This window comes from Lepidochelys olivacea, assembly GCF_965140295.1.
Source record: "Lepidochelys olivacea isolate rLepOli2 genome assembly, chromosome: 11".
NCBI lineage: Eukaryota > Metazoa > Chordata > Testudines > Cheloniidae > Lepidochelys > Lepidochelys olivacea.
Genome location: NC_140421.1, coordinates 70,749,419 through 70,810,366, shown reverse-complemented (window position 1 = coordinate 70,810,366; position 60,948 = coordinate 70,749,419). Strand labels below are relative to the sequence as shown.

General features: G+C 44.4%; 1 protein-coding gene across 4 annotated transcripts; it reads left to right on the top strand.

Moving 5' to 3' along the window:
* Positions 1–763: 763 nt before the first annotated feature.
* ACKR3 (atypical chemokine receptor 3) lies at positions 764–31,249 on the top strand. 4 transcript variants are annotated; one of them, XM_084642628.1, is made up of 2 exons: positions 764–828; positions 29,293–31,249. In XM_084642628.1, exon 2 carries the CDS (start codon positions 29,320–29,322, stop codon positions 30,412–30,414), a length of 1,095 nt encoding a protein of 364 aa, XP_084498754.1. In that variant the 5' UTR covers positions 764–828; positions 29,293–29,319; the 3' UTR covers positions 30,415–31,249. The 4 variants fall into 4 exon arrangements, with proteins under 4 accessions (XP_084498754.1, XP_084498751.1, XP_084498752.1 ...); XM_084642625.1 differs by lacking the exon at positions 764–828 and adding an exon at positions 20,212–20,328; XM_084642626.1 differs by lacking the exon at positions 764–828 and adding an exon at positions 20,248–20,324.
* Positions 31,250–60,948: the final 29,699 nt, after the last annotated feature.

Sequence of the window (60,948 nt, the reverse complement as noted above, 5' to 3'; positions counted from 1 at the left end):
TTAGGACTGTAGTTTGCATTTAACTATGTAAGGTTATTTTGTTAGCCAGCCAAGCAAAAACCTGCTAGATCTTTAGAGACTGATTCTTGCCTGTAAAATTCTCTGCAAAATGAGGCAGCATTTCCAGAGCTATTTGTAGCTAGCTTTTACAAATATGTTTGCTTGACTCACCAGAATAGGCGTTAGTAAACTGGTTTGTGGTTTCCTTTTGGATACCTAATCAGTGATGAATTTATTTCAGAAGAGCCTTCTTAAATGCATCCTGCAACTCTGTAAATCTAACCTTTCCTTCCAATCCTTAAAATGCTGCTGTCTCCTTTCTAACAGTATCCAAAGTTCAAGTATCTGGCTTTAACTTTTAAGCAAGTATCTTAAATGGGCCTGATTCTGACTGTCACAATTGTAACTTCACTGACTTATCTGGAATTACTGCAGATTTCCATTTTTAAAGATTATCCCTGAAAATTAAACACAGATCAGTGCCCCCCCCCTCCACACACACACAAAGATGCCTCTGGTGTAGCTGAGATCAGGATTCTGGTCTTTTCTTTTCGTACCTTCTAGTGGTGGAAAATGATTTGGCTCCTACAAGACGGAAATAGAGCCCCTTGGTTGAACCTCTCCTGTTTGATATTCATTAGTAATATTGCGCTTTGAAAACAATTACATTCATTTTTATTTTTTTCCTCCCAAGTGAAGTTAGTGCTGTTGAGAAGTGCTGGATTGGCAGCCCTGGAAGCTGAACTCTTCTACTTGTTTACAGAGCCCGGTGGGAGAAGCTATTTCCTAGCAGGACAAGGTGGAGCCCATTTGCTGACATAAAGGAAGGTGGGTGTTTCATGATCTCTTTTTAGTCCTTGTGTGCATCCTGGTGTGTTGTACAGGTAAGAGACACAACCCCATCTCCCGTAGGTTACATACCCATCCTTCTCCTTGCCATAGCAACCTGTGATGGCGTGTGTATCCCCACACAGGCTTTGAAGGGGTTAATGTGGGCCTCAGAGGCCAATTAACATACTTGGCTGCCCCGTGTGACAGAGAAAGCCCAGCCTAATTGATAATGTAGCCTAGCTGGGGAGGGACTGGGTGGTGATTATAAAGCCATGGAATTTGAAGCAGAAAGGGTGCTGCAGGGAGAGAGTCTGTAGTCACTTTTTGGGGGAGAGAAAAGGTAGGAAGGTGTCCAGGGAGGCAGGGAGAAATGTGAGGGAGTAGACCTTGATTGCCAGATACAGGGCCTCTGGGCTTGAACCCCAGAGTAGAGGAAGGGCCTGGGTTCCCTGACCAGCCACCAGGGAAAGTGGGGTGAAACCCCCTTGAGGCTTGTGTAAATGGAAATCATGCCTCACCAATCCATTAGAATTCTTTGGGGGGATAACAAACACGTGGGCAAGGATGATCCAGTGCATAATGTGTATTTGGTCTTTCAGAAAGCCTTTCACAAGTTGCCACACTAAAGGCTCTTAAGCAAAGTAAGCTGTCATGGAATCAGAGAGAAGGTCCTCTCATGGTTTAGTAGCTGGTTAAAAGACAGGAAACAAAGGGTAGGAATAAATGGTCAGTTTTCACAATGGAGAGGGGCAAATAGCAGGGTCTCCCAGGAATCCGTCCTGAGACCAGTGCTGTTCAACATATTCATAAATGATCTGGAATAACTGAAAAGTTAAACAGTGATGTGACAAAGTTTGCAGATGATACAAAACTAATCATGATAGTTAAGTACAAAGCAGACTGTGAAGAGTTAGCGGATGACTCTACAAATGTGGGTGACTGGGCAACAAAATGGTAGATTAAATTTAATGTTGATAAATTCAAAGTAATACACATTGGAAAACATAATCCCAACTAAATCTACAAAATGATGGGGTCTAAATTAGCTGTTACCATTCAAGAAAGATCTTGGAGTCATTGTGGCTAGTTCTCTGAAAACGTCTGCTCAATGTACAGTGGCAGTCAAAAATGCTAACTGGATGTTAGGAATGATGAGGAAAGGGATAGTTAATAAGAAAATATCATAATGCCAGTATATAAAGCCATGGTAGGCTCACACCTTAAATATTGTGTGCAGTTGTGGTCATGCCATCTCAAAAAAAGTTATATTACAAACGGAAAAATGGCAGAGAAAGGAAACAAAAATGATTACCAGGTATGGAACAACTTCCATATAAGGAGAGATTGAAAAGACTGGGACTGTTAAGCTTAGAAAAGAGACAACTAAGGGGAATGTGATAGAGATCTATAAAATCATGAGTGGTGTGGAGATATGAATGAGAGAGTGTTATTTACCCCTTCACATAACACAAGAACCAGGGATCACGCAGTGAAATTAATAGGCAGTAATTTAAAACAAACACAAGAAAGTACTTCACACAATACACACTCAATCTCCTGAATTCATTGGCAGGGGATGTTGTGAAGGCCAGAAGTATAACTGGGTTAAAAAAAAATTAGATAAATCAATGTAGGATAGGTCCATCGATGGCTATTAGCCAAGATGGTCAGGGATGCAATCCCATGCTCTAGGTGTCCCTACAACTGATAAGAGGAAATGTTTTTTAACACTGGGCCTAATTATCCAGTAGAACTCTTTGCTGCAGGAGATCAATGATGCCAAGATCTCAGCAGGATTACAAAATGGTATTTGCACAGGGAATAAGACTATCAAATTATGATGATGAATCAAAGAGTTTTGCAAGGAATGTAAACCCTCATACTTCAAGAGATAAATCACCCTCTGGCTCATGGGAGTTGGGAAGAAACATTCCCTGGGGGCAGGTTGTCCCACAATTGCCTGCTGCAGGGCTTCTTGCACCTTCCTATGAAGCAGCTGGAACTGGATACTGCCAGAGACCAGATACTAATCAGATAGGTCTGATCTGGACTGGCAAACCCTGTGATCCAAGTGTGACAGACAGAGTTCAGATATAACTAACCAGTGTTCAGATATAACGAACCAGTGTTCTGTAATGGGTTCTAAAGTAACTCTTTGCTCCAAGCATTGATGTAGCATTGCTTCCCTCAGAGTAAATAATGCCCCGTTGAGCTGCTGGTGAGGTTGTAGGGAGGATGCTAGTAGTCTCCATTCCGTCCATCCCTGGAGGAGAGATTTGTTCTGTGAATTTCTTTACTGAAAAGCTTTTGTGAAATTGCACTGATTGGCTGTGAATATTCATGTACATGTACATAACGTACAGCGGGAGGGAAGCAGGAACCGTGTAACACTGTTAATTGCAATTTAATGTGTTAATTCTCACACTGTTTTCTCATTGGTAGCAAAAGAATCCCAATTAGTTACAATTTCGCTTGATTCAGGAGTGAAGTTATCAACAGTTTAAAATATGCAGACCTGTGAAATGCTGAGTTTGAATATTGCATCCCTTATAAATATTTTATCTTATCTGCAAGATTCCAAGAGTCTCTGAGGCGTTACTTTGGCAATTCCACCTTTTTTCGTTTAACAAGTGAAATCCTGACTTAATGTTCAGCTCTATTGTGTAGCTTATTGTATACGTTTCAGGATCAAGTGCTGTACTATCTAACTAGAAATCATGCAGTGGCACACAATGGGGAAAACCAGTGGAACAATTCACTTTTTAAACAACAGATTCCCTGCTCAGAATTTGAAAGTCTGTGCACGGTAAACTAGAGCTGTGCAAATAACCATTTTTTTTGCTTCAGTGGCCAAACTGACAAATCATGAAATCATCATGAAATCTCCGCAAATCAAAAAATTTGATTTGGGGAGATTCAGAACAATTTTTTTTTTAAATTTTCAGTGACCCAAAAGAGGTTTAGGGTTTTTTTTGTTTTTTGTTTATACATAGATTTAGGTCAAATGTTTGAGTTAAAAAGAAACTTTTTGGTTTTTCCTTTTTTTAAAAAAAAAGTGTAATAAAATCAAAATAAAATTGGAAACAAATGTCATTTTGCATCAGACTTTTTGACTTTTCCAAATATATACACGTAAAATCAACGGAACAATTCCATGAATTCACCACAAATTTGCAAAATATCTTGGTCAGCCTGAATCTGCATTTATTTTTTTTTTTAAGCAGAAAAAAAGTTTTGTCTGAAAAGTTTCACCCAGCTGAATAACAACCAGTTTTACAGACCAGATTACTAGGTACTAGCGCAGTTTGTAAGATGGCCACATGCTTGGACCTTGTTTATGCTATCATTTTCAGAGTAATCTTCTCACCATTGGATCGTGCAGCTCCACAGATCGTAGGTAGATGGGACACGACCATGTTACTTAGATCTACCCTGCAGAGAGTTAGATGAGATGTTGGTGAAAATGTCTGTGCCCTATTTGCACTAGGACTGATGGAGCTGCACCAGGGGTAGTGCAATGGTGGCAGATTCCCCAGGAAAGACACAGTCTTTTTTGCTACCAGGGTCTAGAAGTATACAGGGCACCATTCACCATTGCCCTATCCCTAATGTAGACATTGTCACCATTGCAAAATGAATATAAAACACCACTATTCTGATTTGATAGTGTTTTACATCCATTTTGCACTGGTGACAATGATTACACTAGGGGCAGGGCAATAGTGAATCGGGCTCATGTGATCTTCACTGCAGAGTTAACTCAGGTGATCAGCATTTGGGTGTGAACGATCACACTGGAAAGCCCTGCTTGAGTTACTGAGTCTTCACTGGTGCTGCACTCGCCTGTGTGTGCTGCTCGGAATTCTGGGAGCATATCCAACGGTTCTGTGTGTTACAGTAACCTGAGATGCTCTGTGATTCCCAGTGAATTATGGGAGAACTTCTCTGTCCTTCTTGGCAAACGGAGGGTGAGGGGAATTGTGGGAAGGAACTGGAGGATGATCAGCATTTGGGTGATTTAGCCTGCACCCTCACTTCAAAGTGGCTGAGTTAATAGCCCAAGTGAAAGCCTCAGTCAGGCCTTAGCCTACAGGCCCAGATGAACCAGCTAACCTGGGTTAAAAGTGCAACTAAACTCCAGTGACAAGGTTTTGTGTGTGGACAAAATGGGAGGGGGGTTAGGGGCCACAGCCTGGTAAGAGCCCAAGTTAATGCTGCAGTGAAGACATACCCTTCGTAGTCTCTGCAATTTTTTCCTTATATTTCTGGGGCTTGAGTCTTCTCCAATTTATCACAGTTTTACACCAGTGTAACTTTGTTTTACACCGTGTAACTGACCTCAGCAATACCAATTTTACACCAGTGTAACTGACCTCAGCAATATGACTCCTGACTTACACCCATGTAAGCAAAAGATTTTATATTATGCTGCTTTTGTTCATGAACTAAATGATCCCTTAGAATTCTGTCAAATTTATAGAAGGTGAAACATTGAGATGAATATCAACATCATTCTGAGCAAACAGAAAGCAAAAATGGTGGTTTGAGACACCAGTTTTTCCTGAGATCTTACAAATGGAGGGGGAAAAGAAATCCTCTTTCTTAATTTTACATTATGTTTCCCCCATACATCCTTTCCCTCCTTTGCAGTATGGGAATAGTCAATGTGGGATGATTTACAAATAGCTTTATCCAACAAAAGGAAAAAGTACAATGAAGGAGGGGAAATCCTGGTCCCAGTGACGATGGTACATCTCCCAGTGACTTCATCAGGGGCAGGATTTCATCCTAGAATTGCGAATAGTGCAGTTTGCACTTCCCTCAACCATAAACCACAAATAATGCTTGGAGAGTTATTACTTTCATGTGCAGAGTTGTGCTTAGAGCATGTCCTCTGAGATCTTTCCATGGGGATCCATATAAAATACCTCTCCTGAAAGCTACCCGGTATGCAAACAAAGGAACTCCATCCAATGCCTGTAACAAAAAGCCTTCACATATGCATACAAGCCCAGACCTCTCATTGCCAGCCTGTGTAAGACATCAGTGCGATTAAACAGGATTGAGATGCTTTTACCACATGGGACACTGAGAATGCTACTTGGTGAGCGTCTTTCTCAGAATTCTGCACCAATGAAAATTGTCCTCTTTGTCATGGAGTGAATGAAAATTGTTGTTGTTCCCTTCTCCTTGGATTTATGTTAACACTGGGTTTAACTAGGCTGGATCCCTTACTTTATTGTAGTGCAAACAGTAGTCAGTGGCTTGTCAGTTGAGATCGCCTGAATTTGTTTTAAGGTTGAGTCAACTCTCCCTGACCCAAGGCTGAACTAAATCACATTCCCTGAAGATTCCCCCACAGGATATCAGATTCGAAGACAGAATGACATATATAACGAGCTCCTGTATAAATCTCCCCACTGTATTTTCCACAGTATGCATCCGATGAAGTGAGCTGTAGCTCAGGAAAGCTTATGCGCAAATAAATTGGTTAGTCTCTAAGGTGCCACAAGTACTCCTTTTCTTTTTGCGAATACAGACTAACATGGCTGCTACTCTGAAACCGGTTCAGTTCAGTTACAACAGAGTCCTTGTTGAATTGAGCAAGGCAGCAGAGCTGTTCCTTTGCTTTTGTAGCAGGGCCCTCAGTTGGGGAAACTCAAGGACAGGTTCCTATGCCTCCCAGTGACTTCTCCCCATACAGTGGAATTATCAGTTGCATTCCTTGTATTTGCTGTCCAGAGAGAAGTGGTTGATGCCTTCTTGCATGGATATTTATGTAGAAAATATTAGGCTGAGGTCTAGTGTGACAGCTTTGTGGGACTCTATGTAAGAGCTGAAAGAAACTAACAGAATTTTTATTTCTGTGCTCTTTTTAAAAGAGAAGGAAAAGTGGGGAACCCCTGCGATACTGCCCATCTCCCACAATGTCATTATGGACTGATGTTGCATTGAAAGGTATCAATACTGCATCAGAGAGTAAGGACACAGACACCACAAAATTTTGGCTTCATGAATTTATCCCGGAGGACAAAGCTTCTAAAAAGAAGCCCGCCTTCTTGGTGTAAAAAGACTGGGTGCGTTTTTTATTAAGTGCAAAAAAAAAAAAATAACAAAACTATTAAAAGCTGCCCAGTAAACGTTGCAAAGGCAGGAAATTGGAATGCAAAGGTTTCTGCAGCAACAATTGACTTGGTTTTGTTGCACATAACCCAAATTCTCAGCTGGTGTAAATAGCTTTGGAGTTCTGAGAATTTACATCAGCTGAGAATCTGGCCCATGTAAGGTTTATTTCAACTGCTGTTTTTCTTGTTAAATGTGCAACTAAATATATTTAAGTTAATATGCAATCAGCACTCAATGGGAATGACTTAATATTTCTCTGTTAACCTTAGCGTTTGCATCTGTTGCTTTCGTTATTTTGGCTGTGCATGATGAACACATTTTTTGTAGTTAATCTCTTGTTTAACAAAATATATCTGCACTTAATAAATGGTCCTGATTAGATGTTGAATTTCACCCCTGACTGGGTTAAAGGGGCGAGTGTTTACTATGAGGACTGAATTGGCAAACGAAAAGATAAAAATGAAATCGCTTCTGCATGCGTGCGACTTTATTTGTGCAACTAATTTCATTAAAATTACCAGAACTATTCGTGTGCAAACATTTGTGCATGTGCATCCTGATTATGGGATTGGGGCCTTCATTTAAAAAACCCATATTCTTATGGTTTTAGAAAGTTTTGCAGAAACCCTAAAATTATCCACAGCTCTTTCATGCCCCCAATTCTCTCTAGTTCGTTATATTAGCCTAGGCCTACTGAATAAATTAAACTCCTAATTGACCGATCAGATTAAAAGGACACCATCAATTTGAAATCTTGTCAGGGTATGTCTTTACTGCAGAGTTTAATTTGAGTGTAGAGAACTTGAGTGAGTTAGCCTAGCTTGAGTCAGAGCAGCCACACTGCAGAATGATACTGGAAGAGTTGTAGGGTGACCAGACAGCAAATGTGAAAAATCGGGATGGGGTGGGAGGTAATAGGAGCCTATATAAGAAAAAGCCCCAAATATCGGGACTGTCCCTATAAAATTGGGACATCTGGTCACCCTAAAGAGTTGTGTTAGCAGTTGATGAGTTGTGCCGACTCAAGCTGTAGCCTACACCCCTTGGGGAGCCAGCCAACTCGAATGAAAAGCCAGTTCGAGTTAAGGGTTTTTGCATGAGGATGGGACTCATGTTAGGGGCAACACCCACATTATAATTTGAGCAGCGAAGACAGGCCCTCAGTTTCAAAGATAAAAGCACCTGCCTCTGAGGCCTCGCTACCAATTTTAATGGTTTTACAATTAAACATACCTACCTTTGTAAATGTTTTTCTGTTCTCTTTTGCTTATGTTAAAGACTCATGCAAACACAATAAGGCCCCAGTCCTGCAAGGAGTCCCCATGAGAGGGGATGATTTGGGCCTATATAATCCAGTGTATTTTTCCCCCTCAAAGGTGGTTGTGCTGAAGCACTGAAGTCAATGGGAGCTGCAGGTGCTTAGCACCTTGGGGAACCAGATCACAACATTGCTGGATTTGAGTACTATGTAGAAAAAGCATTATTATTTTTTTTTACATTATGGGAAATATTGTTAAGGTGGGAGGCACCAAGTGGTGCTGTTCCCTAGTCAAAAAATGTCCATGTTTTGTGCAGGGACTGTTCAGTCTCTGAAGAAATGTTGCATCATTGTCAGTTTGCTTTGTAATTCAGATTCCTTGTTGGGTGGGGTGGGGTGGGAACAGAGGGGGGAGAAGAGAGCAGGGGAGCTATGGCAAACAGCAAGAAAGCTGTTCTCTGCTTTAATCTCTCTAACTGGAATCAATTCTTAGTGCAGAGTTGCTCCTTTGGAACTGGGCATTGGTTTTTGATCTGAGATTTGAGAAAGGGTTTGCCTGTGTGCCATTTGTGACCACCTCTGTTCCAGGACTGGTGTATATGATACACTAACAAAAAAAAGATACCCTGACTTTATGTCACTGATTTCTCCTCCACCAGGAAGCTAACATGCAGGGCTATAATATCTGCTACCACTTTGCAGCAGGGTGACAATATTTCCCCTCCCAAATCTCATCCCTGGCTCTTTCGAAGAGCTTGATTCTGCAAGGTGCTGAGCACACTCATGGACCCAGCCAAGCATGTAGGCATGTGCCAAGTGTCTTGCTGGATTGGGAACAGTATACCAAGAATCTTGGAGAATTGAGCCCAGAAACAAGAACATAGATTTTCCTCATTGTGCAAAATAACTCACATTGCAGCTGAAACCAAGCATGGCAAAGGAGAATTATTCAGAGTATTATGATTAAGGCTAAGATTTTGTCATGGATATTTTTAGTAAAAGTCACAGACAGGTCATTGGCAAAAAAGAAAAATTCATGGAAGCCGTGACCTGTCCGTGACTTTTACTAAAAATATCCCTGACAAAATGAGGATCTGTGGGTCCCCACGCTGCCTGAAGCGGAGCAGCTGTGCAGGGGCTAGGAGTCACCTGCAGCAGCTGGGGGCTGCGGGGTACCCCTGCTGCCTGCTGCTCTGGGCATCGCCCTGCTACCCATGAGGGCTGGGAGCTGTGGGGCACAGTAGCTTGGAGCTCCAGGTCCTCGCAGCTCCCTGCCCCTGTGGTGGTGTGGGACCCTGCAGCTCCCGAGCACCGCAAGCTGAGGTCACAAAGTTTGCTAGAAGTCACAGATTCCGTGACTTCCGTTACTAAATTGTAGCCTTAATTATGATCAAATAAAACTGGTGGGGAAATAACTGGAACAGTTTTGTAACCTTTCGCATTTGCAGCATTTATTATCAAACTAGAGCAAATAGCGTCATGATTAGCAATGAAAAATTACTTGGTGTTAGAGTTTACTTAATGTTGTCAGTAAGTCACATATGGAACATTATTAACCTGATTCTCAGCTTCTGTAAATGGGTTAGCTCCATTGACTTCGGTGGAGCTGTGTCGATTTACAGTGGCTGAGAAACAGGCCCTATTTCTAAAAGCGCTTAATTATAATTTTGTCATTTTCCCCTGCCAAGGATATATTTGCTTTTCTTCCTAGAGGACTGTTTAAATATCCTACTTTAAAACAATGTCTTTTTCCTCCACGGAGAAAATATGATATGCCACTGTTGAATTAATACCTCCATGAAAGAGGAGTATGTTCTCTCATGATGTATCCGCTTTCTGTGTGATTTATGATTTCACGCATTTTAATTTCATGCAGGCATCTCTTTTTTAGTTATTTACCTCCTTACATCACTTTCTGCCCATTTCCCCCACTTTCTACCTCAATTTAAACTTCCTTTTCCAAGTGACTTTTTAACACTTGTTGCTAATGAAAGTTACAACCCAGCTTTCTATAGGCAGGGTTTTGTCAGAATCTACTATACTACTGATGCAAATATACCAGATTGCTAATCCCATTGTTCCCACAGAGACAATTCTGCATGGAGGGGAAATTTTTTTAAAAATAGTGCTTATATCAAAATCAATATATCTGAAGATTTAATTGCTACTTGCAGTAATTGCTGAAGGCAGAATTCTTGCTCAGAATCCAATTTTATCTCCCATGTGGTCACACACTTGTTCCTTTTCAAACAAATTACAATAATCTCTTTGACAGTAGATTATGAAGCCACAAATAACATATACAGGTGCCACCTTTATTTAGTGGAGGAAGGGTAAAATGGAAATGGACTGTGAAGGAGACAGCCATCTTCAATAATTATTAGCTACATGGGAAATATTCTTAATTACAGGGATATAGATTTTTCTTTAAAGCTCTCTTTGCACTGAAGACAGTATGTCCATTTCTCTGCCTTCCCCCCTTTCTTGGCCTACTGCAGCAAGTTGGAATGCAGGCTACACCTGGTTTGGGGCTTTCTGGAAACTTGCTAAAAATGACATAATTGCAATTCTTTATGTGATTGATAGAGGGTGTCCTGTGAGGTAGCTGGATCCAGATATTAACCTCTCTAGTGTGGTTAAGCTGCAGCTGCTAATGTAATAATACCTAACTCTTATACATCTCTTTTTTCATCTGTAGATCTCAGAGCTTTACAAAGGAGGTCAGTATCATTGTCCCCATATTGCAGATGAGGAAACGGAGGCACAGAGCGGTGAAGTGACTTGTACAAGGACACCTCTCAGGCCAGTAGCAGAGCTGGGGATAAAATTCAAGTCTCTAGTCATGGAGAGGAAGCATTGCCAAGTTATCAGGAAAGAACTGAACAGTGCAGCCAAAAACTGGGCTGGACCATTGATTTTGACAGACACATGTAATACACTCCATGGCATAATTAAATTCACATTGTTCCCTTTTCCCCATTAACCCTAAAAGGACAAATACTGAATACAGAGGGAGGAGTTAATGCCTGTACAGGAGGTTCAAACCTCACTGTTGACACACATTTTTTCACAAGTGTCGCAGTATTTTTTTTTCTGAAAGCTCTAGCTCTTGGAGTCCTGGGATTACATGAGAACTTAGGCTTTCATTAAAAAAAAAAGTTTCTGTGTTGTTTATTGCTGAGAACAGCTTGGAATGTGACCCCAAGGGCTCCCAGATCTAGAATTCAAATAGAAACCCTCTCCAATTGATCGTTTCGTGGAACCTGACTACTGACATGTAATGCTTGGGTTTGGCAATAGTACCGTCCAGCAGTTTGAGCGCAGACTCTGGCCACTAGGGGGTATGGCTGCTGTTCCCAATTCTGCTACAGACAGGGAGTCAGTGCCTGCATTTTCCCCTTCAGTAAAACTCACTTTCCCTGTTTAAAAGCAATCAGGCCCTTTCATGGTGACCTTTGGCATTTTACTTTATCTGCTCTGTGCCTCAGTTGCTCCATCGATAAAACAGGACTAATACCTTCTGCACAGAGAGCTGTGCGGCTTAAATGTTAACATTTTCTGTTAATGATCCTTTAGCGCCTTCCATGGGAGGGTTGCATGGAAGCACACACCGTTACTACAAATAGCTACTTAGCTCTAGCACCTTATAGCAAACAAGCGTTCTTCTTTAAAGCTGCTCATAGGTAAAAAGAGCCCACCACACCTTCGAGAAACATTTTACTTAGGTTGTGAGCTCTCTGGGGCCAGGGCCGGGTGTTTGTTCCATGTTAGGTCCTGCTGGGGCCTCCTAGCTGCTACTGACATTCAAATAATAATATTTAGAAATCATTTTGCTCATCTGTGATATAAATGTCAAGCAACAAATTAGGCCAGCAGGCAAGGTCCATGTGTTGGGAGCAGATGAACTCGTGGGGCCCATGTGGCCACATGCTCAGTGCTCTCAGTTGGGGCCAGACTCTCAAAAGCAGCTCAGCTCCCATTGAAGAACCTAAAGCAGGTAGGTTTGGAAAAGACCTCAGCACTCAGTAGCTCCTGTTGTGACGCCTATTGGCAGATTTTCATGTGCATCCAGAGTGCTCAGCTCTTTTGAAAATTTGGCTCCGACTGCAGGGGGAAGAGTTCTGGTCCAAAACCCACTGGAGTGTTCTAGGGCCTGGCCCCATGACTTCAAGGGACTTTGTTCCCTAAAGGCCTGCTCCACAGATCCAGTTTTCACACCAGGTGCCATTACTATCTATAATAAGGGCAATACAGACTACACATACCCTGCGATAAACATGGCTGGACCCAGGCCTGCTCCACTGGTGGTTCTGCAGTTGCAAAAATTGCAGCAGGAGCAGGAAGAGATATGGCCTTATCTCCAGTAGATTTGCTTTCCCCTTTTGTTACTCCACTGGTGACAGAAATATGTCCAGTGTAGGCAAGGGACAGGTGGCCACCAGCCTTCTAACTGCCTAATGAAGCAGCTTGGTCTAGTGCACAGGGCACTGGGGTAGGGCTCAGGAGAGCTGGGGACCGGGCCTCGTCTGGAGTCAGCTGTCATAGCTCCACAGTCAACAGAGCAATGACACTTTACACCAGGATCTAACCCCCTGGGGTCTAATCCTAGCTCTGCTATTGACCTGTTGCACAACCTCTGGCAAATCTCCATGCCTCTCTTTCCCACCTCTTGTCTACTTCAATTACAATCTCTTTAGGCAGGGACTACTTCTCAGCACATACAGCACCTAGCACAACGGGGCCTCAGTCTCTAAGTGCTGCCGGGGTACAAACATGATAATAATAATAGATATACTCAGAGCAGGGTTAGACCATAAAGGCTGCTTGATGGCCTTTGCTAGAATTGCCACCATCTGGGAAGCTGCGCTGGTGATTGGAGCAGTAGGGAATTTTGGGGACAAAGCCTGGAATGGAACAGGAATGTGTCTAAAGTTGTCCAGAAGGCATCAAGCAAGTTTGTAAAGTCTCTATATAAATGAACAAAAGCCAGGAAATTAACATTTACTGCGGACACGCTGCCTTTGCTTCATGCTTTTGTGCCTCTTTTTATCCAGAATGGTCTGAGTGAGAGAGAATAACAGCACTAACTTTGGATTTCCTGACTTTTGTTGGTTGCTGCTTAACCTGATTTAGATATAGGCTTAGTGTGAGTATTTTCTGTTGTAGAGAGTCAGGTGAAACTGAAAAGCACCACAGCCATTCTTAGCCCAGATAAAGTTTACTTATTTTTAATTTCTATCTTCAAAGAACTTCACAGAAATGGGTCTGTAAGTAGTGATTTTCTTTTTTAATTAGTCTGGTCATTTGTATGGTTCTTCCATCCATCATCACAATTACGTTATAATGCCCATGTCAGGGAGAGAACAGAAATCTAGATGGCTTATAAGAGAGAGGAAATTAATATTGATTTTTTGGTACTGACTCTCATTATGAAGATCATAGTAGGTTATATTAATTCTGCGTACCTGCCCCAATCAGAGCTTGAGTTGAGTACACAGAGTTTACAGTCCGTCGTTGTGTCTTCATGCTCGCAAAGGCTGTTGTTTTGTTTTGTTGTCTGAGAGAGACCTGGGCATGTTGCTGGCTGTGTTTATGCTTTGGACGACAGTAACAGGGCTGGCCAATTTACTGTGTTATGACACTGGATATATGATGATGTCTCTCTCCGAGACCCACTCTCACAAATGTGTGACGCTGTTCAATCTTGCTCCTGCTTCATGCCAAGTCTCATGCTGTGCAAATTACAAATATTTCCATGTCTCTTTTAAATGTTTTTGTGCTCTTGAGACAACCCCTCCCCTCCAGTTATTTATCACACCAAAAATCTTTCCAGCACTTGTGGCTGCCAAGTTACATTTCTGTACTTGATTAAGCAGGGCTGGGATTGAGTGCCCATATACTGGCCCATTAAAAAGGGAAGTTTAAAGAGAAAGCAACATTTCCAGTCCGTGTTTCTAATACAATCAGAAGGTGGGTGCTTTCTGATTTGCTCCTGTGCCTAAACATTAGTGGCTCATACTGACAAGCAGCGTATAGTATAAGCATTAGACTGGTACTCAAAATACCTGAGTTCAATTCCCATCTCTGCTATGGTCTCTCTGTGTGACCTTGGTTGAGTGGCTGTAAAATAGGGGTAATCCTCCCTTTGCCCAATTTCTATATATTGTTAGCTCTTTGGGCCAGGGACTGTCTCTTAGTACATTTTACGTACAGTGCATAGCACAATGGAGCCCTGATCTCAGATAGGAGTTTCCATAACAGTGATGATGATGGTTTGAGAATGGCGGGGTAAAAGAGCCCCTGTAAAAGGCCCATCGAGAGTCAACTGGGCAACGCCTGATCTGTGTGAAACCAAATGGGATTATCGGCTCTTACCATTCACTAGCGGCTAGTGGTCACACTCACAACAGGCTAGGCACTTTCCACATTAAAATAATGTCCTGGAGATTACTGTTTTGTTAACTGAGGTCATATGGATCTCACAAGCCTGAGAGGAAGGAACGGGGGAGTTGCGGGGGCGGAAGGGGGCTGCTGTCACCTTGGGGGCCCCACATGTAATCTAGACGGCAACCTGCAGCTGCCTGCATCTTTCATGCGTAGATGGAGCTTGTGGATATACAACTATTCGACATTGGTGAGGCCTCATCTGGAGTACTGTGTCCAGTTTTGGGCCCCACACTTCAAGAAGGATGTGGAAAAATTGGAGAGAGTCCAGCGAAGGGGAACAAAAATGATTTGGGGACTGGAACACATGACTTATGAGGAGAGGCTGAGGGAGCTGGGATTGTTTAGCCTGCAGAAGAGAAGAATGAGGGGGGATTTGATAGCTGCTTTCAACTACCTGAAAGGGGGTTCCAAAGAGGATGGCTCTAGACTGTTCTCAATGGTAGCAGATGACAGAACGAGGAGTAATGGTCTCAAGTTGCAGTGGGGGAGGTTTAGATTGGATATTAGGAAAAACTTTTTCACTAAGAGGGTGGTGAAACACTGGAATGCGTTACCTAGGGAGGTGGTAGAATCTCCTTCCTTAGAGGTTTTTAAGGTCAGGCTTGACAAAGCCCTGGCTGGGATGATTTAACTGGGAATTGGTCCTGCTTCGAGCAGGGGGTTGGACTAGATGACCTTCTGGGGTCCCTTCCAACCCTGATATTCTATGATTCTATGATTCTAACCACCCGCCCGTATCAAGAGGCAGCATGGCATACAAGAGCCGCTAGTCTCTAAGTGGTGGCAGATGGAATGTTCATGCAAATTAGATGTGGCCCCCAGTCTCGTGGCATGTTGCCAGCATGGCGCCTCTCCCCTCTCCCTCCGCCCGTTTCCCCCCCCCCCCGCCAGGCTGAGCAAAATTTGGGCCCTGACATCTCGGTGACTCTGCCTGCCGCGACCAAGAGTGATTTAATGTTGTATCGTTTTAAAGTTTTCCGCCAAGCATTTCATCTGTGAGTGCCAAGCACAATCTGGCTTTCATAAGGGATGTGTTCGCCTGCCCTGCATGAGGAACGCAGTCCCTGAAAATGATAGCTCGAGGGAGGAGAGTGGAAAATTAGGCACAGCTAGGGCTGGCTGGAGTGTCTGAAGAAGGCTGCCAATGATTCGTGAGCGGCAGCCAGGCCAGTGCTGGGTATTACTGGGCAATATATTCAGCTTGTTTTTTTAAAAGGCTAGAACACTTCCAACAGCGGATCTGTCTGGTTCCTAGCAATCCAGGGAAGGAGAGTCTGTGCTCTTTGCTGAGTGCCTATGGATTCCTTTCCTGCCAGGATATTTTTTGTGTCAGGCTTTTGGGCCCCCTTTCGGCAAGGCACTTAAGCATGTGCTTAGTTTTACACATGCGGCTAACCCCATCCCTATTCACCAAAGCACCTAATCACAAGCTGAAGCCAACAGATATAAATAAGCGCTCAAAGTTAAGCAGGTGCTGAAATGCTTTGCTGCATAGGAGCCTTGGAGATTAGTAGGCTCCTCCGTGCCCGCTCCAGCAACAAACCAAGGAGGGAAAGGGAAACTAAATACATTTAATCAGAAGTGCCCCATCTGTGAAGCAGAGGTAGGGCTGCTCCCTCACTCAATGGGTGTATTGCATGTTCTGAAGAGCTCTGCAGGAATAATGGGACACCGGCAGGTCAAGGATCTCCACAGAGAGAGCTGGTGCCTCTACACTACACTCCGGCTCCTCACAGCCTCATTACAGCATGGCTCCTTCAGCCTCTGTACGGCCACACAGCGCTTGACAGTCCCTGTCCCCCAAACCTGCCCCAGAGGGGTCTAATGCCTGTGGGCTCTGCCCTTTCCCCAGTATCACCCCCTTCTGATCTGCAGGGCCCTGCGAAGTGGCTTCCTCAGGATCGGAAAATGGGGACGATGACTAGGGTTGCCAGGTGTCTGGTTTTCAACCGGAACGACTGGTCGAAAAGGGACCCTGGCGGCTCCTGTGAGCACAGCTGATCAGGCTGTTAAAAAGTCCAACTGGCAGCGCAGTGGGGCAGGCAGGCTCCCTGCCCGGCTCTGTGCGGCTCCTGGGAAGTGGCAACATGTCCCTCCATGGCCAATGGGAGCTGCAGGAGTGGCACCTGTGGGCCGGGGCAGTGCGCAGAGCCAACTGGCTGCCCTTCCACTTAGGAGCTGGAGGGACATGTCACTACTTCCTGGGAGCCGCCTAAGGTCAGTGCTGCATGGAGCCCACACCCCGAACCCCCTCCTGTGCCCCAACCCCCTGTCCCAGCTCAGAACCCCCTCCCACACCCAAACTCTCTCCCAGAGCCTGCCCCCTCCTGCACCCCAACTCTCTGTCCCAGCCTTGAGACCCCTCCCTCACCCTGAACCCCTCATTTCTGGCCCCACCACAGAGCCCAAACCCCAAGCCCAGAGCCCATACCCCCTCCTGCACCACTACCCCAGCCCTGAGCCCCCTCCCACACTCCAAACCCCACAGCCTAGGGCCTCCTCCTGCACCCCAAGCCCCTCATCCCCGGCCCACTCCAGAGCCCATACCCTGCCCCACACCCCAAACCCCTGACCCAGTCTTGAGCCCCCTCCCTCACCCTGAACCCCTCATTCCCGACCCCACCCCAGAGCCTGAACCCCAGCCAGAGCCCTCACCCCCTCCCACACCCCAACCCCATGCCACAGCCCGGTGAAAATGAGTGAGTGAGTGAGTGTGGGGGAGAGCGAATGGGGGGAGGGGGGGATGGAGTGAGCAGGGGCGGGGCCACAGGGCAAAGGGCGGGACAAGGGTGTTCAGTTTTCTGCAATTAGAAAGTTGGCAACCCTGACAATGACACTATGTGGCCAGTGTTTCTTCCCACTGCTCCGCCCAGCTCCACCCACACTGGCCACCCTAAACATGCAGAGGTGGAGGGTATAATCGGACCAGAATTGTGGGTGGGGGAACAGGGCAAATTTTGCTCTCCTACAGGTATAAATTTGGAGTAATTTCACCTCCTGCTGAGAGTAGAATGTGGACTTATGGAGTCCTGATTGCTGGGAAAGGAAGAGGCAGTAAAAAGCCCAGTTAAAACAGAAATGCTTTTTAAGGAGAACGAAGATGTCCTGGTGGTTAATAGGATGTTTTTAGCCAGAGGCTCTGTATATACAACAGTAAATAAGCTTTTCTTTCCCATGGACTTTTGTTTGGGGTACTCTTCTTAAAAGCTCCTTCTAGCATTACATAAAGTAACAGAGTCCCTTTCTCACCCTGTGTGTCCTGAAGGAGTAGCTGCTGTCCCCAGAGAATCTCTTGAAGGTGGAGGGTTTCATTCAGGCTCTTTCTTGAGCAGCAAAATAGATTCTGGTTTAAGAACACGTTGGCCAACAGATTTTAGCTAATGTTCTTCATCACTAATGTAGATAGGGTGAAACATCATACAATATATTTGCTGGTGGTGGTCACCCCCAGGGTTTAAAGGTGCTAAAACTTGTCTACGCTAGTGTTTTTAAAAATGCACCGGTTTAAATGTCTTAGCTAACCTTTTTAGCTACACTGGACAAGGGCTCAGGTACAGAGCCACTGGAGTAACGGAGAAGAACTTGGCCCTGCGGTTTTGAACTTCACTTTCCTTTCTCCAGCTGTGTGTGGCTCATTAGGAAAAAAAGAGAAGTGCAAATACATCATTTTACTATGCCTATTTTAGGAATACATAGGACTGCGTGAATACCTGAGTCAGATCATTTTTAGCTCTCAGCGCTATTTTCAAGCTTCAGCAGTTGTGTACTCACATTGCACAATTTATATTTTCACTCAAGGGAATTACTGCTTTGTTGGCAGGTAGATTACTGTCTAGTCCTAGCATCTACCCCCAGGAAGGAAAAAGATCAAGCTGTGTTGCAGTGTTTTCAACTGAGCTGTAGAACTGAATCCATACAAATGGCTTTTTATACTTTGCTTGGGCATTGCAAAATGCAGCCTTTGGTGCCTAATGGGACATTTTCATGATGTGTTTTCATTTTAGTAACAGGGAGAGTGATGAGGTGAGTTAGCAAATCTTACACTTTGTCATCTTACTTTGGTCAGGTGTTATTTTTTCTTGCTGTGGGAGCAGGAAGAATGGTTGTGAGTTTACTGCCTCCTATTGTATAATCAGTTCACAATTTTCTGGTGTCAGGAGAACACTTGTAAATTTTTTTTTCTGACAAAAACTTTTTTTCTCTCCATTGCTGCTTTCTTATGTTGGAGGCATAGGTGCAGGAACTAGTGGTGTTGGGGGTGGTGCTGCTGCACCCCTTGGCTTGAAGTAGTTTCCATTGTATACAGGATTTACAGCTTGGTTCAATGGCTCTCAGCACCCGTACTGTACAAATCGTTCCAGCACCTCTGCTTGGAGGCTTTCTAATCACATAATGCCTGAACCTTGCAATCTCTGCGGTTAATTTTAGTGGATGTATAAAAATAACTTTTTTTTTGGAGGTGGGTGTGCTTTTTTTTAGGAGCCAAAATAGAATTGGATGGCAGTTTATTTCAGAACAGCCCTACAAAGTGTTATCTAAGTAAGGACTGCTTTGAATTTTATTTTTATCTTCATGTTAAAAAAAAACCCCAATCATCTTGTCTGAAGAGCTTCCGTGGCTTGATTTTTTAAAATGCTAAATTATAGATTCTCCGGTCTAAATTTTTAAGTGACTAATGATTTTGGTTGCCCATTTTGGGATTCCGTAAAGGAACCTGAATTTCAGAGGAAGGGCACTGAATACTTTCTGAAAACGAGGTGTCTTTAATTGGGCATTCAAAAATTAAAGCAAAAAAAAATCACTTGTTGGAATATTTTGCACTTGAAATTATGGCTCCAGTCCCCAAATTCGTTGCTTCCTATGGATGGAAATGTGAATTTTTTTTAAGCTGAAGTATCTTGGAATAAAATGTGAAGAAAAAAAAAAACATTTGCTGAACAGGAAAAACAAATATGCAACAATAACACAAATATTTATCCTTGATCAGCCAGGGAAAGAACATTAGCATTAGAAATTAGAATTTGGGCTCCTTCACAGATGAAAGAATACAAATGTCTTTCAGGTTTTTTAAGGCTGTTCCCTGAAGTGTGTTTCGAGCTGTACTGAAACTGTAAATGTGATTTGTACTTTACACAAGTGGTGATCCGTCAAATAAATTAAAAAAAAAGATATTGAAAAGCCACACAATACAGTGGGCTTTGAAGATTTCAAGAAATTGGCCTTAAGATCAAAGTCTTCAGCAGAGTTAGGAAATACACCTTTTCGTGTGTGCATGTTTGTTAAAGGGATCAAAGATCTATAGACACCCAAGACAAGACAAATATTTGATAATTGAAGGAGACAGGCTAATGTTGGCTTTGGGGCTTTTAGCAGGATGCAGGTGACAGATCCCACTCAGAGGGACCCTGGCTCAGCTGTACTCGGCTTTCCCAGGAAGGTGATTGTGCAGAACTGCCCAGGCAGGAAACAACAATCCTGCCTCAACTTTCCACCTCCCCGCCCCAAGGATTTTGGGCAGGAACCTACTTACAAAGCTGCCACCTAGAGGCGCTTTTCTGCGGTGTATATAACAGCGAGGCAGCTGGAAAGAGCACTCAGTCTCTTGAAAACGGCTCTGCGATCAGGGTCTGAAGGCAGGAGGAGGAGGGGAGAAGCCCGGCCGGTAGGTAAGGAAACGAGCTCTGCTCAGCGCTGTAGGGCAGGGCGAGAGAAAGGGAGAGCGTGGGAATGCGAAGCAGGCTGGGCTCCTGGGGCCCAACGCGTGCTTGCTCCTGGGGGGGAATTCACCGAGGCTGGGAAAGGTGGGGGCATTAGAGAGCTGCCTTGAAATGAGCATTAAACTGCAAACGCGGGCTGCTTTCGCTCGGTGGGGCTGGGGGGGTTGCCCGCCCCCGGGCGGAAGGCAAACCCAGTGGCCCGGGGCAGAGATCCTCCCAAGTGGCTTTGTTTTGCATTCGAGATTAGTCAGCGTGGATCTTGTATTGGAGAGAGTGACCTCTTACTCCAGTGCCGACTCCCCTCCTCGGGCTCTGACCTCCAGACCTAACCCCGCGGCTGGGGCCGAGTCTCGGGACGCGGACAGAGACAGCGCCCCCCCGGGCCACCGACATGCCTGGGTCGTTTGGGGGAGGAGAGCAGCGTGAGCGAGCAAGTTCCCGAGACTTGCTAGGAAAACCTGCCGCGAGTGGGAGCCGCGATTCTTTCCCCCGGGACTGGCTCGGGCTGGATCGAAATGCGCAACGTGCGTATTGCGGCCGCGGTCGTTAGCAGGCGTATTGGTGGGTAACTAACTGATGACACCCTCTGACCTCCCCTCCAATCCCGGGCGGCTCAGCTCCGGCAGCTGCAGGTCTCCAGGTTACCTAGAGTCCTGTTTCTGGAGGCCACCAGGGCGCCTCCGATTCGATCTGTTTGTCTCTCACTCTTACCTGACCTCTCCTTGGAGGCGAGAAAACGGAAGGGGAGCGCAGATGCCTTGACCGCAAACGCCCCTGTTTTAGTAAGCGAAGCCTTTGAGCGGGGCGAGGAGAGTTTGTTGAACCGTCGGCATGGGCTGTAGTCGGGCAGAGCCCCTTAAAGGAAGCCTGGGATGGGTGCGCAATAAACGGGAACTTCTGGGGGGTAATGAGGCGCTGTAAAGTTATTCCAGCCCGTTGTTAAAAGCAGCATAATGAGGTTTAAAAATGGGAGAGTGCCTCATTAAAGGGTTTATGGAGGCATTTGGTGACATTCCCCAAAGCTTGCATTCTGCCAAGATCGAAGGGCCGCGGTGGTAACTTTTTTGTTCTTTCTCTGACGCAGATGTTGCCTTTGTGTCTGTGCCTTTCTGAAGGCAAAACGTGGAGCTGAAGGAAGGGTGCATTGCATTTTATTTGCATGCCTAGCAAAGAAAGCACAGCCTGGCTGGAGTCTCTTCGCAACTTTTCACCAGCAGGGGGCCCGATTCACCTCCTGTTGAAGTTCGAGTGGGCAAAACTTCCACTGATCTGAATGGGAGCAGGATCGGGCCCGTAAGAGGGAACATATATATATATATATATATTTTTGCAATTCATCCTTCACCTTAGGAATGTTTCCAGGGAAAGTCATTGCCCGGGCTTCTAAATCAGGGTTAGCTCTTCTCTTCCCATTTTTGGGGTGAAATGTTTGAGGAATAAATACATCAGATATTGGATGCAAAAATGTAAAATGATGTTGCAAACCTCACCTATTCCTCCCATCCTGGGTGTGCGTGGGAGTCCCCCCCCCCCCCCATACCCCTAAAAAAAATCCTGTGGAATAAAAAGCATTCCCCCCGCCAGACTGATCTTACCCAAAGATATATGATGTTCTGTGAAATAATTCACACGATACAGAGAGAACGGCCCGAGTTAGCAGCAATCCTCAGAGGATCTATAAATATCTCCTAATGGGGGCCCATCAACTTTCTGGATTTGAAATGCCTTTAAATTCTGAACAGTAGCTTTTTGTGAGACTGTTTCAGGCATAAAGTCAAACTGTTTTCATCCATCGAGAGAATGTGGGAGCTGCTTGAGTGTAACACAAGTGGAAGAGAACGCAGGCTATCAGGGTAGGCAAAATGAGCAGCATAACTGTATCTAAGATGCTTATTTGTGCTCCAGCATCTCTCTCAAAACTATTATGCATAGCCACTGTCCATGCTTGTCTGAGAGGGACTTTAAAGGCCAGGCGTATTGATGGTGCAATGCAAACATTTGGCAGAAGAAGAAACTCCCTCTCCCTGGGTTTGAAGAGGTGGTGGTTTGCAACAATATCTTCCTGCCCCTGTTAACTCTGCAGCCAGCTCTGCTTTCAGTTCTACTCTGGGTTTCCCTCAGTGTACCTCCAGGGAAGTTAATGGGTCTCCTGTGGATTTCCACTGGTGTGACTGGGAACAGCTTGATTGTTTGGTAAGCGTTGGCAGCATGCTTTGCACTTCCCAAGAGAGGGTGCCTGCACTAAGAGTTCACAGGTGAAGGGCTTGACCCTGCAAACACCTACCGCTGAATAAAGTGCTGGCCTCAGACTCCGTAAGTGTTCCTAGGATCAGGCCCTAAACACCAAACCAGAAAAGACCCTGGGAAGACACAAGAAGGATTAACACAATTCTATTACATGCATACAGTAATGGCTGAGGGTTTTCAACACCACTGGAACTCACTCACCAAATAACATCTCATGATAGATTACCCCTATCAAGTGGGACAGCAACAAGTACTTACCTTGTCTAAATGCTTTTCGTAGCAGATAGTTTTTTATCAGCTCAAAGAAAGAGAGAGGAAAGAATGGGCGGGGCTAGGGAGTGGAGTGTAAAGCTGTCTGGAATTGGTTGGTTGAGACCCAGATAGTAGGAATGATTGCAGAATTGCAAACCAGAGTTAGCTTGGAGAAACCTCAGAACAACTCTTTGTTAGGGTTCCAGTGTATAGTGATGGGTCGGGTAGCTACTCTTCTCCTGTACTGATCTCTCTAATTTAAAACAGATTGTTCCTTTAAATGCAAGGTTACATCTGTTATCAGCCTTCCATGCTAAACCACCATCATGTCTAAAAAGCGAGCTGAACACGGAAAGAGCCAAATTGCTTTAGGCAGCCACACTGAGGGGACTGATAGGCTTTTTTCCACCCCCGAAACTAACCTGGGTGGGAATCTGAGCTCTTGTTACACAGCCAATCCCAGACTACAGACAGACTGGCCTTTGCATGCTGTAATCTCTGAATGAATATAGCTGTCAGGATTTCAATTCCAGCAGCTCCTCCCTGGCTGGGGATTTGAGCACAATGGACCATATCAGCTTTCTGGATGGAGTTCTTTTATCACTGACTGGGTGTGTGGGTTTATATAGAATCACACATGGAGGTACTCACACACACAGAGTAAAGGGATAGTGGCCTGCTAAGATTCACCAGATGTACAGGATGGCCCTAATTTGCATGCAGCAAGATCACAAGAGTCCTTATTTAATGAGTGGTCAAGATTGCATTGTTTTTGGCTTAGCTGGCTCACCAGACCAGACAGCCTTGCTATTCTAGGCTCAGTGCTGGCAGGTGGCCAGAGTCCTCAGGTCAGTTTAAGCTCTCTGCTTTCAAGGGATATTATGCTCCCATTTTTTGCATACATTTCACCAGGGAATAGTTACACAGTATGTTTTCTGTGACCCTGATGACCTAACACCATGCATTGCCTTGGTTTGTCTTAGATTACATTTGCTTACAAGTAACCTTAGAGGATTCCTAATGGTATGAGGATGATGTCTTCACCTTGATAGTTAACTTGGATCAGTGTCTTTGTTTGTGAAGTCAACAGTTCATTCAACTATTAATATATCTCCCTAGATCAGGTGATGCCCTTCCAGTTTGCAATTAGCATCCAAAGGAGAGGGGCTAGTGTTACAAAAGGGGTAAATGTGACCCAAAGGGAAATACTTTTGAAATGCGGCAGTATTGTCAGTCCCCACTCTTCCAAAATCACAAGTCAGACCCCCCTTTGAATCACATGATTGGCTTAACAATCATGAGATTTTTTTTTAAAAAAAATATCAGGGTGCGGTTTGCTTCCTGGGTTTTGAGGTGCTAGAGCATACAGGGGTCACATTTTCAAACTCTTCTGCACAACCATGAGGCCTTGAAGTGTTTTATTAAAAAATGAAAGTGGAGAGTCTCCTATAATCCTGCTGGCAACTGCAACTTTAACATTTTGACTTGGAACGGCAGATCGCTGAAAATAAACTGCTTTTTTATTTATTGCCCTCTCCCTGAGATGTCCCTGGCTAAGATATGGTTGGTGCTTTATTTCTTGAGCAATCTTAACGCCATTCACAGCCCTTGTGCTGACGACAAGATAGCCTCTCTATAGTACGTTTTATATGCTGATTTTTCCACATGGGACACACTGGAGCATGTGCCTTTAAGCCAGTGTTGTCTTAACTGAGCCTTCTAGTCTCCTCAGACCAAATACATTGCTGTTGTAACTCCCCTGATCTTGATAGCATAACACCAGAGAGGGATTTGGCCCATCTTTGGCAGATGGCTCATAAGCACACAGCACGCAGGTGGATAGTTTTGGCAGATGTGGATGAGAAATCCTCAGCAAAATCTCAGAGGCAGATGGGCTCAGAATGATTGATTTATTCGAGCAGAGACTGGCCTCTCCTGAGATGCCATAACAGCAAAGTGCAGGGAAGCCTGTCTTGTGCCCTCTGACTTACACGTCAGAATAAATCAAGAGGTCAGCATGAGCCTTCTCCCTGTGCTTTGCTCCAGTAACAGCAGTTATTACAAAACTCTGGTGGCCTGTTCTGAGAATTGCTGAGCAGCTGGAAGTCCAGCTGAAGTCAGCAGAAGCTACGGTTGCTCAGCACCTGGGAAAACTCGAACCCAATGTCTCCTGTCTATGGTACTTATCTGGCCTCCATCACAACACCTCGGTCTTTAATGCATTTATCCTCAGAGCACCGCTATGAGGCAGGGCAGGCCTATTCTCCCCATTGTACAGATGGGGGAACTGAGGCCCAGAGAGACTTGCCCAAGACACACCGGAAGGCTGGGGCAGGGCAGGGGATTGAACCCAGGCTAGTGCCTAACCACTGGACTATCCTTCCCCATGAAGGAGAAGGAAGAATATTGAACGGATCGTCTTCAATCCATTCTTGCTCTGTGACGAGTTTAATTCTCTTTATGTGAAATGAGACATGTTCTGCCTTTAGAGTGAATGGGACTTGGGCCAGATCCTCAGAGGGTTTAAATTGATGTCTCTCTATTGACTTCTGGGGTGGATCTGGCTCACTGTGTTTTGCAAGCTTCTCTGTTTGTTGTGGCTGTTACGCTACAGGAATCAAATAACGCTTGTGGGAGCTAATGCCTTTGAAGTGGGAAGTAAACCTGAGTCGCCCTCCCCCCCCTCCCCCGTGCCAGTCTAACTCTTGCCTTTGCATCCTATACAGTGCCTGTAGCCGTGCTCCCAGGATACCTGAACACGCTGATTTCCACAGCGGACTGGCTTTTCCTTTTGCTATAGATCATTATGAGTCTGGAAGATGAAATCCTCATCATTGCGTAGGTCAGATGAGATTTCTCTCTGCGCTTGTATTTAAACGCTACTGCTTGGCACATGCCCAGAACTGAATGGAAACCAGCAAGGAATACAGCTCTTCAAATAAGATCCTGGCCTCTATGATTAGCCACAAAGAGCAGTTCCTCCAGTACGGGGCATGAGCTGAAGCAGCTTCGTTTTACTGAAGCGAGGCTGTCCTTATTAAAACAACTGGTTACTCTTTTATTTAACGATGCCCATTTTGCTCCCAAAGCTCTGACTTCAGACTGTCAATGGGCTAAAAGGATGATGGTCCACGTGCACTTAAAGTGAGGATCCAAACCATGTCCCAGGACAGTCTGTTCACTCTTTACAGAGGGGTCTGATCTCTCCCGTTATTATCACCACTAAGTGTCCAGCCAAGGAACAGTGGACCCGTTAATACTCGTCTGTTATTGTTTCCCCTTATCTCCCCTCTCTCTTCCTCAGCTTGTATCAACAGCAGCACCCGCTGTTGGGCTTGCCCAGCACTAATCATGTAAATTGGAGCATGCCACTTGAACCACGCTGTGTACGCAAGCAACTACCTCCCTGCAAGGCCAGGCTCGCCTCATGCACTCCTTGCCATTTCAGTTCCCAGCAGAGTAGTGCTTCGAGCAGCCTAACGTTATGTCACGTGGCGCTGATTTTCCTTGTTCGTTCTTGCAAAGTAGCAGGCCCCACAAACCCTGCTGAAGTGTCCTGTGTATCCGAAAGATTCTTTAACGAGGAGAGAGGGAGAGCGGGACTGTGCACAAATGCAGACTGCCATGTAAATGCTTTCTTTGGCGTGGCAGCGTAACAGTTTGTTAAATCAAATTAATATTGTCCCAAAGGCAGCAGCAGAAAGCAGAAGGAGTGGGTCATAGCTACACCCTTTTCCTTTAATGGGAGAGGCTACGTATGTGTAAAAAAATAAAAATAAATAAACCCTTGTGCCTGGCAACCATCCAAGATGTCTACATTTCAGAAAACAGTTCCATCCTAAGGGGGAGAAGAGGAAAGGGAACCATAAAAAAAGCCATGAAGTGAGGCAGAGATTGAGGAATTTCTTGTCCAGTTGACCCCTTGTGTACCATCCCTCCAGGCCTGCCCAGGAGGCCTGCTTGTAAAGCCTGGCCCAGTGGGCAGAGTGAGACAAGAGAAGAGCTCCATGCTAAGGTGAAGGGACCAGGAGAATAACACTCTTTTCCGCAAAGCCTGGGCCAGAGTGTGGGAGTGAATTACTGCCCCGCCCTGGAGGGGAAGCATTGCATGCCCTCCCTCCACTGACTCCAGTTCACTAGGAGGGAGTTTGTACCATTTGTATGGCATCCGGTGGGTTGTACCATTTTCCTCTTCTCAGGCTGGTATGTAGCATCCCTATGGCTTGAGGAAGGGTCTGTTCCCTTGGGACAGCACAGCGCTGTGATTTCAGAGCACGCTCAGCTGAGTCACACCGGTTTATAAAGTGGAGGTAACTCCACTGAAACCAGTGGGCCTGATTCTCTGCTGCCCTGCTGCTTGTGTTGTCATTTATCCCAGTGCTAAGAGCGTATATGATGCGCCCAAACTGGGACTCCGTGCTCCCTCTCACCAGTGTTAGGGTTTCAGGCTCATTTTGCACTATAACTGCAGGCCATGGGGAGTCAGGTCCAGTGGTGTTACACTGGGGTGAAACCAGAATGAGTGAGAGGAGAATTGGGTCCCGATTGCCCTTAACCCCTCACTCCTTCTGGCTGATCCCAGGCACAGCTGCTGTTCCTGGTCTTGCTTCATACTTGTGGCAACTAACCAGAATGGTTTCATTTTAAAAGCCCCAAATAAAACCTGGAGCTCAGAGCAAGAATCTATAATCACTTTGAAGAGCTCCAAATTCTACCCACATAAGCCTTTGCTTCCAAGGAATTTGTCCTCAAGCCTTCTGCTGCTGTTACTGCATATTCACAAAGGTGGATGAGGGCTAGTATATCCAGTAAAGACCTGGGACATCTCATTAAATCCCTATTCACTTCTCCTTGTGGTGACCCTTCCCTACTCATTTCCTGGCGGCACATTGATACAGTTCCTCGATGGTGAGATACGGCTTCAGCAGCCTCCCAAAGGTCTTGTCTATACTTGGAATTAGCCCGGATTTCGGCCATTGGTATTGCGCACCAGTGCGACCCCCTAGTGGAGAACAGGGAAACTACAGGTGGATTTAGTCCTTGAAACAGAATTAGGTGTACAGGTGCAAATCATGTCTACACTAAGGGTTTGTATTGGTGCAACAAAATACAAAAACAAAAAACAAAACAAAACAAACACAAAAACAAAAAACATTGGTGCCTGGCTGAAACTGGGGCTACATCTAAGTGTAGTGTAGGTGTTACACACTGATCTGCGTTTTACATGTCTCTCTCTGCCTGATCCACAAGGGATGTGAGTCTGTTACAGCCCCCACCTACTGTGCCTGGTCTTCTAGCGCATGCTGTAGATACTCATACTTTTATTTCCTGAGATCCCTGGTTCAGTCCCTGATATTGTCAGCCACGTTGGCAGCCCTCACAAAGACAAGGTCTTAGAAAGGCTGACTTGCTGCTGTGGGTGGTATGGTACCGTCCACAGGGTGGTGGTGGCTGTTCGCCACTCCCAATGGGTAGCAGTAACTGCCACAATGGGTCCTGGATTTTGTGGGAAGCTGTAACATTCTGTTGGTTCCATCCTTCTGCTGGCAATACACGTAACAAGTAGCTCACCTCTTTATCTCCTCTCTGCAGACGGAGGAACTGTTGAAGCAAAAATAATAATAAAACACATATATAGAAAGTGTGTGTTGCTGAGAGAGAGGCTGAGCTTCAGCAGCTGGGGTGAGGGCATATTCTTAAATCCAAGCTCTCTTCTAAGAAAGAAAAATGAGTCTTGCTGCTCTCAGTTACACAGCAGCCAGGCTCCAATTCTCTCACTGTGACATCATAATTGTTAAACACAGAGGGATGCTTCATTAGATGTAATTGAGAGGGTGGGGAGCAAGAGCCTGGATTGAAATTGGGAGGAGAGTACAAAGGTCTTAGGTCTATACTTCTGTTTAATGCATCTGGAGCTGTACTTGATGTGATGCTTAACAGAACCTGTGGTAACTGTTTTACAGTACTCTCAGCCAGATCAATTCTACTATGCTTGAGGGAGTGCAGATAAAATGGCTTAAAGATTTCCCTGCTAAAAGCGATAGCATCGTCTTTTCTGTTGCAGAAGACAGATTCAGTTGCGTGACATTTATTTGGCCATGGTGTACTTTGTGGATTTCACACCCAGGGACTACAGCCAACCTGATGATGTCATACACAGACTAATAAAAAAGCACACAAAAAGCCAATGTTGTTTCTCTTTTGCAGACCACATGAGTTTTGTTTTGTGTTCCTCAGTCCCAGCTTTCTCTTTAACTGAAAGTACTTTATGAGGATATGACACAATTTAAACAAAGCACCCAATAGACAAAATGTTCGCAGAGGGATAGCACAAGTGTTTTGATACAAGGATGGTAGCAGAGAACTCTAACCCTTGCTAACCAAGATATTTTCTTATTCTTATATTGGTTTTAGGTTATTTGGATTCCGAATTGACTGGCCATGAGTGCAATTGACTTGACTTCCATCCTTGATCTTCTGGACGTGGGAAATTTCTCTGATAGCAACTGGACGTGCAACAATGGAGACTGCATCATTGTCGATACACTCTCGTGCCCTAGCACACTTAATAAAAGTGTCTTATTGTACACCCTCTCTATCTTCTACATCTTTATCTTTGTGATAGGGCTGGTGGCCAACTCAGTGGTGGTCTGGGTCAATCTCCAGGCCAAAGCAACTGGTTATGAAACCCACCTCTACATCTTCAATCTAGCCATCGCCGACTTGTGCGTTGTCATCACCCTTCCAGTCTGGGTGGTCTCCCTTGTCCAGCATAACCAATGGCACATGGGAGAAATCACATGCAAGATCACTCACCTCATATTTTCCATCAACTTGTATGGGAGCATCTTCTTCTTGGCATGTATGAGTGTGGACCGCTACCTCTCGGTTGCCTACTTAACCAACTCCAGTAACCGCAAGAAGAAGATCATCCGACGCTTTATCTGCATCTTTGTGTGGCTTCTTGCCTTCTCTGTCTCTCTCCCAGACACCTATTATCTGAAGACTGTCTCTTCAAACAATGAAACTTACTGCCGCCCTCTCTATCCAGAGGAGAGCTTCAAAGAGTGGCTGGTTGGCATGGAGCTCATCTCTGTTGTGTTGGGCTTTGCCATTCCTTTTCCCATCATTGCTCTTTTTTATTTTCTCCTTGCAAGGTCCATCTCTGCCTCCAGTGACCAAGAAAGGAAGAGCAATGGGAAGATCATTTTCTCTTACGTTGTTGTGTTCCTTGTCTGCTGGCTGCCCTACCATGCGGTCGTCCTGCTCGACATCTTCTCGGTCCTTCATTTTATACCCTTCAGTTGTCAAATGGAGAACTTTCTGTATGCGGCTCTTCACGTCACCCAATGTTTCTCCCTCATCCATTGCTGCGTCAACCCCATGCTCTACAGCTTCATCAACCGAAATTACAGATACGAGCTCATGAAAGCCTTTATTTTCAAGTACTCAGCCAAAACAGGCCTCACCAAACTGATTGATGCTTCTAGAGTATCGGAAGCTGAGTACTCTGCTCTGGAGCAAAATGCCAAATGATCGCCACTCCATAAGGACTCGTCTTGGACCTTTTCATACTTGTCTCTGATGGGGCATGAATTCACAGCTTGGAAGAGAAATAAAGAACCATAATGTAAATTTAGAGTTTTTGAGCAAACCAAAATCATGCATTATTTTAATGTGTTTTGTTTTATCTACTGCTAGCTAATCCAGCCTTTCTGGACCGAGACCACGGTGCAAATTCTATGCAAATGGGTGAGAATTTGTAGTAAACAAAGCCATTGTGTACCACAGGTATCACGTGTCTTCAGGATAGGCTTTTTTTTCCATGTGTAAAGGAGACCCTCTCTTGGTTTCATTGTATATGTGTTATATAGATATAGATATATATAGTGCGTTGTATTTAAAAACCCAAGACTTTATTTTCTGGCTGTTGGTGTACCTTATACAAATGTATTTGAAAGTTTAAATATATTTTTATCATGTATTTGAAGTATATTGCTGATAATTGTATCCAGAGTGCTGTAGTCTGAATGTTAGTCCAATTATAGTCAAAATGAATGACAAAGGATGACTTTAATAGCTATATGGAGATTATGTATTATGTGTGTGTTTGTCTACTTTGGCTGGCACACTTTATTTACAATAGCTTTGTTGTGGTTTATACCTATATGTATGGAAATAAGCTGTATGTACAGTACTGCGATATAGTTTGACATCATATTAAAATTAACAGTAACGTAAGAGGTTAACTCCCACTTCCATGTTTCACCAAGCAGTATCCTTATGCACAAAATGAATGACCTTATTTCCAAGAGTCCTCTCTATTTGTAAGTTATTTTTTTAAAAAATAAAGATCTGGAAAAATACACAACAGTGGTTTAACTTATTTTTTTTTAAACTAACCCTTTTACTTTCTTTGATGCAAGAGCAGACCTAACACGTACACGTGTACGTGTGTGTGTGTGTGAATGGCAGACAGAAACAATTTAAAGAGGAAAGTCAAATAGGATTTGCTAATGGTAAAGCTAAGGGGGAAAAGCAGTGGTGTGGATGGGAGTAGGCTTTTGAACAATCAGTCTATTTAGAAGATGAGTCAGCTGTACTCTTAAGGTAAATGCATCCGATGAAGTGATCTGTAGCTCATGAAAGCTTATGCTCAGATAAATTTGTTAGTCTCTAAGGTGCCACAAGTCCTCCTTTTCTTCTTAAGGTAAAGGCTGCTAGAAAAGACAGGATCCTGAGAATGAATACACAAACAAAATTTGGAGAGCATAATAAAGCAATAGGATTTGACATAAACTAGGCTTAGTCCCTTGCTATTTCATTGCGCTAGAATTCAGAGGTTTGCAAGTTTCCTTCTGACAGTCCATTTATTTTTAACTCGCTTTATGGCTTCCTATTTGTATCACGATAGTGCCTAGGAGCCCTAGTCATGGACCAGTACCCCACTCTGCTAGGGGCCATACAGACACAGAACAGAAAGGTACTCCTTGCCCCAAGCAGCTTCCAACGTAAGTACTTGCAACATCAAATTTGCAAACCATTGGGCCAAATTCAGCCAACCAAGGAGAGCCACTGAAACTCATAGCACCACAAAGGTTCTTTACTCCTTGGCCAGGTAATATCCGATCACATGGGCAACTTCTTTCTGTGCTGACTGGTTTACTTACACTGTTTTGCATGCCGCTTTAATTATGGCGCTCTGGCAGTTATTTCCCAGTCAAGGTTGCTGCAGAGCTTCCATTAGAAACCTAATTTTGGCTCCCCTTAAAAAAAAAAATCAATTTTGAAATTGGAAGGTTGGGGTTTTCCTACAAAATTTGGATATGGTGTTCCTGAATTGGATGCTCTAAAAACTGTCTGTCAGGGTTCAAAAGCCTTCTATCCCTTCCCCCACACTTTCCTTAGGCCTGTTTGGTGCTGCAAAATTTTACAGGTTAAAAATTGCCTTATTTCAGCACATCTTTATATGCAGCCACTCAAAAGCGAGACTTCAAAACCCTGAGTTTTCTGTCAGTCAAACTAAACTGCCTCCCCAAAGAACGGAAGTCCTCTAGTGTCACTCTTTCACTCCTGGAGCAATCCCACAGTGCCCCTATCCCTGCATTGACAACTGCTCTGGTCACAATTTTGAATCTGGTAAAACTTTGTAGTGAAAATGTGGCCTTAGTTTCCCTTTGCAAGAAAAAACAAAACAGAAACCAGGAGTTAAAGAAGACTTAGTTTATTAGACTCTCTTAGGTAAGGTAAGGACTTGTCTACTTGGGAAAGTTTGACGAGTTATATCAGTATAGTTAAACCAATATATAACTCGCCATGGGGACACTCTCTTATTCTAGCATAAGAATGACTTTTAACAGTTTAGATTAGACTGTTTCCAATAATACATAAACTAAACTGGAAAAAGGCACACTTCTACTGGAATAAGTGTGTCCACCAGGGGTGTTAGGCCTGTATCAGTTTAAATTTACACCTTATCTTATACTTTCCTCTCTATACAAGAATACAGTACCTGGGACCAAAATTGAATCAAATTAAAAGAAATCATCTGTGTGAAGAGGAGGGGGAGGGGAATAAACCCCCGGGTCCATGAACCGTGCCAGTGAAATCAAACAAAATAGTTCAGAACTTATTGGTAAGGAGTTAACTATACTTGGATGACTTCATACAGGAAGAATGTGACCTGCATTAAAAGTGCTATCCATGGGGTAGGAATACCCGTATAGATGAATGAAATCTAATCATTGGTTTGTAGTCCCAATTTACCTTCCAAGCTTCACACACCATCTTCCCCTAAAATGCTGCATTTCGTATTAGGGTCTGAATTAACAGGAAGTATCTTGACAATCGCCTGTTGTGAGCGAGCTCCTGGCCCAAGATGGCTACCAGACCTTGTCCGTCCCAGCATATGGATGGAAGAATTGAAGAATGGCCTGGTAGGCTTGAATGAAAGGGAGGCTAAACCCTTCCACTTTTTGTCTGCTCTGCTGGGGGAAATTCCATCACAGAGGTGGAACGCATGTGTTGCTCCCCTCATGCACCATTTTAAGGCTGTCTGTGACAGGGCACCATCAGCAGCACCCTGATTACTGACATGGCTGCTGCCTGGAGAAAGCTGCAGGCCCAGCCCTGGGTGGGGGATTGTGAACAGCTGGGTGACAAAAAGAAAAGGAGTACTTGTGGCACCTTAGAAAGCTTATGCTCAAATAAATTGGTTAGTCTCTAAGGTGCCACAAGAGAGCCAAGCCACATCATCAACACTAACCTGCATGGGGAAGTCTGAGGGGACCCCCCTCAGATGAAGAAACTGAGGCAGAGATGTGCAGGGCTCCACCATGCGGTGCTCTAGAGGCAGCAACCCCGTTACAGAATGGAATAGTGACTGTAAGTTGTAGCATTAACAGTAGCGCTGGTTACTACAAGCTGTCTAATAATGAAGGCTCCAATCCTGCTTTGTGCAAGGGGAGCCCTGTGTTTGCACAGGGCTAGTTGCGGGAATACAGCCTAAGAGAATTACTCAGTGACCCGCTTCCCAGATGTGCTGAGCACCCAGAAATCCTCTTGACTTCATTGGGAATTGCACGTGCTCAGTTACCAAGAGGCTGGGTTATGTACAAAAGCTCTGAATGGCAAAACGTATAAACATCAAACAGAACCTGTCATCATACCTTTGGAACCCGTCGTTCTGCTTCGCTGGTTTACTTTATGGCCGAAAGAATTCCAGAGCAGTAAGAGTCCACATGCCTTAGAGGCAGGGACTAACCAAATAAAAATCCATCTGCTGGATGAGAAAAGACTGTGTGCAGGCCTGTTTTATTATTATTCAAACACAGATTTTTTTTTTTATGAGTCATAGATGATAGCCATTGGGGGTAGCACAGTGATTTTAAATCAGATCCTCTGGCAACCTTGTATTGTAGGAAGTGCCTAAGTAACTGGCCTGTTTCTCCTTTGGCTTAACGAGGCTGACTTCAGACCCCAGCCTGTGATAAGGTCACTGGGCATAAAATCCATTTAAAGTTCCTTAGAGGTAAGAAATAACTCAACTGTGAAGGAAGTTTTATGCCCATGTCCATGGTGGCTCTGCCAAAGATAATGCTTAATCCATTTAAAAGAGCTACTTGGTGGGGTGAATGGTGGCGTTTTAAGACTTGAACCATATGGATGGACTGTACACCTGCATGGAGCCTCTGTGACATCAGTGGGGTTCTTCCTGGGCAGAGGGGATGGCCCAGGTGGGTGGTACGTACAAAGCAGTAGTCTCATTTGTATGTTGACACTGAGAATCCCAGCTCTAATATGGTGTATGGCTATGGACCTTTTGGGCCAGGATCTGCTCTCAATTACACCCCCAGAGTAAATCAGGAGTAACTCCACTGATTTTACTAGAGGTTATCTAGGATCTCCACTGGTGTTACTGAGCACCATGTTATCCTCTGGAATCCCAGCAATGATCCTGAAAGGCTTGCATGCATTTGTTTGGGAGTTTGGGTTTTGCAAAATAGCTTAAAGGTTGTATGTGCACATTCCATGATTGCAGAAAGATTTTAAAAGATATTGTTATGGAATATCTCAGCTATAACAGTAAGGAACATACATAATATTTATAGTACATATTGCTGCCCGCAGAGTTATCATTATAGCTATACCGTGGCTTTCTTTCCTTTCAGCACTTGCTGTTTTGCGAGGACGCCTGTTTTTGTTCTTCTGCTAACCAGTAGCTTATGTTCAAAAAGGGTATTAAATTTCCAAGGATTATAAAACATATTTACATAGGTCAACAGCATAAGGGACAGATCCTGAAGTCCTTATTTAAGGGCCTGATCCTGCAAACATTACTCACATTAGTCGTTCTTACACATATGGTCCCGCTGATGGAGAAATTACTCCCATGAGTCAATTCCATGAGTTAGGGCTGGGGGTTCAGATCTCTAGTTCTCACTTGATTAACACACTGCATTTAGTGGATAGTTTATCTAAGGGCAGAACTGAATAAGGAGATGTCACAATTTGGCTTTAGAATACAAAATAACCACAAAAATACACATACAAGAAAAGGAAAAAAAACAACATCCTCATCTTTTGCAGTGGATATTCTATCCTACCTTATTTGTATAGACTCCTCTTTTAATGATTCACATTAATTCCTTTCACTAGGAATTCTAATTATGAGGGTCAGCCAGACTAATCACCCATACATTCCATTCTTACTGTGGTGTCCAGCTCATTGATCCATTATTGAATGATAGCTTGGGAGCTCCCTCACCACAAGGCCAGGTCCTGATGTTCTTATTCATGTTGCATAGCACCTGACTCCAACAGTGGTCCTGTTGGAAGCTGCTATTCAACCTGCAAAAGGGCCCCAGAATCAGTCCTCCTGGGATTGCCACCTTATCTAATATATACACAGAAATATTAAAACAAACCAACAGGTTACGTCCTTTGGCAGTGTAGCTCAGCTTAGCGCCATTGCAAAGTGTGAAATCCACAGAGCTAAACTCGTTTTACACCAGCTGAGAATCTGGTCCATGATGTTCTATATCACGTTGGATCCTGTTATCCAGTAGTTCAAAGCTGACTGATGTTTTTTACCTTTACTTTTCAAGGTAGGAAAAGAAAAATACTAACATCCTGTACTGTACTATTTTCAGAATAAAGCAAAAGAATTAAATTACATTTTAACAGCACAATCCTGACAACAGCAAAGGTCAGGGAACTTTTAAGTAAGGTCACCCTATCGATTGCAGCAGCAAAAGGATTAACATCAAATACTTTTCCATGAAACGCTGAAAAGAAGCAAATTCAGCCTGCTATATGGAAACCCAAGTCTCTTTCATACATAGCAGAGCCGCTGACCTATTACTGTTCAAGCTGCACTATGTTGCCTTGCCAACATATATTCCGAGTTATCCAAGCAGAGTTAATGCTTTTGCAGAAATGACTTTTTCTGTTTTGGAGAGGGGTTTTTCTTTTTCTTTTTAAAAAATTGCTACAAAAGATTTCGAACCTACCTAGGAAATGACCTTAATCAATTTAGTTCCACCACCAAGTATGAAAACTCAGATCTTTCTATTTTGCTTCCTCTGAACATTGTCTTGATGGCACTGAACAGGGTGTTGAAGTCACAGCTTGATCGAAGCTGGGTTTTTGTTGTTGTTGTTTTTTTTAACCCATCCAACTGGCAGTCCATTTTGTGGGGAAGGATTGATGTGACTGACAAGTGTTTTGAATTTCAAACTGGAAGGTCTCAAAATGAATGAAAAGCAAGTGACACAAAGAGAAAAAGTAAATCCTAGGAAACAAACACAAACAAAAAAATCTGCAAGTTCTGCAAAAGGGTCACAGAGGCTGCATTCAGATCTTTTTCAAGTCAGCATTTTTGGACCATCTACAGGCACGTTGTTGGATTCTGCAGCAGGAAATCTGGATAGATAATGAGCCAGATCTTCACCTGGTGTGAATCTAAGTAGATCCATGGAGCTACTCCAATATACACCAACTATAAGGATATCAGCACTGCTTGTTTCAGTGGTGCAGAAGCAAGTGGGTCATGTTGGTGACTTTGATTAAGGGTGTGTTAGTGATTCCACTCTATAATCCTGTTCTCAGGGACAACAGCTTCATTTTTGGCCCAAAGGGATTATCCAGGCTGCTGGTCTAAATGGATACAGCTCCATTGACTTAATGGCATTTCACTCAGCAGAGAATTTGGCCTTTCATCAGGAAGGATCCCCCACCCTCAAATATTATTACTTATTATTTGTATTGCAGTAATACCAAGATAATTTAACCAAGATCAAGGCATCACTGTGCAAGGTGCTGTACAGCCACATAGTGAGAAATAGTTCCTGCCGGAAAGAGCTTATAAAATAAGTATTTATCCTTTGATGCCTGGTTGGAAGGACTGGGAGGTGGAATGAATGGGTCCTGTATGGCACTATATTGTGTTGGAATTGGGTTTATATATGGGCTATTTCCTCCTTGTTTCCCCCCCGTGGATCTGGGTCTCAATCTCCTTTATATTCATAAGGGAGGCAGTGTTGTTTACAGTGGCTGGACAACTGGAGTGGAATCAAGAACCCTATTCTAGATAGCTTTGTATGCTTCACTCCTCCCCACAGTCTCCGAGCACTTTCCAGCAGTGCATTAAGCAAGGTGACTACACAGCAGTGTTTGTTGGCTCATCCTCTCCCCCGGGGGGAGAAGCACATGTGGTGGAGTGTCTTGTTTTGGTAGGGTTTTGTGTGTGTGTGGCGGGCGGTGGGGGGGAGGGGGAAGAGGGAAGGTAGGTTGGTTGGTTGTTTTTTGGTGTTGCTGTTGCTTTATCTTTTAAATATAGATGTTGTTATGTGTTTGTTAGAGGAGGCAAGGTCAAAGAAACATGCCCAGTCTTTGAAGTGGAAAGTGGTGAGCGTGCGTCAGAAATCTGGCCATTATTTGTATTGCAGTAGCCCCCAGAGGCCCTGCTCGGGGTGGGCCTCATTGTGCTAGACGCTGTGGATGGATGCAGGGCGAGACAAACCCTGCTAGTTTCTACTCTAGGTCGAGAAGAGGTACAAAAGGAAAGCAACTTGCACCAGATCAGAGGTGGAGCTGTGAATAGAATCCGGGTCTCTGGACTCCCAGGCCAGTGCTTTGTCCACTAGGCCTCACTACCTCCTCTGTCATGCTCTGTGCCCGCGGATACAGTAAGACAGGCAATGCTCCATCTGTTGTAATTTTCTTTCACCATCCATGGGAGAGACGGGACAGAAGTGGACTATCACTTCTAGAGATTGTCTATGAGGGCTAGACAACTACGTTGTGCTGACGAGTATTTCATTTGCCTTCACTGCTGTACATGAAAGACGGCTATTAAAACAGACCAAACACTTAGCCCCCAGTATTGCTGTGTTTGATAGGATCATGATAACTAACGGTCCTGGCTTGTCCACTTGTTGGGGCCAGGACCATCTCTTTGCTCTGTTTTTTTTAACCATGTCGATATGTGAAAAAAACCCTGCAGGGTACAAAAACCCAAAAGAGTTAAAAGAAAAATGTTTGACACTCTGGCCCCAGTTGTGGGTGCTGAGCACCTGAAAACCAGGCCCTGAGCTCCTTCACAATCTGGGTCTCTTGGGATGTGTCGAAAAATGCCTTGAAGTTCAAGGTTGCTCCCCATTTGGGAGGTTTGTAAAAAGAGCCTGGTGAATGTGACATTTTGGGTTGAAAAGTTCTGCGGAGTTGGAAAGGCAGTCACTTGGAAACGTTGATTCTGCAAGCTTTCAGGATCACTGTCTGCTGCCTCCTTTCAGCTAGACTGGTTTATCATGAGCCTGAAGTTTTTGCTTTAATGAGCAAGTAGGTTGGAATATTAGAATGTATACCTCTTGCTCTGCCTTTGCCGTGAATCATGAAAAGGGAAATGTTTCAGATTCCTTGTTCCAGAAGAGAATGCTCCTCTTTGTACAGTTGTATAGTAAAATGCCAACTAGATTTTTCCTTTAACTTTAACTAACTATGTCTGGGTCTCAACAGCCTTTGACTCTGTCATGCAAGTTTGAGAAAGTAACAAATAGTACCCAATCATTTCCCATTGTGAATCCAAATACAATGTCATTATTTGTACAATGAAGTTACAGAATTAGGGTTGATGCCTGGATCCGTAGGAGATTTCTGGGAAAGGAATGTTCCAAGCTTGGAAAGAGCGTATTAGAAGAGAACATTTTGTGAGAAAATGTTACAGAAGGAGAAGTCTTTTTAAAAAAAGTTGGCCTCAAAGCCATGTGTCAGAGTCTGCTCTCATTTACACCAATTTAACTGAGCAGAGGCGAGCTTTCGGTCTACACTTGCAGGACAACCGTGGACCTAATTTTCTGCCAGTGTAAATGGGTGAAACTATATTGTTATCATTCAGTTACGCTTTCAGACACCCACATTTCTGGCTGCAAACTATTAGTGGCCGGTGACCTTCCTAAGGGCTGAGAATTAGCAGTCTGTCTCGGCATCAGAAAGTGTGGAGGTGACTCCAAATGACAAAACTCTTGGGTCTTTGAAATCAGGCTGGAAATCTTATGAGGTTTCCAGTCCTTGCTGCTTGTGGCCAGATTGAAATCCAGAAGTGCATTAATGATTAATAAAGAACAAAAGCAGGCCTCAAGAAAGGTTCTATTCCAAGACCAAATTGGAATTTCAGACCAACTCTCTTGTGTGCTGGGAAAAGGCTCCTATTTTAGCTGAGTAGATTTGCCCCTGGGGGATGAAATACATGTGGAAGTGGAAAAAAAGATAAAGGGAATTTGAACGCAGACATCTTAGTTTTCTTAGGAATAGAGCAAGAGTCAGACTAACTCTAACTCTAATAACACGAGACTTTAAGGCAGGGCCTGGGCGAGCGGGAAGCGAGTGGGAAAACTGTAAAAGAAGCTGTTTTGACCTTGTGTTAGATAAGAATGGAACTCAGACTGTAGCAGGAACTGCTGAGAAAAAGTAAGATATCAGGAAGGAATATGTATAAACAAGACGCAGCGGTTGCTTTTTATTGTATGTAACAAAAGGTATAAATGCTTACCCTAATTGTTTATCATGTGGAGACCTGCCTAGGAAGGGGGAATCCCTGTCTGTGCACACTCTCCTCCTTGCAATTGCTTGAGAATAAACTGTCTCTGACTTGTTGCAAACAACCGAAGAGTGAAGACTGCGTTTTTTTCCACATACACATGCCAGATCCCACCAGCCTTTCATACTCCAAGGCCCAGATTCTCTCCTGGTGTAAACTATTGTAGCTCTATTGACTTCCGTGGAACTCTGCTGATTTATACCAACGGAGGATCTGGATTTAGTTCAATTTAAGTTAATGGGATTTACTTGTGTGAGTAGCTGAGCAAGCTTGGGTCTGTGATGACATTTTTGAATGCGATTTAATGCAATCCATATATTCATGAACTCCTCTCTCTTGCTACCTTAGAGAGTGAGTTTCAGGCCCTGAAAGCAGGGTTTTGTATAGCTAGCCTGCTGCTCTTTGCCTGAAGTACATTTAGGACCCCCTGGGGTATTTTAATTTTTGTTTCCTGGTCAAGTCAAGCTGTTGGTTTAAAGCAGCGTATACATTGTGTCAGGAAAAGAAAATCTTCCAGCATTAAGAGTTATTAAAGAAATTCAACCAAAGGAAAAGACATTGAAATAAGTCTTAGGAATCAGATCTTGCACTATGCTACTGCTCCTTTGGGTGCTCCAGCGGCACAAAAGGGCCCAAAAACTGTATAACATCAAAAAGGGCCCAAAGACAGATGGGGAAATCCCTGAAGTAGGGGAATTCCCTGCAAACTGATGTAGCCAATTCCATGTTGCCCCCTCCACCATAGGGGGCGTGCTGTCTTCGGGCAATCATTGCTGGCGTAATGGCCTCAAGGGAGCCATGACAAGGCGGCATAAATTAGAGCAGCCTCACGTCTTCTCTAATTCACCCCAAGGGCCAGAGCTTTGCAAATGTGGCCTGAGTGATTGACTTAAAGCTCAGAAAAGCCAGAAAACTTCATTGTTAGACCTCTTGCTTTTACTCCCTCTGCCACTGTGAGAATTGTCATTTGTGGCATATACACAACTTGATAGAGCTTCCTCCAGGGGAGTTTGGCTGCTGATTTAGTGGTAGCAGGATGGGACCCACAGCTGCATGATGACTCACGATGATATTCATCTTGAGCCAGTTATTCGCGCTGAAGAACACCTCATTCCACAAACAGTCCCCTACAGTGGGACTCGCCTGTGAGGACCTGTCTCTCCGTGAGTGGAGATGCTTGGGCCAAGGAGTCAGTTAAAGGGGGAGTTTCAGTATTAACTTCTAGGTTCTAGGGTGGGATTTTCAGGGCAAAATCCTGGCCCCATTGAAATCACTGGGAATTTTGGCATTGACTTCAATAGGGTCAGGATTTCACCTTCGGCGTTTGCCAAACCCAAACTCTGCTCCCACTGAAATCAGAGGGAAGTTTATCGCTGGGATCAGAATTAGGCCAACGATGCACAAGTTTGAATCTTCTATCATTCACGTCTTAGCTTTTTACAGCTTGACTCTCCAGCTATTAAGAGGTACACGATCCCCTCAAAGCATGGCTGTAACCTCTAGTGAGACTTGAGCAGTCCACTCAGCTGGGAATAGGCATGTTACAGCCTGATCTTGCACACCTTACATGACCAGACCTCACTTATGTGATTGGTCCCATTGGGGAAAATTCTGCAGTCCTCAAAGGACCCAAAATCCCATGGTTTCCCACCAGCTTTTAACATGCAGACATACTGTGGAGCTGGGACACATGGAGGAGTAAGATTTTGAAGGTGGGGGCTGTCTTTTTTGTCCTGTTTTTGTACAGTACCTAGCACAATGGGGTTCTGGTCCATGACTCTGGTTCTCAGATGCGATTGCAATACAAGAAGAAGGAGACATAGATCAAAAAGGTAAAGGACTCAGAGCATTAGCTAAAATTGGCACCTTTTATTGTTAAAAGACTAGCAAGGCAATCCTACAGTTGGGGAAGGAGACATAACCATCTCAATCATAAAGCACCGGAAGTGCTACTTGGTCGATAACACAGAACTTCTAATATCCTCAGCTGAATACCTAAGCCCTGACATTTTATGAGGCATTAGATTACGTGCAAATCATTTTCAATACAAAGGGAATTCTCAAGGAACTGCACGTCATGAAACTCCTGTTACAATAGTGCATGTCAATGGTTGGTTTTGCCAAGCTGATATAAAAATCCTCCTTCAAGAGATAATGCTAACATTCCAAACTAGGGAAACTCAACAGATCGCAGGCTAACTAAAACATGTCTGATTAAGTCACTAAGATAACCCATAATTTAGGGTATGGTGGCTCTGTAGGAAAAAGAGGGAGAAAAAAAAATTATTCAGTCACAGAGTGTCACCTCTGATCATAGGTGCCGACTCTGTGGATGCTCTGGGACTGGAGCACCCATGGGGAAAAAATGGTGGGTACTGAGCACCCACCGGCAACCCCCCATCAGCTACTTCCCCCCGCAGCACCCCTCTCCCCCTCCCCCAGGGCCTTCCGTCCACCACAATCAGCTGTTTTGTAGTGTGCAGGAGGCTCTGGCGGGGAGGAGCGAGGACCCGGAACTCTCGGGGGAGGGGGCGGAACTGGGCGGGAAGAGGTGGGGTGGGGGTGGAGCAGGGGCAGGAAGAGTTGGGGCTTTGCGGGCGGGGTCTGGGGCAGAGCTAGGGGTTGAGCACCCACCGGCACTTTGAAAAGTCGGCTTTTGTGCCTCTGCCATTGTAATTCACATGTATGGTGTTTATATGTAACAATGCCCTTTACAGGTGCCAGCTGGACCTACCCATAAATAACAATTCTCTTTACAAAGGGCATGTCTACACTGCAATGAGACACCTGCAGCTGGCCCATACCAGCAGACTCAGGCTCCCAGGGCTTGGGCTATGGGGCTGTGTCTGGATTCCCTCCGCACTCTGAACTCTAGGGTACAGATGTGGGGACCTGCATGAAAGACCCCCTAAGCTTATACAATCATAAAATCATAGAATATCAGGGTTGGAAGGGACCTCAGGAGGTAATCTAGCCCAACCCCCTGCTCAAAGCAGGACCAATCCCCAATTAAATCATCCCAGCCAGGGCTTTGTCAAGCCTGACCTTAAAAGCTTCTAAGGAAGGAGATTCTACCACCTCGCTAGGTAACACATTCCAGTGTTTTACCACCCTCCTAGTGAAAAAGTTTTTCCTAATATCCAACCTAAACCTCCCCCACTGCAACTTGAGACCATTACAACTTGTCCTGTCCTCTTCTACCACTGAGAATAGTCTAGAACCATCCCCTCTGGAACCCCCTTTCAGGTAGTTGAAAGCAGCTATCAAATCCCCCCTCATTCTTCTCTTCTGTAGACTAAACAAGCCCAGTTCCCTCAGCCTCTCCTCATAAGTCATGTGTTCCAGACCCCTAATCATTTTTGTTGCCCTTCGCTGGACTCTCTCCAATTTATCCACATCCTTCTTGTAGTGTGGGGCCCAAAACTGGACACAGTACTCCAGATGAGGCCTCACCAATGTCGAATAGAGGGGGACGATCACGTCCCTCGATCTGCTCGCTATGCCCCTACTTATACATCCCAAAATGCCATTGGCCTTCTTGGCAACAAGGGCACACTGCTGACTCATATCCAGCTTCTCGTCCACTGTCACCCCTAGGTCCTTTTCCGCAGAACTGCTGCCTAGCCATTCGGTCCCTAGTCTGTAGCTGTGCATTGGGTTCTTCCGTCCTAAGTGCAGGACCCTGCACTTATCCTTATTGAACCTCATCAGATTTCTTTTGGCCCAATCCTCCAATTTGTCTAGGTCCCTCTGTATCCTATCCCTGCCCTCCAGCATATCTACCACTCCTCCCAGTTTAGTATCATCCGCAAATTTGCTGAGAGTGCAATCCACACCATCCTCCAGATCATTTATGAAGATATTGAACAAAACCGGCCCCAGGACCGACCCCTGGGGCACTCTATTTGACACCGGCTGTCAACTAGACATGGAGCCATTGATCACTACCCGTTGAGCCCAACAATCTAGTCAACTTTCTACCCACCTTATAGTGCATTCATCCAGCCCATACTTCTTTAACTTGCTGACAAGAATACTGTGGGAGACCATGTCAAAAGCTTTGCTAAAGTCAAGAAACAATACATCCACTGCTTTCCCTTCATCCACAGAACCAGTAATCTCATCATAGAAGGCGATTAGATTAGTCAGGCATGACCTTCCCTTGGTGAATCCATGCTGACTGTTCCTGATCACTTTCCTCTCATGTAAGTGCTTCAGGACTGATTCTTTGAGGACCTGCTCCATGATTTTTCCGGGGACTGAGGTGAGGCTGACTGGCCTGTAGTTCCCAGGATCCTCCTTCTTCCCTTTTTTAAAGATTGGCACTACATTATCCTTTTTCCAGTCATCCGGGACTTCCCCGGTTCACCACGAGTTTTCAAAGATAATGGCCAATGGCTCTGCAATCACAGCCGCCAATTCCTTTAGCACTCTCGGATGCAACTCGTCCGGCTCCATGGACTTGTGCACGTCCAGCTTTTCTAAATAGTTCCTAACCACTTCTTTCTCCACAGAGGGCTGGCCATCTATTCCCCATGTTGTGATGCCCAGCGCAGCAGTCTGGGAGCTGACCTTGTTAGTGAAGACAGAGGCAAAAAAAGCATTGAGTACATTAGCTTTTTCCACATCCTCTGTCACTAGGTTGCCTCTCTCATTCATTAAGGGGCCCACACTTTCCTTGGCTTTCTTCTTGTTGCCAACATACCTGAAGAAACCCTTCTTGTTACTCTTGACATCTCTCGCTAGCTTATTCTTACCAGCTTAGGTTAAAAACTTTCCCAAGGCACAAATTTCGCCTTGTCCTTGAACAGTATGCTGCCACCACCAAGTGATTTAGACAAAGAACAGGGAAAGGACCACTTGGAGTCCTATTCCCCCAAAACATTCCCCCAAGCCCTTACACCCCCATTTCCTGGGGAGGCTTGAGAATAAACAAGATGAGCACAGACCAGCCTTAAATTTTTAAGACCCAAAAAACCCAATCAGGTTCTTAAAACACAGAACTTTATAAGAAGAACAAAAAAAGATAAGAGAACAAAGCTCTGTGAGATCCGAATGGAAGATAATCTCACAGGCAGTCAGATTCAAAACATAGAGAATCCCTCTAGGCAAAACCTTAATTTACAAAAAGACACAAAAACAGGAATACACATTTCCTCCAGCACAGCGAATTTCACAAGCCAAAACAAAGAAAACCTAACACATTTTCTAGCTAGATTACTTACTAACTTTACAGGAGTTGGAGGGCTTGCATCCTTGATCTGTTCCCGGCAAAGGTATCACACAGACAGACAAAAGCCTTTTCCCCCCCTCCAGATTTGAAAGTATCTTGTCTCCTCATTGGTCATTTTGGGTCAGGTGCCAGCCAGCTTAGCTGAGCTTCTTAACCCTTTACAGGTGAAAGGATTTGCCTCTGGCCAGGAGGGATTTTATAGTGCTGTCTACAGAAAGGTGGTGACCCTTCCCTTTACATTTATGACAGGCCATTTAACTGTGGTGTAGACATTCAGACTCGGACTGAAGCCTAGGCTCTGTGACCCTGAGAGGTGGGAGGATCCCAGAGCTGGGCTGCGGCCTGAGCCCAACCATATGCACTGCAATTAAACAGGGCCTGAGTCTCCTCTTGCTTACCGCAGAGCAACTCCATTGACTTCGGTGGAGTTACTTCTGATTTGCACCAGTAAGTCTGTGGAGATATAGTCCACCATTTTTAATTGCCCAGTTACTACCCACCTGGCTAACCAGCTTATCTATCTAGAGGATCATGTTGCCTTCTGGTGTGTAGTGTAACAGTCACACAGCTGAAAACAAGGGAGTGACAAGCACACAGATTTTCATTATTATTGCTTATTATCTGTACCACACTAGCACCTAGAAACTTGATTCACACTGCCAAGCCATCCTTTGTACTAAGTCAAGGGCACTCAGTTAGTCATGAAATGTTAAACCATTTTTCAGGTGTTTTTGAAGTGCATGGCCTAGAGAGGGTTTAGGGTTGATTGGGTTAAGCACAGATTCCCAGCCTGAGATAGCTGGCCAGGACTGTAGGAGGGTGAATTATGCTGAATTATGGGTCGCTGTGTGAGATTGGCTGGCTTTTGACTTACGGCAAACAGAGTTAATATTCTTGGTTACTCTATCCTGTGTAACTTCAGTCATCACTCTAACATTCTACCATTAATGGCGTTCTCTGTCTGGAATCAGAGGATTTCATTTCCTGATCAACAGTGGAAACCCTTAACTGTGAGAGAAAAACAGCCTGGAAGAAGTATAGCCTTATTTTGTAGAATCTTGATAGAGACAGATAGACACTGCAGCCTAAAATGATGAGCTTCTTTATCAGGGAATTGTATTCACTGTCACTTCTGTTGGGTCACACCATTAGCTGTTTGTAAAAAGTCATTTCTGTGCTTCTCTTGGCAAACACCCAAGTGATACCAATGATTATCCTTTGGAACAAGCTGTTTGTTATCCTGAAAAAGAAGCAACAAGAGCTACATGTGTTTCATGCTAACATACTCTGCAACTCAGTGCATTGCACCTAGCCAAATGATGAGGATAAAAATAACAACTAATAACCTTATTGTTATACAGACTCTCTTGCACTGTGGGCTATTGCTTGTAATGTAAAAAGGGCTTGATCCAAACCCCATTCAAGTCCATGGGAAAAACTCCCATTGATTTCAATGAGCTTTTGCATCAGGTCCTAAGATCCAGTTCCTCAAAGGTAGGTAGGGGCCCAACTCAATTAATTTCAATGGAAGTTAGGTGCCTAAATATATTTGCGGCTCTGGGCCTAAGCTAATGCATTCCCTATGTTAGGTAATACATGATAGTTTCCAACTAGCCTATATTGTAAAGGCTGGTCACTACAGTGAATATAATCACTGATTTCTGTTGTACTAGTGGCTTATGATGGTGACACTTAATAAAACTGGACATTTAATAAAACTTTTCTCACTGATTTGATAGACCTGCCACTCGTAACAACCTGTTGCTATGTGTAATTAAAGTCACCGTGCGACCCAATAATAACCTACAATCAAACAGAGCCTAACCCTTTGTGACAAAGCTCTGTCCTTGCCTCCATGGGTCCCGCATTTCCTGGCGGATTTCACGAGGCTCACTGTGACCCTCCACATAACCCTTCTTTCTCTAGAGACAAGCTTCACAGTCTACTGAGCCATTTTCATCATAAGCCAGCAAGGGAGATGAGGAGAAATTATCCTTCCTTGCACAGTCTCTGTTGTCTCCCGGTCTCAGTGGTTAATCAGGGGGCAAAGGTGGGGCGGGGAGGGAGCCCAAGCCCACCCTCTACTCTGGGCTCCAGCCCAGGGACCCTAATAGTATCAGCTATGGTAGCTGACCTTTTAGAAACAGGACATGTACAATTCCCTGGGCTACGTCCCCCACAGCAGCCCTCACTTCCTCAAGCTCCACTTCACCCTTACCTCAGGGCCTCCTTTCTTGTGCCTGATATGATGTGTACTGCTCAGTCTCTCCAACAGCACAACTTCCTCCCACAGCTCCTGACGTGCACACCCACCTGACTGACTGGGAGGCTTTTAACTAGTTTCAGCCAGCCCCTGATTGGCCTCAGGTGTCCCAATCAACCTAGCCTTCTCCCTTCCTTCTGGAAAGTTCTTAATTGGCCCCAGGTGTCTTAATTGACCTGGAGCAGCTGCCATTTCACTTAACCTGGTACCAGGGATTTGTTTAGCCTGGAGCTAATATATCTATCTCCCACTACTTTTCTATAGCCATCTGGCCTTGCCCCGTCACACCTTGCACACACAGGACTCAAGCCATCTTCAGTGGAAGTTGACTGAGCAGGTATGGTATATCTTGGCCACTGGAGTGCACAGTTAGGGGAGCATTGCTCTGCTGGTTACAGAAAGACATGAATGGCTTCCTCTGTTAGGTACAAAGGATCTTTTACAATGCATCTTCAAAACAATGTGTCCAAGAACCGTAGCTGCATAGGACCTCCCAGTCACAATACATATGTTCTTGTGTCTAATAACACAAAGCCTTCCTCTTTATTCAGCTCCCTAGAGATGTACCATAGATGGTCCATGTCTCTGCTGTTTTAATACATGACTCACATGTCTTTATGTTTTTGTTCTGTCTACTGCAGCTGTGGTTGAATCTATGCAAGTCCAAAGTGGGTTAGTAATATATCATTAAGATAAAATGATAGGTTTTTCTTCGGTGTCAGACTTTTGGAAACATGTGGACAGATAGTGGAATACCCAGCACAGATAAATCATGCTTAAAAAGCTTTTATCTTAAAAAATTTTTTGCTTAGATTTTCTGCTTATATATCATGGGCCATATCCCCTGTTGATGTAAATGGCTATAGCACCAATTAAGTCAGTGGAGCTATGCTCTATCTGAGGGACTGGCTGCATAAGACTATATGGAAATAATTAGTTACAGAATCCTCTGAATTCAGTTTGTCAATGAGCATGACATGGCTGCCTTTGAAGGCTGAATCTCCACCTAATATGTGTATTCCTTTAAAGCACAAAATGTATTTGCACAAAGTCCCTTTGAGAATATCTGATCCATTAATTTAGATACTGGCTGTGGCAGTCCGTACCCTTATGTTCACCATTTTTATAAGACTCTGATAAATTTTGTACAAAGTATGTCTTGTGAATATTGGAAAACTCATAATCTGCTGAACATTACTGTCCTGGTAAAATCTGTGTGGCAATATTGTATGTGATGTTATAAAATTCTACTGTATAAGACTTGTTCCAAGTCTTGGGAAACAGCTTCAAATCAGTTCCTCAGAAACAAAAGGCTACCTCTGACACCAGCATATCTGCCGGGTGTCAGCATAATCAAATGGACTATCACCATTCTTTGGCAGAAAAAAGGGTATGAGTGAGAAATTTACACATTGGCAAAGAAGCAGCTGGAAGTTTCCATCTCCTAGACTCCCATCTCCTGAATCCCAGCTGGAAATTATTCTCAAAGAGGAGGAAAAGATATAAAAATGGGGAACCGAGGCCCTATATCATCTTTCCTCCCTTTCTCTCTATCCATGACATCCACAATGCCTGAAGGACAAGGGAAGGAGCATTGGACTGGGGAGCGACCTTGGCTGAAGAATCAGACAGTAAGACATGTGGTGAGAGAGATCCTTTGCTTTGAATTCACTTTAGCTTGTTAAGTATAAGTTTGTGTTTTACCTTTTATTTCTTTGTAACCAATTCTGACTTTTATGCCTCATTACCTGTAATCACTTCAAAATCTAGCTTTCTGGAGTTAATAAGTTTCTTTTATTGTTTTAACTAAACCAGTGTGTTTGGATTGAAGTGTTGGGGAACTCCATTTGAGATAACAAGGTTTGTGCATATCATTTTCTGTTAATGAAAGGACGGATTTTTGATGAGCTAATATAGTCCAGGAGGGTGCTGGGCAGTACAAGATACTCGTTTCTGGGGACAAGTCTGGGACTGGGAATTTGCTGGTGTCACTCTACAATATAATTCAGGAGTGGCTGGCTAAAAGCACTCCTATAACTCAGCTGGGAACAATTTACATGCTGGAGGGGGTGTGTGAGCAGGCCAGGAGTGGTGGCTCTCATAGTGAAGCAGTATAAAATGCACCTCAGGTTGGAGAGCTGAGGAGACAAAGCCGTCCAACAGTCCAGATTGTATCCTAGGTAATGTCACGCTGGCTTTTCAGATGCATTTTATAATACTAAATATTATTATAGGTGGGGCTGGTAGCACTACCTATTGTTAAGGTTTCCTGACACTTCCCATTATAAGACCCTGTTTTCAAACATTAACCATCTTTGTCAATCTTTGTCAAATTTTAATGCTCTGTACTGAAATTTTCCATGCTGGGTGTTTGCCCCAGGCTGTATTATTTTTGGAAAATTTCAGCCAAAATGGTTCAGCTGTTTCTGAGAATGAGACTAAGGGAAAAAACATTGTTTTGCCATGTTAACATTTTTTGGCAACCTTTTCGTTGAGATGCTTTTGTCTGGTTATGGTTTTGGAGCAGGGACCTGAAATTTGGCAGTTGATGCCTCGTGTTAGCTGGTGGTCACACACGAGAGTGGATTTGACCATTTAGCACAGTCCTCCATCTGCTGGCGGCCTCAGTGTATGTGCATCCTGCATATTATCATTATCGAGCACTGACCATGAGCCCTTGTTGTTCAAAGGTGGCAGCCCGACCAGTTGAGTCCATTGAGTTAGGATCTGAGCTAACCTGGTCTCTGTTAAAAACAGCTTTTTGTTACAGCCATTTCCAGCTGAGCCAAGCTTAGCACAGATCCATCTGGAGACTCACTTTGGCTCCCCTGGGAGAGCTGAAGATCCTGGTTCAAGGTCAGCTGCAGGATGTACTCACAGTGATTCTAGCCATCCTACGGGGAACTGTCTCTAGTAGCTGATTAAGCTCATTGTAGTATCTGGAGACTAGATCCTCTGCTGATATAAACTGGTGTGGCTCCATTGGAGCTATCATGATTTACATCAGCTGAGGATTGGACCCTGGATATCCATAGACTGACACATGAATAGTCTGAGGACTGAAAGGGAATTGCTAGAGTTAGGATCTCCTTCCAGTTGGGGTGATGGTGGTGGCAGGAAATCCCTCCTCTGCAGTGGCTGTCAGCAGACAGATGTGGGTTGGGAATGAAGGGGATGAGCTCAGCCTACTTCCAAGCCCTCCTGGGAATTGTTTTCCAGGAAACTCTGCAAAACATAATGACAGAAGTCATTTGATACACACGAACCTGCTTAAAGCTGGTCTCCAGAATGCTGCTGAGCAGCTCGTCAAAGCCAGGCTGGAATCTCCATTTGGAATGGCTGTTCTACTGGGGCTTGATGTGTTGCCACTGAAAGCAATGGAAAAGCTCACACTAACTCAAATGAGGCCCAAGATGAGCAACACACCCCATCACCACAGGTCACATTACTCAGCTCAGGGGCTGCCACAGGAATTTTGCATCCAAGTCCCCAAACACCAGCCACTACTGCTAATAGTAATGCTTTTCATTGGATGATTGCAAAGAATTTTACAAACACGAGTGCAATCTGCTTCACCACATATCCCTGGAGGGGGTGTTATTTTATCCCCATTTTACATATGAGAGAACTGAGCCGTTGAGCTGCTAAATGGCTTGGCACACAGCAAATCAATGCTAGAGCTCTCAGAAGAATTCAGGAGCTGGGTCCCAGCCCCCCCTGCTTTAAATACCAGACCATGCGGATGGAAACCATCACAGTATATTATCCTGAGAGGTAGGTTCTGCAGATAAAGGGAATGAGCACGGTAACAAATGGTGTTAGATACTCCAGGGACAACTTCTCTGCTCATGCTAGTGTAAATCCAGAATTATTCTGTTGAAGCTAAATGAGTAACAACACTATAAAGCCAATGTGAAAGGAGGATCACACCCTATATTAGATTGCTCTGATAAGAGGCAGGTTTCCTGTAGAGAAAAACTAGTGTATGATGAGGTAGTTGAAGACTGTTTCATAAAGCATACCCACAAGAAGACACAATCAAGGGTGCATGTGTGATGTTAATTCTAGCCTTTCTTATCTTTACATTGCTCGACTTTGCAACCTCAACCTTCTTTTGAAATTGTATGTAATTGCCTCAGTTTTTTAACAAAGGAAACTGAAACAAATAGAAAATCCAACACATGGAACCTTATTGACCTCCTGTCAACAGCAGGGTTAGGACATTAAGATCCACAAGACAAGTTTCTACCAGTTGAGATAACAGAGTAACTGGTAGCAGTAGTAGGTTGTTAATCTGTAGGTGGAGCAGCCACTAGAAAGATAACTTACACACTTTGCCAGTGGGTGTCACAGCTATGTACTGACAACAGAGCAATGCTGGAACTGAGGAATCCTGGGTTCAATTCCAATCTCTGGAGCGGAGTGTTTTTTAATGGTAATAGATCCTTTCCCCTCTGTCTGTTTTCCTTTACCACTAGCCTCTGTACTTGCCCCTCTCTGCTCCCATTCTTAGCTCCTGCTCCTATCCTAAGCCCTTCTGCTGCCTAGAAAAAGAAAAAAGGAAGCAAACAAAACCCGTGGCTTGGGACATGGGTCAATGAGCAGTCCCTCTAAGGAAAAGACATTTTGGTAGAACACAAAGGTATTTTTCAGTCTAAATGAATCCTGAAAGCAAAGACATTCAAGGCTAAAAAAAAATTACTACTTCAGTTGACATGACTTGCAGCTCTGGTCTGTTTGTAACTGATGCAATATTATTACCCTAATTCTGGCTGGGCATGATAAGAAAGGCAGGCTGGAGTGAGATGGTTATTGAGAAGTTCAGAACACAGTTGAAAGCAAGGCACCCTATGCCAGGGGAATTTATACAAAGCATGGTAGCATAATACATATTTATTTCCAATTTATAATTAATTTGCTTTGAATAAATGAGTAATCTGCATGAGAAAGGCTTGTAACTAGACAAGTGTCTTGCCAATTTTAGCTCCGAGTTATGCCTGTGCCGAATTATGCCGAGTTATGCCACGTGTGCCTATGATAACAGCATGGAGTCCAGAGGAATCTTTCTGGCTGCACTCCAGCCTGCAGGTAAAGCATTCATGGCAGCTGAATACAGTAGCGGATTTGGGAGTGACTGTAAAAATCCTACAATTACTGGGCTCAGTCCTGCAATCCTTCATAGAGAGGCAGAACTCCCACTCTGAGCCCATTCCCCAGGATCAGGGCTATTGTCTGGTAGCAAGTCATAGGCCCAATCTTGCAAGGGACACAAGCCAACTGGAGATGAGGGTGTTCAGCACCTTGCGGGAGCAGGTCTGGCGTGCGGTGTGTTTGTGGTTGCTAACCACTGGAAGCAAAGCAGAAGCTGCCACAGCATTGCCTATCCGGGGGCTTGAGGAGGGGATTGACTTTGAGGGATGCAAAGCTCTTGACAGCGAAAACTAAATATTGCATAACGTTGCAAATGAAGTGCACACACATAATGGTAAAAATCCCCTATGAGTGACAATATAATTTGAAATGCTATTTCAGCTGTGAACTAAGGACTAAAATAAATGTGAAGAATCATGGAGCTAGCATATTTTAACTGGCTTGACATGACACAGAGAGTTTTTCATTCAGAAAGCTCCTTGGAAACTTGGCCCGCAAAGTACAGATGCATGTGCCTCAATTTAAGCATTTAACTCAGTGACACCACTTACATGCTTCAAATTAGACAGGTGCTTCATACTAAGAATGCCAGTAATCCCCAGCTCTTTTTCAGCAGTAGCTCGCAAAAGCACTTTACAGTGTCATGATCCCCACTTTGGAAATGAAGAAACTTAGGCACAGAGCTAGGAAGTGACTTGTTTAAGGTCACTCAGCAGGCCGGGGCAGAACCAAGAATAACATGCTGGTGTCCTCAGTCCTAGCCCACTGCTCTATCCACTTGGTATTTTCACCTCCCTACCTTCAAGTATCTTTCTGACCTGGAGTCTTGACTAGTTAAAACAGTCACATCACCAACTAGGGGGGAATCCATTTTAATATCCTGCCAAGCACTTGGTCTCAGTGTCATCATGTGGCAATGAGTTCCACGAGTTAGTTATGCATTGTGTCAAAATATTTTCCTTCACCAGTTTTCAGATAGTTGCCTTTAAATTTCAGTAAATAACCCCTGTAATCTTGTGTGTGAGACAGTAAATAGGAGCACCCTGGTCTTTTGCATGAATTATTTTGTATCCCTTTGAAATGACCCCTCTTAATAATCGTCTTCCCTTATACTAAACTGTCTCAAGCTTTTCAAGCTCTCATCTGAAAATTGCTCCATGCCTCTAATTGCAGGGCATAAATCAGCACAGCATTTGGCCCAGTCAGTTTAGAAAAGCCAGGGAAGACTATCTCACCAAACTGTAACTATAATGTAGCCTAGTAAGGTGCTAAGAAAGTATTTCCAAGCCTGTGCTAGAAGAATGCTGTGGAAACCCTGTTTTTATTAATTGTGTTTAATTTTATAATCAGAACCATATGGCTGGCCATCTGGACCCTCTTCCAATCAAAGGTTTCACAATTAACAGTAATTTCCTTGCCCCTAGACTTCCATGATCCCTACATGTGTTTTTCCTCTCAGCCTTAATATGTGTGGTCCACTCATACAGCATTTACGACTGAAACCCTATCCTGGGACTTGGCCATAACTGATTGTAGGAGAGTTAGCAACTGTTTCGCTGAGTGGTTCTCAGAAGCCACTTGGATTCTTGCTAGTGGGTTCATTTTTTTGTTTTGCTCCATCAATCCCCCTTTGACAAGCACTGATCTTAGTTATTTACAGAAGATGGAGATAGGCTGCCTATCCGCTCCTTTTCAGAACTGTAAGAGCTTTGATTGAAACAATGCCATTGAGTTACCAGAGTATACATACAGTCATGTGAGAAACCTGATAGAAATGAATTGGAACATGGAAATGAAGTCCCATCTTTCCCACCAGACTCCAGGCTATCTCCAGAGAGATCACAGAATGATCTTAGAATCGCTGGTTTGCTACTGTGATTTAGATTATTGAATTTAATTAAGCAAACTACAGCTGATTCCCCCATGGAAGTTCTTTGAGAGCATTAACAGCTGGAAATGATAATGGTACAAAACACAAGCCAAATGCTCATACATTTCTATGCAGTATTCCCACCAGAAAGTTTGGGAAACCTTCATGGCTTTCAGCAAACTTGAACTCTTTACTACTAGCATGAAGACAGTTACCAGAAGACCCAAGTAACGAGAAAACCCAACATCTTAAGGGAAATTTATCCCTGGGGCTAACTCCACTGACTTCAGATGAATTTGGTCCATTGCAATTTGCAGTAAAATAGAGGTGTTTTCAGTGATAGCGCCAAGGAGTCTGCAGCTGACAAACAAACCTTTCCAGGGAATTTGGGAGCTGCCTCTGTATTTGCAACAGCAGTTTGTAAAGCAACATTTCTAGTAGATGACACTCTTGTGCAAATGACATTTCCTCACCAGCAATGCTGCTCTGCTGGTACAGTTATATTACTTTCACGAATGACATTGTCCTGATGGTGGATGCAGGTAGCATGTATTTTAATGCCCTTATGTCTCCAGTGACTATGTCCTTTCCTAACCTCCTACAGCTTAATAAAATTAATATCTAATGAATACGAGATGAAAGATCTGAATAGCAGGATTTAAGACCTGCCCTGTGCATTATGTGATTGTTAACTTTGCGTATTATCTTGATATGGTTTTGCAAACTGAATAGGAAAAAAAAGAGAAGCTTTTTCATTCATTCTTCAGAAAAATCATTTGATTCTTGCTGATTCGGTGTAGCGCTGATCTTTTGACTCTTTGGTTTACGAGGTCAAAGAACAAAACTGTATTTTCAGACACACAGTGTGCACTAGATTATGGCCAGCCTCCAGCTTCCACATTATTTATTTGCAATGGTGTATTTGAGGATAGCCTCATGAAAGGCAATAGCTTGTTTCACAGGGCTCCCTGGGACAGCTGCCAGGCATTAGGTCTGCCATGAAAACCAGCATATCGTTTCATACAGTACAATCATCAGATCTCAAACACACAGCAGAGAAGTGGATGTGACATTGCTCCAAACCTTTTCCTCGTCGTAGTCTAAAGAACAGCAACGATTAAAGCAAAGCGATGACTGAAGAGTATGCCTGCCTAGGCAATGAGGTGCTTATTACTGGAGCTGGTTGAAAAATGCTATTTTGTGCCACAAGTTTTGAAAAGTTTTGGATGAAATTTTTCAGAAATTTTTTTCAATTAAAATCCAAAATTGTACATTGGGGGGTTTCTCTCCTCCACCCCTTCTTCCTGTTTTCCCCTTTCCCTGCAAGACATTCTGCTTTTTCCAACCAGGACTCAATTCTGTCTCTATGGTACAAGAAACACTAGAGAGAATTATACCACAGACAGGAAGGAGGGTCCAGTGGTTAGGACACTACCCAGAGACCTGCATTCAATGCCCTGCTTCTCCACAGACTTTCTGTATGACATTGGGCAAATGACTTAGACTTCTATGCCTCAGTTCTCCATCTGTAAAATGGGGATAATAATGGGTTGCTATGAGAATACATATATTGAAGATTGTGAGGTGCTCTGATGCTAAGGTAATGGGACTATATCAGTACCTAGAGGAAAATCAGAAGGCACCGATCTCACCGAATCAAGAGTTGGTTCTCTCAGGTTGTGATCCTTCTTTTTAGAAGCATTAAGCTATTACCTCCAATTAGCTTCTATGTCATATTTACATGCAGTCTGACATGATGAAAACCAGAATGCCAATTTAGTCTGATTCGGGGTTCTGACACTGGATATTTCTACATTCACGTCCTGCAAAGGGGGATTTGAACTTGTTTTCTCCAATCATGTCACTTACAATTCCTTAGTTCATCAGAGAAATCAGTCTGACTTGCCAGCTGGCTTCCCGAGGCTCAGCCTGAGAAGGAACAATATGTTACTCACAAAGGCATTGTGACCTTGATGTACCTTTGTTACTGGGTAACATTAGAAGGCTGAACAAGGAAAGAGGTGTTCTAACTGGTCAGAAAGCATCACTGGATCAAGTGAGAACAGGGGATGGGGCAGCAGGCATGCAGAATGGGTGCTAGGAAAGGGAGAGGATGAAAAATGACATCTGCTGGAAGTAGACCCTTATTTTAACCCATTTATTGTTGCAGTCAGAGTCCCATTGTCTGGCTGCTATACAAATACAAAGCACAAGCAGTTCCTGCCCCAAAGAGTTGACACTTTAAATAGCCAGGATAGACAAAGAATAGCAAGAGAGACGAATTGCTATGCCAATGGTAACACTAGGGAGTGAACCTGGGTCTTCTGAGTCCCAATCCCTAACCACTACTCCAGCTTTCTGTCTGCTTGAAATTGGCCAAATCCCAGGGCCAATCATTGTGCTGCAGAGATGGGGCCTTGGGAGCATGCAGACTGGATAGACGCCAGGAACTGAGGGAGTGGGAACTATTAGATGCTCAGTGTCCTTCTACTACAGAAAAATAGAAGGATAATGAAAAAATCTAAGTGTGGGCCATGTTTGGCTGGAGCTGTGCGGCCTGATTTTCAGAGGTGCTGAACTCCAACGAATCCTTTTGTGTGTGCTGAGTACCATTCATACAGAGCACAGTACTGTCTCAAGGGCTTCCAGAAGCATACAGGATTCTTTTCAGGAAGCCCATGAAGTACGTGACAGTTCAGTAAACTAATGCATTATTATTCATGAACTTTTCTTTCTTTTCCCTGCTCCCTTGAAAGATGGCAGCATAATGTCATCACTCCCCAAGCAGAACCCAGCTCTTGAGCCTGATTAAAGGGAAATGAAATAGAAAATATTGCAATGAGTTATTTCCATGAATACCTCTTGTGTGCACTGACTCCATTCAGACAGTCTGTCCTCCTTGTTTACTCACCAGAACTGCCGGATCCCATCACATTTAATTAGCCAACTCGGAAAAATAAACATGGTGTAAAATTTACACTGTGCAGATGGGGATGAATTGCTGCACTGTCTGTGGTTGTTCAGTGGTAGTGTATGAAACCATTTTGGATGCGTTTTTGCATTTTGCCTGCATGTTGTTCCGACCACATTCTCCTGGTGACCTTTGTTTATTCAACCTCATGCAGATCTGGATCAGATATAGTCAAGTAAATGTAAAAGGGATAGTTTTAGCTGTACTACTTGCGGACTTTAATACTGAAAAGGAAATATGAGTGTATTTACCAAGCTACAGGTTTGCTACCCATAATGCCGTGCACTTTGCTTCTGGTGGTCACCTTCAGCCAAATGCTCTCTGATGGTTCTGCAGTCAGAGGTGGATCTGAAGGATGGATCTCTGCATGTGCTCCATGAGGCACCATAAGTAAGGGCTGGAGGTGACAGCATCATCCTTATCCCCAGGCCCCAGCCAGGCAGTCATATACCACTCTGATGGGCCCAGGCAAAAAATACATAGAGAATCTGTCAGCACCAACTTAGCATGGTTCCCCTGTTGTGATGTGAAGCGTGTCTGAGGGCAACAGGTAATGAAGACACTGAGGTAGATCAGGCCGTTCAGAAGGCAAGCTACCATGGGAGCCTGTGACAGGGGAGACATTGACAAGAGTTAGGAGAAAGTTTGTTTGTATCAGGCCTACAAGGATGGAGCCCTCAGAGAAGCCTGGGTGAGGATATCATTAGACACCAGACTGGGACTGTTTGGTTTCAGGATAAAGGCCAGGAAGCAGGCCCTGGGAAGTTTATCTGTCTCTGGAGAGTAGACTCAAGGTGTTGCCACAGCACAGGGAAAGAGTCAAGGAAGGGGTGCTAGACGTCAGTCTCCTTTAGCAAGCACTAATCTTCTGTCACTGATAGGCAAGATGTTGCTGAGGAAGGAAATGATGGTTGCTGTGCTGGGAAGAATGCTAGGTTGTAAGCCCTGAAAGGGGACATACAGGTAGGAAGGAGCATCCTACGTGGCAGAGTCTAGCTGCATATAGACTGGTTTTGGAGTAGTGATTACTGGGTACTTTGTGGGAGCTAGTTATGTGCAATCTAGTGTCTACAGAAGTAATAACTACCCTGTTTTTTTTTTAAATAGAGCTGCTTCATCTCAGTTCTTCTTTATTCTGCCTCTTCATCCTGCCTCTTTGCTATGGTTGGTGAGAGTGCTCTGCAAGCCTATACAGGGAAAGTTTTTGGCCCTAATTATTAGGAGTAAGCCCAGAACGGAACTTGTGATCTTAACTCGAAGGCGCTGGAAATCTGGTTCCAAATCTTGTGGCTTGGCTAACTTCTACTCTTGTCTGCCCTTAGAGCTTGAAACAAACAGCAGCTGTGACCCACTGATGACTTCCCCCTTGCTTTCTCTAAAAGCCTTTCTGTAGCAGCTCTGTTTGAGCTCTGGCAGAGTGATGGAAGCCCTGAACCCGACGACAGGGGCCTACTGTATCGTTATATTGCAGGGCAGTTGCTGAGCTGCTGCTGTGTTTATGGCACATGTGTAGCTGATGATCCCTCTGTGAGCCCTAGGAGGAGGTTTCGAGGGTTGGAAGTAGGAGCCATGCCTGGGGCGATTCATAGTCTCTGCTACCATTCACTTTAATGACAGCAAGCCAGCTTCTCTTCAGGGTTTATTTTATTACACTCTTGGTCGCAGGCTCTGTCAAGTGAAACTGTAACTTTAGTGCATCACACTGGGGCCAATTTCCTACCAAACATGATTAAAAGGATGTGGGGTCATTTGCCCTGACAACACCTGTGACAGTTTCCAGATTCTTATCTCTTAAAAATGAGTGCAGAATTCAATTTAACAATGAGATTAGGACTGATTTGAAGCAGGGGGGATAAAATGTGTCCAGCTCCCCATGGAGAGAGAGGGAGAAATATACATGGGGGAGAGTGACCAAAAGCCAAGGACCCCAATGTTCTCCTGTGTGCTGCAGAGGATCAGCAACTGACCTGTGGAACTACAGCTAATTGGAACACTTCTGCTGAAGGTGAAGGAGGAGACACGACTCACACTCTGGAGACTGGTAGATAGAGCCCTGGGCTGGGATGCAGGAAACCCAGGTTCAAGTCTGTGATCTGCGAGGAAAAACTCTGCTCTGAATCAGGCAGAGCAGAGGCTTGAACCTGGGTCTCTCACCTCCTGGGACAGTGCCTTAATCATCAGTACATGCACACACCTGCCTTCCTGCGGTGAGACGCTCAGGTTCTGCTCCAGGAACGGACCCATGCTGACCCAACTCTGTTTTCACGAACATTCTTGAAAGCTGTTGGTTTCATTCCAATGCGGAACAAAAGCAATGTTCAAAGATTCCAAATTGCAGTGAAATGGGGTTGTCGTCCTCAGGTCAGCTGTACTTCCCACCCGCTTGGGAGTCCATAGAACCCCTGCTCCAGGCCTACCAGGTAGCTTGAGCTTTGAAGGGTGGGAGTTATTGTATGTGGGAGGGTTTTTGTGGCATGGTGCCCTCAGGACATGGCCGATGTCCTGTATGAAGTCTATGCTCTTGAATGCAGGCAACAATATCTCCCCAGTGAGGCTTTTCATCTGTCAGAGAGGGGATCCTGTCAATGCTCCTAGTGGAGCCTTCCTGTCATGATGGGGCCCAGGTAGCAGTGTAGAAGGGAAAGACATCCATGGGAGTAATGGCCAGTACATATTAGTTTTCCCTGAGAGACCTTTGACTCGGCTCCTCTTGCTGGCTGTGCCCAATTCACCAGGCCCTAAAGCCCTTCCCCAGGAGGCCAGAATGCAAATTCATTCCCATTGGTGAAGCTAATGCAATGCTGCCTGGAACCAGATGTGTGCACCACTAAATTAAAGGAGGATGCTGAAACTCTTTAAAATTGATGGGGATGTGCGTGGGCAGGGGGGAGGGGAATGGGAGGGATTGGGGCACTTGTTTCCCTTGGGTAGTTCTGAAAGACTCCACCGATAAGCCTTGCAGCTGCAAACAAAGGTCTCCATTCCCATGGTGGCTTCCATCTCAGCAGCTGCAAGCAACTCCCCTCCCGACAAAAGGTTGATGGTTTCAGGTACCTGAAACTATTTTGTTGGCTGATGAGTGGACCCCAGGTTTGAACAGAGTGAGGAACCTGGCAGAGTTAGATGCCAATCAGCTTTCCACAGACTCCCTCTGCTAGTTGATTCTATGAGCTTCACCAGCAGTTATCTGCCTGCTCAAGCTATCTAGCACACACATATGTCCTGTACTCTGCCCCTCCCAATCCCTCAGGTTCTGACAGGATACACTGCGGGGGCTCTAAGTTCTCTCCTCCCCGTGGCTGTGAGACTTCCGTCAGGTGTGCAGCAAAGTGACAGACTCTTAGGCAGCTGCAGCCTTACTCAATTCTCAGCAATAAAAGCCATTACCTCCTCCACTTGCATGGTCAGACTCTGTTCCCTTTCAAATTCAGAAGCTCACAAGGGCTAAAGAGCCCTGACATGGGACAGATCCTTCTTGCTGTTC

Bases quoted from the DNA above. Each gene is read 5' to 3' on its own strand.
- ACKR3 (XM_084642628.1), top strand. From the start codon at position 29,320: ATGAGTGCAATTGACTTGACTTCCATCCTTGATCTTCTGGACGTGGGA.